Source organism: Moschus berezovskii, chromosome 9 (assembly GCF_049115385.1).
Source record: "Moschus berezovskii isolate FMDL1 chromosome 9, NW_MosBer_1.0, whole genome shotgun sequence".
In the NCBI taxonomy this organism is placed as follows: Eukaryota; Metazoa; Chordata; class Mammalia; order Artiodactyla; family Moschidae; genus Moschus; species Moschus berezovskii.
Window position 1 is genome coordinate 76,869,670 of NC_142468.1, and position 67,350 is coordinate 76,937,019.

General features: G+C 43.5%; 2 protein-coding genes and 2 pseudogenes across 3 annotated transcripts in view; 1 reads left to right on the plus strand and 3 right to left on the minus strand.

Annotated features, from left to right (window-relative positions):
• LOC148776506 (tropomodulin-2-like) overlaps positions 1–1,946 on the minus strand; it is a 9,868-nt gene extending 7,922 nt beyond the window's left edge. The window contains exons 1-2 of the mRNA XM_088840192.1: positions 899–1,946; positions 22–110 (exon numbers count right to left, since the gene is read on the minus strand). Of these exons, the coding sequence (XP_088696318.1) occupies positions 22–110; positions 899–1,946 (1,137 nt within the window). The remainder of the gene's footprint in view (positions 1–21; positions 111–898) is intronic.
• A 21,092-nt stretch (positions 1,947–23,038) lies between these two features.
• Positions 23,039–35,907, plus strand: LOC148776507 (cyclin-D1-binding protein 1-like; annotated as a pseudogene). The gene is made up of 6 exons (XR_016038237.1): positions 23,039–23,255; positions 26,941–27,008; positions 27,590–27,664; positions 28,015–28,295; positions 32,788–32,834; positions 33,080–35,907. The product of XR_016038237.1 is annotated as a cyclin-D1-binding protein 1-like (transcript).
• A 6,221-nt stretch (positions 35,908–42,128) lies between these two features.
• On the minus strand, positions 42,129–46,744 carry LOC148776508 (protein 4.2-like; annotated as a pseudogene).
• Positions 46,745–47,895: 1,151 nt separating this feature from the next.
• LOC148776509 (uncharacterized) lies at positions 47,896–51,446 on the minus strand. Its single transcript, XM_088840193.1, has 2 exons — positions 48,780–51,446; positions 47,896–48,342 (listed from the first exon to the last, which is right to left on the minus strand). The coding sequence occupies exons 1-2, from the start codon at positions 51,444–51,446 to the stop codon at positions 47,896–47,898; spliced, it is 3,114 nt and encodes a 1,037-aa protein (XP_088696319.1).
• Between the last annotated feature and the right edge of the window lie 15,904 nt (positions 51,447–67,350).

The following is a 67,350-nucleotide window of genomic DNA, read 5'->3' on the forward strand; positions in this document are numbered from 1 at the left end:
CACTGAAATAATTTGTCTTACTTGGCAGTGGATGAGCTCAGAATTATTCTGGTACACTAAGGTTATGTGGTTATAGTACTCTTGGAGTTTTACTGTCTGGGGCCAGATACCTACAAAATTAAGCATAATAGAAGACAATGAGCTCACCAGAGATGTCACTGAGCCTCTTTCCACGCCAGCAGTTTTTAGACGATAACACAGAGAAGGGTAGAAGCGAAAGGAAAGAGAAAAATGCAAGAACACTTGAAGAATAATAGAAAAATGTAGTTTCTAACCTTGGAGTTGAAAAAGTGTTGAAACTTCTGAGGAAAACAAAAACTTTCTCAGAAAGGCTGACTTTCCCATGACTTGGAGAGATGGGTGTGTGTGTGTGCGTGCGCAGGCGCGCATGTGTTAGTCGCTAAGTCATGTCCAACTCTTTGCAACCCCATGGACTGTAGCCCACTTAGCTCCTTTTTTTTTTTTTTTAACCATTAAAAAACATAGCTCTATTAGGTCATTTCATATGTAACTCACCAAAGTATCAGACATAACCATACTTAAACCCAAGTACAAAAGCACAGTTGGGAGTCAAACATAAGTGAACTGGAAATTTCCATGTCACTGTGTCCACTTTATGGTGTAGATTAACAACAGAGGGTGATTACGCATAAGAAGTAAGTAAAGCAGAAGTAAATACACAAAGGAAACTAAACAAAAATCAAAGGCTGCTTGGGAAAAAAAATTTCTCTTGAAAGAATGCCACGATAAAAACACTGTAAAGATGATGTGGATTCCTATGACCATGTAATAATATACTTCTGATGAAGGGCTCACACCAAAGGCCAATGGAATGGTTATCTGTGAGATGTTATATCTGAAGTGGAGAAATGAATGGTTATCCTGCTCTTGTAATTACTAACAGCACATATTATGCCTGCATTACCCAGGTCATTATTCTTTGTGATGGCAGCTGCCACTCTTGTTCGTGGTCCTTGCTTGGTAAACTGATATCCAAACTTGAGGATCCTGGAATTCTCCTCCAGCATCTGGGCAATTTCCATCTCCACAGCTGTTCCCAACTGCTGTCTCTGGTTGTCGATCTTGATCTCGATCAAGGTGTCATTTTCCTTTAGTGCCTCTACCAGGGCCAGGATCCCAGCACCAGTGATGAAATTGGATTCTATGTTTAGACTTTTCAAGGTCTTGTTTACTTTTAGCATATCTGCAAAGGCAATTGCCACAGGGTCATTGCTGCGGGTTGCGGCCAGACTGAACTTTTTCACGGGAGTGTTGGTCTCCAGAGCCTTTGCAAATTCATTCAGGGTTGGGATTGGAATGTCCTTAATATTGTTGAGGTTGACTTCTTGCAAGTTGGGATCATTGGCTTTCATCTGCTGTAGACTTACTTCCACATTTGTGGGATTGGGTGGTTCCTCAAATACTGGCTTGACCTTTTCACCTTTGACCACATTTCTCACAGGCCCTTTGCCGCCTTTTGTGTTGGTTGTTTCTTCATCAAACTTGGGATGGTTGAGCAAATTGTGTACTCCAAGAACAGCTGCAAGGTCATAGAGTTCAGTGTCGGAGGCGCTGGCCAAAGCTTCTTCCAGTTCTGGGTCCAGGGTCACCTTTTCTTCTTTATGAGTTTCCACTGGCTTTTCTTTGGGGATAAAGACTCTCCCTTTCTTTTCTCCAGTGAAGGGCACAAAGTCTTCCCTGTCTTTCTGTTCCAAAGCCTCCTTCTCCAGGTACATAAGGAGATGCTCGCGGTCAAACGGGCCTGTGGCTGCTTTCTGTGTTTGGTCTTTCTGTCGAAATCCAGCTGGCAGCAGTGCACTCTCGGGATCTAGGTCATCAAGAACATTTTCCAACTGTTTCAGTTTCTCTTCTGAGAGTTTGCCAAGAAGCTCATCTTCATCAATGTTCTTGTATTTCTCCAGCTCTTTTTGAAAAGGGAGTGCCATGGTTTCTTATATGCCTTTCTCCTGGGCCATGAACATTTAACTGGGCCAGCTTCCTGAGACTTCAGAATACCGTGCGTGCGCCCATCCCGGAGCGGGCAGTGTGGGCCGTCAGTGCGTCTGCCCGGAAGAGCGGGGCCGGCGAGCAGGGCGGCGCCGTGGCCCCGGTGAGCACCGCGATCAACAGGCAGCTCCCGGCAGGGCGCGGCGCCGGGACCTAGCTCCTTGAGTGTCCATGGGATTCTCCAGGCAAGAATACTGGAGTGGATTGCCATTCTCTTCTCCAGAGGATCATCCCAACCCAGGTATTGAACCCTGGTTTCCTGCATTGCAGACAGATTTTTTACCATTTGAGCTACAGGGAAGTCCTGGAGAGATATGGCTTCATGGAAGAACAGATTCTGCGCTACAGCTCATTTTATACTAAAAGAAAAAGAATCTCGGACTGATTTGGAAATATACAAGCTATTGTAATACCAAGACATTCATATTAAAGCAGCTAGATAGCCATTAAAATGGCAAAATTAACAGACTTTTTATGCAAACAGATCAATGAGTAGGACATGAAAAGGTTTTGAAACGCAGGATGAAATCCCAGATGCTCCAGGGGTACTCCAAAGTATAACCTTGGAATGTCCTTGAGTTAGCACTGAAAGCAGAGTAGAACTGATGGGTGGGTGGTAGAGGGAAACAAGTTACTCGAGGTAAAACTAATCTGGATAATATTTGCTCTAAATATCTCCCAGCATGTGTTTGAGAGGTATGGGCGGAGCGAGCATGCTCTTAAAAGCCTATGGCTTCAGTTGATTTGGATGAGAAATGATGAGGCTTATCCTGCCACCTTGTGACTCTGGGCCAATGTGCAGACAGCTTGGAGAAAAGAGGCCAGTGCTGAAGGGATCAGAGTGCCGAACGGAAGAACACATCCTTCTCTCTCCTCCCTACAGAAAGCACTTTGGCCAAGATTGTACATCAATATCAGCCTCGGATGACAACATAATTACTTCATTAGATAAAAATGAATCAGTCTGAAATTCTGCCCTTGAGTAGATTTTTGCCCCTAGGACTATGGTCTGATCAGGGTGGCTGGCTAGACGGTGAAATCCTTGAGGGCAAAGATTAATTAATCTTGTCTCTCAGGAGCTAACATTAAGTGTTTCTTTATTAAATTGAGCTGTTGATCAAGTATAGTGCTTTCAGTTCAGTTCAGCTCAGTCGCTCAGTCGTGTCCGACTCTTTGTGACCCCATGAATCACAGCACGCCAGGCCTCCCTGTCCATCACCAAATCCCGGAGTTCACTCAAACTCATGTCCATAGTGCTTTAGGTGACATTATTTAAGAAATCAGCTAAAAAAAAAAATGATGTTATAATGTTGACCAGAGCAAAGAGGGAAAACATTACAGTTAAACATTAGCTAGAAGCCATACTCAGATTAGGTATAATTTTCACTAGGGCTATCCTAATCTCTTGAAAGATAAAACACCTAGCTGAATTATGGCAAAATCTATTCTCTTCATGTCTGTAAGTTTCTGTTTTATCACTTGAAAAGAATAATGTCTCCCTCACATTTTGCATGTAAAATCTGCTGGCACAGTGCCTGGCCTGGGATAGACTTGTGAGGAGGGCCCGGGAACCTGAAGGTTATGTTAAACTCCAGGTGATTCTTATACACGTTGAAGTGTGAAGGCTATGGACCGTTCCAGTAGCATCAATTCCTCTGCTGAATGACCTGTAGATGGAAGAGAAGATGAAATTTTAATACCTCAGTACTGGGAGAGAAAAATGGACCAGCAGTTTACTCTAGTGGGTGATTAGGAAGGTATTTGGGATTTATTACAGTGAATTTTAACTGTCACTTGAAGAAGCACAAATGAGGCAAGGGGCACTTCACAAGCCTTGAAATAACTGGTGACATCCAATATGGAGCTGGTTTTTAAATCCAGAACTTGTCTGGAGATGTCAGTTCAGTTCAGTTCACTCGCTCAGTCATGTCCAACTATTTGCAACCCCATGACTGCAGTATGCCAGGCCTCCCTGTCCATCACCAACTCCCGGAGTTTAATCAGACTCATGCCCATTGAGTCTGTGATGCCATTCAGCCATCTTATCCTCTGTCACCCCCTTCTCCTCCTGCCCCCAATCCCTCCCAGCATCAGGGTCTTTTCAAATGAGTCAACTCTTCCCATCAGGTGGCCAAAGGATTGCAGTTTCAGCTTCAGCATCAGTCCTTCCAATGAATATTCAGGACTGATTTCCTTTAGGATGGACTGGTTGGACTTCCTTGCAGTCCAAGGGACTCTCAAGAGTCTTCTCCAACAACACAGTTCAAAAGCATCAATTCTTTGTCACTCAGCTTTCTTTATAGTCCAACTCACATCCATACATGAATACTGAAAAAACCATAGCCTTGACTAGACAGACCTTGGTTGGCAAAGTAATGTCTCTGCTTTTTAATATGCTATCTACGTTGGTCATAGCTTTTCTTCCAAGAAGCAAGCGTCTTTTAATTTCATGGCTGCAGTTACCATCTGCAGTGATTTTGGAGCCCCCAAAAATAAAGTCTGTCACTGTTTCCATTGTTTCCCCATTTATTTGCCTTGAAGTGATGGGACTAGATGTCATGATCTTAGTTTTCTGAATGTTGAGTTTTAAGCCAACTTTTTCACTCTCCTCTTTCACTTTCATCAAGTCTTTATTAGTTCTTCTTCATTTTCTGCCATAAGGGTGGTGTCATCTGGATATCTTAGGTTATTGATATTTCTCCTTGCAATCTTGATTCCAGCTGTGCTTCTTCCAGCCCAGTGTTTCTCATGATGTACTCTGCGTATAAGTTAAGTAAGCAGGGTGACAATATACAGCTTTGATATACTCCTTTCCTTATTTGGAAACTGTAACTAATTTATAATGTTACCAAGAAATAGGAGTGCAGATTTCACAGAACTCTTATCATTATTGGATACTGTACTTTTAAAAATATTTACTCATTATTCTGGAAAAAAAGGGTACCAAGCTGTTTTATTTCTTTTGATTACTAGGTAAGTGGAACGTATATCTCTCAGTTAAGTTTCTTGATAGGAGCTGGATATCAGATTTAGATTTAGAGTAGTTTCTAATTTCTCACCTTTTCAGGTTTGCTGAGTTATACAACTCCAGAAGCCACCGTTTAAAAAGAAATCAGATCATATGAATAGTGTCATATGAACAGTTGCAGAGTGTAATGGTCTATTTTACAGTTGCCCTTCAGTATCTCTGCGAGACTGATTCCAGGACCCCCTGCAAATACCAGAGTCTTCAGATGCTCAAGTCCCTTATGTAATATGGTGTAGTATTTGCCTATAACCTAGACTTCAAATCTTACCTAGATTACCTATGGACTTTTCTGGTGGCTCAGTGGTAAAGAATCTGCCTGCAATGCTGGAGATGCGTGTGCAATCCCTGGGTTGGGAAGATCCCCTGGAGAAGGAAATGGCAACCCACTCCAGTATTTTTGCCTGGGAAATCCCATGGACAAAGGATCTGCTGGGCTATATCCCATGGGGTTGCAAAAGAGTTGGATACAACTTAGTGACTGAACAATAACAGACTACTTAATAATACCTAATACAATGGAACTTCTGTGTAAATAGTTGCTGGTGCAAGGCAAATGCAAGCTTTGTGAAATTTTTCTTTTTTGAATATTTTCAATCCATGGTTGGTTGAATCCACAGGTTCCACATCTCAGGAACCTGAAGACCAACCAACAGAAGGTTTACTGTACTTACATCTTTTCAGGTTATAACAGGGTTATTCTTCTTTATAGAAACAATGGCAAATACCTAAAACCATGCATTTATGCTTTCATTTTAGAGTCTTGGCCTTTTCCTTATCCTCCATTACTTCAGTTGCAGTTAAGATTGATGGAGTTCATTTAGGGCAAGCTAGTCATTTGTCTGGTCCTATTTTCATACTAAAGTGGAACCCGAAAAACTACAGTAAAAAGACACATAACATAGAAGTAATCGTTCAGGTAAGTTAGTAATTTTGAACTTGATATGTAAATGCTTAGTAGCCACATTGAACTTTGATTTTTTTTTTCTTAGTCAGTTGATTAAGATGAAACTAAGTAAAAAATTTTGAATACACTGGATTTAATATCTTCTGAACATATCCACTCAGGAGCAATTCTGCTGTTAGACTGAAAACTGGGCAGAGAACATGAGTGTGCAACTACCAACTACAGTTCCCTCTCTTTTAATCCCAGGGAATCATTCTTGTGCTTTCTTCCAACTTTGACCAGAATTTCCCCAAGATATCTAAAGAGAATAAGTCAGAAAACATGTATTTATGTGTCCACACCTTTGACTGCTGTACTCACGGGTAGGATGTGGAAGGAGGGGATGCTCTCCTTAATGTCTTTCACATTAGAAGTTGGCTTATTTTAAAATGACTTGAAGATATAAGTACACAGAGTAAAAAAAATTATTTTTACTATTTTGAAAGCCTAGCATAGAGAATTTTCAAGGCATCAAAGAGATCTTTTTGGGGAGGAGTGGGCATTGATAGGGTGTGCAGTGACTGCCTGCCTATCCCTTTTGTGATTCAGCTTGTGGGGCATTTAATTCAGCAGAACTGCCAGAGTAGAAAGTGATCATCATTACCAAAATAGAGCAGTTTTATCAATACACTGAACCGCGTTAGGTGATAGACTGTGCTGAAAAATTAGTTTCTTGAAAAAAAACCTGTCAATCTCTACCACACTATGGTTTGATGACAGTTTGAAGCTGATCTTTTAATGTTAAGTCTTAGTTTGAAGATTGCCAAGTAATCCTTCAGAAAACACATGTAATTAGTCTCATCTTTTTTATATGTGTGTCTCAGAGAAGGATTTTGAGCAGGAAGGAGCTATTTACTGAGCTTCTTTTTCTAAGACACTTAGGATTTTTTTTTTTTTTTTTACTAAATCCATGTAGCAATGTTCCATGATGTAAGTTTTATCCCCAGTTCATAGATGAGGAAACAGGAGAAGGCACTTGGCAGTGCCACCCATCTGCTTAGAAGGAAGAAGAAACTCATGGGTAGGATGTGGAAGGAGGGCATGCTCTCCTTAATGTCTTTCATATTAGAAGTTGGCTTATTTTAAAACGACTTGAAGATATAAGTACACATAGAATAAATTGTTCCCTATCTTTACAGTCACGGGGAAGAAGTGAGAGCAACCACAGGAGACCTGCTCCTTGTAGGAAGGTAGAACTCCCAAATCTTTGGATTGCTTGTTTTATAAGGAAGAAACCATAGTTCACTTGCCTCAAAACATTCCTGCCTGCTTAGTTGAATCCTTAGTAAAAATGTGAAATAACATATATTTTTATATGTTTCATATTTCTTACATTTTTGAGATGTAATTTATATTTAAAACCCATCTATTTAAGAGTACAGTTTGGTGAGTTTTGACTTGCACATCCTTGAAACCATTCCTACAATCAATACCATCTGTCTCCCTCGAAAGTCTTCTTATGTCCTTTTGCAACTGCTTTCCTTCTACCCCCATTTAAGGCAACCACTGATCTGTTTTCTGTCTATGTGAATATAATTCTAAGAAATTAGTCTACTGAATACTAAAATAGGGAACCTAGTCCCCTTATTCATCAATGAGAAAATTCTGTCCTTTTACATACAGATTTACATATAGTTTACATATAGATAAGTTTATGTATAAGTTTATATAGTTTACATATAGATATTTGTATTTACACATATAGTTTACATATAGATAAAGATAAGTCTGAGAGAAAACTTCATGGGAGAAGACACTGATTTATTTTATCTATGCATGTATTTATTCTGTACATTTCCAGGCAACCTAGTACCAACTAGACCTTTCAATCAGTTCTCAGTGTGCTTCCTGAAGTAGTAGCATCAACATCACCTGGAAACTCATTAGAAGTCCCATCTCAAACCTATGAATCAGACACTCTGGAGATGGAAGCTAACCCTATGTTTTGACAATCCCTCCAGGTGATTCTGATGTGCATTAAAGTTTGAAAACCAGAATGTAAGATTATTGTGCCTGCTTTGCCAATTTAAAGAGTAAACTCTAGAAATCTCTCTCAAAGAGAATCCCTGCATTAAAATAAGAACTTAAAAAAAAACCAAGAATATGTAATTCAGAGTAAGAACATTTGAGAAATAAAAGTTTCATAAACACCAGTGCAAGTCCTTTTTGCTGGTTTAAAGCTTTTCACGATAGGGAATTTTTTAAATAAGTGCAAGAGATAATACTATAATGAATTCCCAACTTTAACGAATCGCCCAACTTTAAAGATTATCAACTCATGAACAGTCTTGTTTCATGTATACCCCATCTACTTCCTCGTGTACCACAATGTTATTTCATCTGTGTAAATATTAATATGCTAGTTTGTATCACTAAAAGATAACTATTTTAAAAAAGTAATGATAATACCATATCACACATGAAAAATTAACACTTATACCTTAATTTCAAACTATTTAGCTAATGTTCCAGTTTTCCCATTTTGTCATTTATATTGCACTTGGTTGGTTCAAATCAGAATTCAGACAAGGATCAAATATTGCATTTAGCTGATTTGTCTTTTCAGTTTCTTAATCTGTAGGTTACCTTTCCATCCTCCTTCCTTCTTTCCCCTTGCAATTTGTTTACTTTGGAAACTGGACCTTTTATCCTCTAGTGTTTCTGTATTCTGGACTTTTGCCGTTTGTATCCATGTGGTATTATGTAGTATGGTTCTCTGTCCCCTCTAGTTTCTATAACTGGTAGTTATATTTTAAGGTTTGATCATATTTGAGTCTGTTTTTTGTCAGGAATACTTCCTTTGGTGTTTTATGCTTTTATCAGAAGTCTATAATATCTTGTTGTCTCTCTTTTAACAATATCAAAATTGATCACTGTATGTACATATTGTTGACCCTACACAGTGGTGTGCTGGTAAATGTTTAACTACTAACTTGGGGCATGTTTGAAGGGAGGAACTTGATTTATCCCAATTTCCATAGTATAAATATTCCTCCTGTAGCTGGTTTTAAGCTACCAACACATTAGCTGGTCTGCAGTGTTCCTGAACATGTAGCAATTGGCCCTTGTCAGACAAGTCAGTGCCAGCACAGTGCTGGCTTCTCCTCCATTCATTATGAAGTACCCAACCAGCTTTTCACTGCGGGAATTCTAGCACCTACTGAGAGTCTGCGACTAACACATTATTTCACTGGAGTTATAAAATGGTGATATTCAAATGGCCACTCTTACTTATATGAGTATTAATTAGAAGATTCCCATAAAGAAAAAATCTGCCTCACCTATTTGATCCCCAGATACAGAGTTCATACGGGAAAGGCAGAATAGAGTCTTCATTCATCCCCTACCTTCCCTTTTCTAAACCTGCTTTCAGAATAGTGAGTTCTCCACCGTCTGCCAAAGGTCACCAGATGAGTCTTTTAGTATCATTATGAAGTCATACTTTAAAAAAACGTGGTTGGTATGTTTCACTCCATTGCATTTATTTATTTTTTTTTGATGCTCAGTTGTCCCATCTTTGGCTGGTAGGAGCCTCTTTAAGTTGGCCACTAAGTCCTCTGATACAATTCTAATAGTCCTTGTTACATTTTCTTGCTTTCTGGTACAAAGATGTTCTAAGCCCTCATGCATTTCTTACTCAAAAATTAAAATAAATATATAAATTTTTTAAAAATTGGAATCAGCTATTTCTCTAAAGACCATTGGTTTCATGTAGTGGAGAATTTTATTTTGAGACAGCTCATTACTGTTTTTATGTCTTTTCAATAAACAAAAGGAAATACAGATGTTTTATCTAAGACTACTTTGTGATATACACTGGTATTTCCAATTCAAATCTAGAATTACAAAGTTTAAAAGAAGTTTTATTTGAAGTGCTCATATGTTCACCTGCAACTACCACAACATTGTTAATCAGCTATACCCCAGTACAAAATAAAAAGTTTAAAGTGAAAAAAAAATAAAGTACGAAGATAACTCTGGGGAAAAAATCAAGTTCTTATAGGAAGACTCAAAAATAAATGAAAAAAGGTGTCACTTATTCTGAGATAATTGACGAAAATTATTGGAAACTTAATCCTGGACCGTTGCACATATTTGCACGTGAGGGCTGCTTTCCTATCGTGCTTATTACTAGGATTCTGCTGGAAGAAGTAAGAGTGTTCACCACATATTTTCAGCTCGAGAGGATATTCATCTCAGATTTGATCCCCTGGCATCATTTATTCTCTTCACTGACCATTGTACTGTGGTGAGTAAATTCAACTTAGTAGTATATATGTTTTTACTAGACTTGGTAGGTCTAATGTCATAAATAATATACTCATGTGATGAGAAAGCAGAACCTTATCAAATTAAAAGTTTAGTTGTTTGTCTAGAAGAATACAATGGCTTTAAATTGATTTGAATTAAAAGAAGAGGAGACACGGACATGTAGTACCTGTTCTGGAACCTGGTTCTAAGTAATGACATAAAACAAGGATCACTAAGGGAATTATAGGAACTGTGCTAAATTAGGATATTTCAAAAATATTTCTTCCCACATAAATAATACAAGCTTAATACAGAAAAACTGGAAAATTTAGAAATAAAGTATAATGAACCCCACATCATTCTTCTTTCACACTAACCATTAGAACCATTGTATTTCTCCTTAGAATACTATTTATTTTTCTCTTATTTACATTTGGATATAACTTTTTACTATAAAATGGTAATATACTTTTCATTCTCTTTTTCCATTTGATTTCTTCTACTGAGGAATTTGTTTTGATGATTTTCTTACATCAGATTTCTTTTATAAATGATGCTTATTGGCTGTATTATATTGTCATAGATATACCTTATTTGACCATTTCCCTATTGTTGAGCATTTGTTTCCAATTTTTCCCTCTACTGTATTGCTTGTTTCTACATTTAATAGTTTTTTTGGAAATTTCTAGAAATGAATTGTTGGATCAAAGATTGGACTCATTATTCTACATGCTTCATTTATTTATTATATAATTTATATAATTACACAGGTTTTAAAATTATTTATTATATTTGTTGTTTTTGGTCTCTTCTTCCTCACGAAAAGATAAGTCCCATGAGAACAAGAATGTCTTTTTGGTATGCCTTGATTGCAGCCGTGAAATTAAAAGACGCTTACTCCTTGGAAGGAAAGTTATGACCAGCCTAGATGGCATATTGAAAAGCAGAGACATTACTTTGCCAACCAAGGTCCGTCTAGTCAAGGCTATGGTTTTTCCCGTGGTCATGTATGGATGTGAGAGTTGGACTGTGAAGAAAGCTGATCGCCGAAGAATTGATGCTTTGGAACTGTGGTGCTGGAGAAGACTCTTGAGAGTCCCTTGGACTGCAAGGAGATCTAGCCAGTCCATTCTAAAGGAGATCAATCCTGGGTGTTCATTGGAAGGACTTATGCTAAAGCTGAAACTCCAATACTTTGGCCACCTCATGCGACGAGTTGACTCACTGGAAAAGACTCTGATGCTAGGAGGGATTGGGGGTAGGAGGAGACGGGGACGACAGAGAATGAGATGGCTGGATGGCATCACCGACTCGATGTACATGAGTTTGAGTGAACTCCGGGAGTTGGTGATGGACAGGGAGGCTTGGCGTGCTGTGGCTCATGGGGTCGCAAAGAGTCGGACACGACTAAGTGACTGAACTGAACTGAACACAAGTAGACCCTCAAATAAGTATTTCTTGAATGAATAAATTTTTTGTTGTTTTTTTAGTTTTTAATACACTGTCAAACTGTCTTTCAGAGAATGTTTGGCAATTTACAGTCTAGTTTCCTCAGATCTCCCTCTCCTGGGTATTAACATAAAGTGCACTACAATGTTGAGAAGAAAATTTAAGCCCCTTTCATTTCACCTTCCAAAGATAGCTTAATATCCTCTTATATCCTCACAGACTTAATGTGCATTACTTATTATTTTAATATACTTTTATTTCTTGTGTGATTGAACATTAAAAAATATGCCTAATGGGCATTTGCATCTCATTTTTACAAATCATTTATTACTTTTTCTTTTTTTTGATGATTTTTAACAGTCACCTAGATCAGGCTTTGAAAACTTTGGTGTACTTATGAATCACCTGGAAATGTGAATAAGAGGCTGATTCTGATTAGTAGAGCTGAAATGGGGCCTGAGACTCTGCATTCCTAAGAGGCTCAAGGTGATTCCAGAGGTGACCTGGGGCCCGTCCTTGGAGAACAAGAACCTGGATTACATGTCTCTTTACTATGAATTCATCTTCAAGTGAGTGATTTCCTGGTGGAGAAAGCATAAGGAAATGCAGTCTCTGTTCATTCAGCTTGTAGTGTACTGCATACTGGGTTTTTTCTTTTTCCACTTTTATACTTTTTAAAAAAACTTTTTATTTGATATTGGAGTGTAGTTGATTAACGGTGTTGTGATAGTTTCAAGTGTACAGCAAAGTGATTCAGTTATACATTTACATGTATCTATTCTTTTTCAAATTCTTTTTCCATATAGGTTGTTACATAATATTGAGCAGAGTTCCCTGTGCTATACAGTAGGTCTTTGTTGATTATCCACTTTAAATATAGCAGTATGTACCTGTCCATCCCAAACTACCTAACTATCCCTTCTCCCCTTCTGCCCTCCCCCTGTAGCTGTAAGTTTGTAACACTCTTTTAAGACTTTAAATAAAACAGCACAAAGTATACTTAACCTAGTACACTGAAAGTGGACTATTTTAATTTGATTTTATGTAACTGTATGAGATTATTTAATTTCAATGTTGGTCCAGGTATCCAAATCTTAAAAGACAAATGCTGTGGCAACTTACAATTATCTTCTTTGCTGCATCAGATTTTCAATTCTCTTTGACTGTATATTTTTCTTAGATAGTCATTTCTCCTAATGATGTCATTTCCATTTGTGTTAAAGGGGCTGTTTATAAAAACTGAAGATGTAGCCATATGTCTGTTCCATGTTAATCTCTCTTTGTCTGCAGGCCCGGGTCATATTTGTGATGATTGCGCTGATGCGGCTCATTGTTCGCATTATTTTTCAGTATCGAGCATATGCAGAGCATAACGGTTAGTCACCATGGGTTCCTTTTATTCTTAGAAGACCTTACTTTTATGCATCCCATAATCTCCTGACTAAACAAATACCAGTGCAGACTGTCTTTGCCTGAACTCTGTGAGGTGCATCCTTCAAACTATCGTGTTCACTTCAAACCCCCTTTTCCGTACCATTTTCTCCAACAATTCCAGGTCATAATGAACTTTTGTGTCTCTGAATGCCAAGAGTCCTTCCTAAGGATTAATTCTGTACTTAACCAGCCAATCACCTTGTTTACATCACCACTTCAAATGTATATATTTTCTCCTCAATCAGACTCAAGTTCCTCAATATAGGAGTCCTTGTTTAGTACTTCTTTTCTGTTTTCTACAGCACCCAGCTCTGAGTTTGTGTATTACAGACAATAAATATTGACACTTGTTGAAGTAAATGTTCCTTATTCCTTCCTGGCTTGGATGAAATCCCAGGAACTGATTGTGGGGAAGGGGAGGACTGTAGTAAAGATTCAACCATAAGATGGTTAACTGCATAGGTAGTATTCATATCCTACTGAATGTTTTCCTGCTTATATATATATTTTTAAATTCTGTGAAAAAGTTCAAAAAGCATTATTGCACAAAATGTAAATAAATAAATATTTGAGGGAGGCCTCAGCCTCATGTGGGACTACCAGTATTTTTGTACAGTTATTTAAAATTCACAATGTATTTTTACTTACATTATCTTAATCTTACAACAATCCTGTGAGGTAGGTATTATTGTTTCCCATTTAAAGACTAGAAAACTGAGGATTGCAGACTTAATGTAGGTTATCTAGTGTCTTACAACTAATAAGAGTCTGACTCCAGGTCAGTTCTTTTCTGTAAACAACACTCCTCAATCTGACTACACCTTAGAATGCCCTGGGGAACTTTTAAAATCGCAGTGTCTACACAGTACTTTCAGTGCTTACACAGAATGTCTGCGGGTAGGACCTAAGCATCAGTATTTTTTAAAGCTCCTCAGATGATCCCAGCGTGTGGTAGGGCTGAGAAGCACGGCTCTGTCCAGAGCCGTATTTCTCAGTCCTGCTGCCTAGAATCCCCTGGGTTGCTGCCTCAACTCCCCTCTTTCCCAGGCCAACTAAATCAGAATCTCTGGAGGGTGAGACTTGGGCATGAGTCTTTTCTAAAAGTTCCCCCAGGTTATTCTAATGAATGGTCCAAGTAGAGAATCATTCCTTAAAATGTAGAGCATAGCTGCCTCTCAGGCTAAAGAATGCTATATTTAAAATAAATAAACAGTGACGATGGATGGATACGTGGATCATCCCCTGAGGAGTACCAGGCTGGAACGAGAGAGGAATGAGCAGGAAGGATGCAACACACAGGGTGAGAAAGGCCGCGCGGCGTCAGGCTTCGTCTGTGACCGTCTGTCGGGTTGCACAGCGTTATGAGTGTAAAATGAACGTGCTGGTCTACTAGGGAAGACCTGCCGTTTAACTTCTCTCAGGCTGTCTTTCCCTGGGGCCAGTCCTTTAGAGAGTTTGCCCTCAGGTGTTGCTCAGTGTGTCCTGAGCTTCCCATCACAGTCTTCTGATACCTGGCGTATGACCAGCCGCAGACCAGTGAACTGGCTGGCTGGGGCTGAGGATCTGTGATGCTCTAGTCTGTGGCTGCAGAATAAAGCCCTGGCGCTTAGGCTTTCTGGCACTGTATTTTCAGAGGTGTTAATCTGGAGATCTTTTAGGGATCCCTTTCAGTTGAAGTAAGGACAACTGAGTTAAGAGCTGCATCACATATGGGAAGGGAATATTTGGACAGATACTCATGGTAACTTTAGATATTCATACTTAAGATTAAAGTTTGATATTTGCCTTTGAGATATATATATATATATATAGTTTTAAAAAATTCATTGGAGTACATTTGATTTATACTGTTGTGTTTCAGGTACACAGCACAGTGATTCAGGTAAACACATGCACGTGTCCATTCTCTCTCAGGCTCTCTCCTCATGGAGGTCATCACAGAACATTGAGCAGAGTTCCCTGTGCTGTACAGTTGTTGCTGTTCAGTCACTCACTGCTGTCCACTCTCTGTGACCCTGTGGATTGTCACACGCCAGGCTTCCCTCTCCATCACCAGCTCCTGGAGCTTGCTCAAACTCATGTCCACTGAGTTGGTGAAGCCATCCAACCGTCTCATCCTCTGTGGTCCCCTTCTCCTCCTGCCTTCAATCTTTCCCAGTATCAGGGTCTTTTCCAGTGAGTTGGCTCTTCACATCAGGTGGCCAGTATTGGGGCTTCATCTTCAGCATTAGTCCTTCCGATGAATATTCAGGACTGATTTCCTTCAGGATTGACTGGCTTGAACTCCTTGCTGTCCAAGGGCCTCTCAAGAGTCTTCTCCAGGACCACAGTTTGAAGGCATCAGTTCTTCAGCGTTCAGCGTTTGTTATTGTCCAGCTCTCACATCTGTACATGACTACTGGAAAAACTATAGCTTTGACTACAGACATTGGTTGGCAAAGTAATGTCTCTGTTTTTTAATGTGCTGTCTAGGTTGGTCATAGCTTTTCTTCCAAGGAAAAAGCGTCTTTTAATTTCATGGCTGCGGTCACCATTCACAGTGATTTTAGAGTCCAAGAAAATAAAGTCTTGTCACTGTTTCCGTTGTTTCCCCACCTATTTGCCATGAAGTGATGGGATCGGGGGCCATGATCTTAGTTGAGTTTTAAGCTAACTGTTTCACTCTCCTCTTTCACCTTCATCAAGAGGCTCTTTAGTTCTTTGCTTTCTGCCGTAGGTTTGGTGTCATCTGCATTTCTGAGATTATTGATATTTCTCCCTGCAATCTCGATTCTAACTTGTGCTTCTTCCAGCTCGGCATTTTGCATGATGTACTTTGCATAGAAGTTAGATAAGCAGGGTGACAATAGACAACCTTCATGTACTGTTCTCCCAATTTGGAACCAAAGCTGCTGTACAGTAGATCCTTGTTGATGATCTGTCTTATACATAGTGTGTTGGAATAGGAAATGGCAACCCAGTCTGGTATTCTTGCCTCGAAAATTCCATGGATGGAAGAACCTGGTGGGCTATAGTCTGTGGGGTCACAAAGAGTCAGACATGGATGAGCACACACGCATGCACACATTTAGGTTGTTTCCATGTCTTAGCTATTGTAAATAGTGTTGCAGTGCACCCAGAACACTGGGTGACCTTTGACTTACTTTGATATAACTTTTGGAAGTTTCTACATTCGGATACTAAGTCTCATGGAAACCAAAGACTTGATCATTTTTTGAGCACAGAATATTTATGTGTGTGTGTGTGTGTGTGTATGTGTGTGTGTGTCCTGCAACTACACCATTGCTTTGAACATCTCTGTAATTCTAAGTGAAATGGCTTACCAGAATTCCTGCCAACTTCTGATTTAAAGTCAAGTCATCCATATTACAAATGATTTGCGGTAGATGTAGTAGATAGCCATTGGAAGTCTTCTAGAAAGTATTTGAAAGAACCTGAACTTTGAATGTGTTTACTGGAGTTTTCAAATTTATTCTGTTTAGGACTGCTGGGATTTATAAATTTGACCTCATTTTCCCTTCATGTCTTGAGCAAACTAAATCTCTCCTACTATTCTGTGTTGTTGCTGACCCTGTATACAGGGCTGGGTAAGTCATTTAGGAAACCTGAAAATTGTGGAGAATTCTGCCCAAGAATGTACTGAGAATTTTCACATTAGCCATTTAGGCTCTGAGGAGCACGATTCCTGGCACGTGGCTTCTCCATTTCCTGGGGCGTGATCTGGGGGATACAGATGTCCTAACTTAAAGCACATTCAATCAACGCCACGCTAACTCAAGGGTGCCGAGAGGACCGTGAGAATTAGTATGTGGGTAGAAACTTAATAGAAGACAGGAGTTCTGTTTAAATGTCGTCTCCTCAGAGCAGCCTTTGATCATATGAAAGTTTTGTCCTCTAGTTCACCACACTTTATTTCTTTCATTACTTTGTCAGAATTTGTGATTATCTTCTGTGTATGCCTTCTCTCCCCTCATTAGAATATCGACTGATGTCTTATCTATCCTGTTCCTCTCTATGCGCAGCAGTAAGCACAATGCCTGTTATGTAGTTGAATGACTCTTTACTACCATGTGACTCCTAAACACTCAGCTCAAAAGAGAGAGAAGCCGAGATAAGCAGTGAGTTCAGGCATCTGAGCTCTTCTCATATTAATTATTACACTCAATACGGACAAAATCACTTTAGTCATTTATGGAAACGGAAAGTCCTGTGAGTCTCTTTTTAAAACTTTTTACAAATGTTCTTTACTAAGAGTCATTTAGGAATTAATATATCTTTAGTCTATATTTTATACGTTTAGTCCATCTTTGGACTTTTATTTCCTCTTTAGTTACTCTCACCAGAGAACAGAAAGTAGTTAAATAAAAATATGACCCTTTACAATTTTGTATAACAAGCTATGGCAGATTCCCCTTTGGAGGTCGGTTTCTTGGTTAGAAGATGGGTTGAGGCTGTTTCAGACACTTGTTTTCCACTAGGACCAAAGCAAGTGATTTGTTTCCTGACTGTAAAGGGAAACATTAGAAGAGGAGAAGTTGTTTCATTTTTAAAGATTAAAACTTAAACTAAGATGTATCTAATGGAGTATATATAATATATATCTGAGAAAATTACCTGTGACTTTTTAAAGTTGAACTCTACTCTTACCAGCAAATCATAGTATTGCATTTTGAGAAGGGAAATCAGACTGTCTCTTAATCACTCCTGACAATATAGTAGTTCCAGAAGCCTGCACATTGAGAAGGAGCAGTAAATAATCAGAGGGAGTAGAGAAAAGTCATTCTGGCATTGCAGCTGAAAAATTAAAGAAGTGAGTTAAGCTATGAACATGTTAACCCAGAATATGTAGTTGATGTACAAAGTAAGGATTGTGGGTCAGCAAGAAAAGGATAAAATATATTCATTAATATTAATAAGAAAGATAAGTACATTTTAGAATGATTAAAGTGGTTGAAGTCTTATTGTTTAAAGGAGTAAATTTCAGTTATCTGGAAAATTAAGTATGGTGTCGATGGAGTACCTCTTTGCTTCTTAAAGGAAAGTAAATGCATTACTGCAATAGAATCTTCTAAAGTTTGTGTATGTACTCCAGTCTGTTACTGGAATCTATTCCAGATATAGCACTTAGGCAATTTTATAATCTAGAGAAACAGGGAGCAAAAGAGCAAATAATTGGTTACCTGGGATATTGGGTACACCAGAGATTAACAGAGAAGAAAAGCTATGCAAATGAATGCTTCTAGATGACTCGTCCCATATTTCTTCATTAGTCCTAAAATGTATCTTGTGATATGTGTAATCAGAGTCATAGTTATATAAATTCCTTTCCTGTCCATTGCCTCTTTCAGGCCCATGGTTTGTTGGTGAAATCACTAAAGGCAAATTGGGCTGCTGCTTCTCCTTTGGGATCTTTGTTGATGGACATTTCCTACAAGGCAGTATGACGTTTATAGTTGGAATTCTCCAGGTAAGAATTCGGAAATACAATTTAAGGACATCTTGGTCTTGCTGGACTAATTGCATAACAATTATGAATTATATCCCAAATCCCAAATTAAATACCACAGATCATGTGTCCTAACTTACCGGCAGGGCAGTCTTTAGTATTTGGTGTTTTATTTGTTTTTATAGTGCTTTCCAAGCTCTTTCTTCCACCACTCTTGTAAGCATCTAAGATACATTTTTGGCAGGAGGGTTTATAAGAGGTGAGAGAGGTTTTTGTTGTTTGTTTCACTGTGCTTTTTCATCTACAAACAGTGAAAGAAGAGACTTATAGTAGAATAAATGACAGACCTCTGGGTAAACCAAAATTGGTTATGATAATGGAGAAGGAAACTATTTCAGACGGAGGAAAGGAAAAGTAGACATACAAGAAAAGTGGATCAGTTACCCAGTGTAAGCTATCTAGCTGTCTTAGCAGTTCACTTGTTTATGAAAACACTGATATATTAGGTTTACATTTGGATTGAGATTTCTTTAGAACAAACGCAAATAAAAAACCCAGACCTGTAGCAAACCTCTGTAAACAGGTTTGAAAACTGTTTACCTAACAATTTATTTATTTATTGTTCTCACCTAATGGGGCTAATGGATCAAAATCTGAGGTGATGATCTGAAGTTTTATAAGAGATCCAAAAACTCTGTTCAAAATAAGTTCACAGCCTCGTAAGAGGACAGTAAAGCATGATCTGCAGACAAGTAGGGAAGATCTCTGCCTAGTGAACACTGACCACAAGCCAGAATATTCTGGTTAGCAGCATTTCATATGTGACGAAATCCAGGTCTAGTTCAGTTTTCTATTACATAGATGGAGACTGTCTCTCAGGAGCATCCTTCAGTTCAGTTCAGTCCCTCAGTCATGTCTGACTCTTTGCACCCGACAGACTGCAACACGTCAGGCTTCCCTGTCCGTCGCCAACTCCCAGAGCTTGCTGAAACTCATGTCCATCGAGTCAGTGATGCCATCCAACCATCTCATCCTCTATCGTCCCTTTCTCCTCCTGCCTTCAACGTTTCCCAGCATCAGGGTCTTTTTCAGTGAGTCAGTTCTTCGCCATTAGGTGGCCAAAGTGTTGGAGCTTCAGCTTTCACATCAGTGCTTCCAATGAGTATTCAGGACCGATTTCTTTTAGGACTGACTGACTGGTTTGACCTCCTTGCAGTCCAAGGGACTCTCAAGAGTCTTCTCCAACACCACAGTTCAAAAGCATCAATTCTTTGGTGCTCAGCTTTCTTTATGGTCCACTTCTAACATCTATATACATAACTACTGGAAAAACCATAGCTTTGACAGGAGCATCCTTTCCAACTAAAATCTGAGCTTTACCAAAAGGTGGGTTTACAGTCATATTTTAATAAATAGAATGGATTTTATGTATCATCTAGGCCCATAGCTCATAAATCTATTCTATCTCTGACCTGGACTACTTCTCTGCTCCTCAGGTGCCTGTATATACAACTGGCATTTCGCATCTTCCTTAGGTATCTCACAGGAATCTCAACTTAATATACCTCTAACAGAACCTTTCATTTGAATCCCCAAACCTGTTTTTCCCCAGTTCTTCTCAGTTTCAATACATTATTTAGGATGCATCTTTGTTCCTCCTCTTCCCTCACACTTTTTATCTAGTTCATCAGCAAGTAGCACTGTGCATGTCTTTTCTCTGTCATTGTTACCACCATTCTTACCTAATCATATTTCTTTATTAAAAAAAATATTTGGCTGGGTCAGGTCTTCATGGCAGCGTGCAGGCTCTTCGTTGCGTCATGAGGGGCCTCTCCTTGTAGCACTTGGGCTCCAGGTGTGGTGCTTGGACTCTGGAGCACAGGCACTCAGTAGTTGCGGTGCATGGGCTTAGTTGCTCCATGGCGTATGGGATCTTAGTTCCCCAACCAGGGATCAAACCCACATCCCCTGCATTGCAAGGTGGATTCTTGCAGTGAACCAGGGAAGTCCCCAGTAATGATTTCTTGCCTGGGCTACTACAGTAACCCCCTAACCCCCTAATTGCTCTTGTCTCCCTGTTGTCAGCTTAAAACAGATCAGTGACATGATCTGGGTCCTGCTGACTGCCCCCAATTCCACCTGCCTTATCATGTTCTAGGCCAACAGGTGGGTAACGGGAGATGGGCCCATCTCTGGGCTTTTTATTTATTCTTCTGCCTGGAATGCTCTTCCACTGACTCATTTCTGTCCTTCAGACCTCAGAGGGCCCATCTCCCGTTGCCCTGTAACCAGTTATTTTCTTCATTGAATTTATCACCATCTGAAATTATCTTCCCCCTCCTCTTTTTTGGGGGGTTGGTTTCCTCTTCTCTGTCCTAGAATGTAAGCTGTCTGAAGCATCTTTTCTGACTTGTTCATCAGTGTGTCCCTTGCCTAGAGCCTTGCACAGTGCCTGCCACATAATGAGTGCTCGATAATTATTTGGTGAATGAAAACTCATATTGTAGTGATGGTTGGATTATAAATCTTAAATCTTCTAGTTTGTATTCCAGTATTCATTATGTTACTTCAATTACAAATGCAAAGTCAAGAAAAAATATTGATATCCAAGTTCCCCCCTCACTCTGCCAAAAAAAAAAAAAAGAGTACTGTATGTATGTATGTGTGTGTGTTTGTACATAGACATATATATTCATTTCTACCTTAAACATTTGAGGGCTTCAACAGAAATGAAATGACACTTGCCTTTAAGGTGAACAGAAGGATGCAGGCAAATAAACGACTTTGACACAAGTGTGATTAAAGCATAAAGGATCAGTTAAACCCCAACAGAGAAAGCAACATATTTTTAGGAGCCACCAATAATGTATTAGTGAGACCTGACCCCACCAGGGCTTAATAAGCTAATAGTTCTGTTCTGTTCTTTCTAGCTGGTGTTTTTTAACATCCCCTTGATGGTTTACCTGTGTTGGATTTTGCTGCAGCGGTGCTTTGGTCACAGCTTCAGGTCTCATCTCCGTCAAGGAAAATACTTGAAAATTATACCTGTTCACCTACTTATGTTACTGTTGTACATCTGGCAGTCCTACTACTAGTCCTACTACTTTCTTCATATGACATATGGCACTCTAGCTTTATTATTCTCCCCTTTACGGACCTGGTTGACACTGGCGACACCTGTTCTCATTCGTTGTGTTTGGACACTGAACTCTGCTGAGCTTGGAACCTTCATAGTGCGGTTCAAAAGTCACTAGAGCTCCTGAAGTCTGTATCTCCTCATCCACCTCTGGAGCCCAGGCCTCTGCCTCAGCAGCAGGCGAAAGGCCAGTATTGATGGGCAAACTTCAGGGAGCTGCTGTTCCTTGGACACCTGGGAGTTTGGGGGATTACCTACTACTGATTCTTGCAGAATGGACTGCAGAAAATTCTGTATATAATGCCGTGATTCCTTCTTTCCCCAAGAAGGTAAAGGGTTGATTTCCTTTTGTGAAAAGAAAGCCTTTATCTAGGAGATCCACAGGGCAGGGGCTGATGGATACAGGAGTATCTGAGGCCCACTCAGTGTGTTTTTTAGATACCTCATGTAAAGTACCTAGCACAGTGTCTGGAACTTGGCAGCCTGTAAGGAGGCCACTTTAGGGACAGTTCAGTTCAGTCGCTTAGTCGTGTCCGACTCTTTGCGACCCCATGAACCACAGCATACCAGGCCTCCCTGTCCATCACCAACTCCCGGAGTTCACTCAAACTCATGTCCATCAAGTCAGTGATGCCATCCAGCCATCTCATTCTCTGCCGTCCCCGTCTCCTCCTACCCCCAATCCCTCCTAGCATCAGACTCTTTTCCAGTGAGTCAACTCGTCACATGAGGTGGCCAAAGTATTGGAGCTTCAGCTTCAGCATAAGTCCTTCCAATGAACACCCAGGATTGATCTCTTTTATTATGGACTGGTTGGATTTCCTTGCAGTCCAAGGGACTCTCAAGAGTCTTCTCCAGAACCACAGTTCAAAAGTATCAATTCTTCGGCGCTCAGCTTTCTTCACAGTCCAACTCTCACATCCATACATGACCACGGGAAAAACCATAGCCTTGACTAGACGGACCTTTATTGGCAAAGTAATGTCTCTGCTTTTCAATATGCTATCTAGGCTGGTCATAACTTTCCTTCCAAGGAGCAAGCGTCTTTTAATTTCATGGCTGCAATCAGCATCCGAAGTGATTTTGGAGCCCAAAAAAATAAAGTCTGACAGGGAACGTGCACACTTGGACCTGACCCTGCCTACCCTTGATTAGTTCCTAGTCCTTTTTTCAACAGAATTATGGGCTCTCCGCTTCCTCAGTCGGGGGTGTTTTCAACTAATTAAATACCAATAAATGAAGGATGAATAGGAAACAGCTCGGTCTGGGTCTTGCCTGTGTCCTGGAGCGGGAGTGAGGCAGGGCTTCTGAGAGCGGAAGGGGCGTGGCGGGGCTCCGAGGCGGGGCAGGTTGTTGTGAAGCGAAACCGCGGCCTGGAGGAGGAGCTGCGGCCGCGGGGCGGCTCCGGAGGCCGCTGCGGGGCTTGGTCCGCTGCCTCCTAACGCGGTGCTGTGATGGAGAGCGCAGCTGGAGCTGCAGCCCAGACCCCACGTGGATCCGCCTGTGGAGCAGCTCCGGCGCCTGGCCGGGGAGCTGCGGCCGCCGCTTCCTGGAGTGCGGGGTGAGCTGCCGGAGCGGGGACGGGCGCCCGCAGGGCCGGGCTTGGGTGGGAAGGGGCCAGGCCTTGGCGGCCGCGGCGGCGGGCCGGGCGGAGGAGGTGGGGCCGGGAGGTCGTTCCGCTTACCTGTGCTCTGTCGTTTGTCGCCGCCCGGCCCACACCCCGCACCCACTAGTCGGCGAAGCGCAGGAAACCCCCAAGGAGTTAGATCGGGAGGCCTTTTGGAGAAGACTCAGCGAGTGCCTCTCCGGTTGGAGCCTGCTGTCTCTCATCTCTTCCCGCCTCCTTTCTTTCCTGCTCCCCCCGCCCCAGCCTCTCTGCGGGGATACTCCTGCTTACCCATCCTTGGTACCTCCGAGGTTGAAATAGAAAACACTGATTTTTGGAGTTTTTTTTGAGACGTCTCAGCGGGCATGGGTGGAGAGGGAACGCATCATCTTCACAGGCCTTGCAGCCGTTGCAGCCTTGTCCTTTTGGCACTAACATAGTGGCTCTTGCCACCTGCTGTGTCACCCCCGCCAGATGAGGCAGCTGTGACAGTGTCAAGGGAAGCCACGACTCTGACCGTAGCCTTCTCTCGACTTCCACTGCCATCTCCACAGGTGGGCTTCACTTTTCTAGAATTCATGTGCTGCTTCAGTATTCCTTAGGAAGCCTCTCATTTTCTTTCCACCTTTTTCACTCAAATCGGGGGATTTAATTGCCTCAATCTGTCGAGTAAGATGAAGTTTCTCAAACCACAGGATTGTTCTGAAGATCAGCTTGTCAAATGCAGTAGTTGTCATGGGGTAGATGGCTCTTCTGAATATTGATTCATTCTGAGGTTCATCCTGGTTATTTCCTTGCTGACATTTTTAAAAGTACTTTCTGTTTGCTAAGTGTTTTCACATACATGATCCCTTTCTGACAGATGAACAGGAAGGCTCAGAGGCTCAGTTTAAAGTAGATAAGTAGTGGAGCTAGGACTTAAATGAGGTTCTGTCTGATGTTTGAGCTCTACCCTTTCTATTATACTACATAATACTCGTTTGTACTGAATTATTTTTATACTTAATTTTAATAATGTAGACAGTATAAGGTTCAGAAGATATCAAAGTTAAATGTGCTAAACAGTTTTTATCTCCTGTCTCTGGTTCCTTTGGTATTATTCCATATATATGCTATGCATATTCACACTTAAATGCATATAGTTTCTTCTTTTTACACATGTGATTAAGAGTTTCTGTTGAGAAATCAGCTGGTAGCCTTATGGGCGTTCTCTTGTATGTTATTTGTCACTTTTCCCTTGTTGCTTTTCATATTTTATCTTTGTGTTTAATTTTTGTCAGTTTGATTACTCTGTATATGCTCAGGACAGTGGTTTTTTCATTCGTAGATGAAAAATTAGAATATGGCTTTATATGAATTATATATATTTGAATCACGATTGCTTTCTTAGGATCTCAGCACATTAATTCTGCCAAAGAATGGGTGTTTTTTTTTTTTTTTTTTTAATTGCAGTCCATACAACGTGGTGTTTTTACAAAATTATGTGTTTGGATGTTGAAACAATGTCAAATTGGCATAAAAGTTTCTAAGTATTCTCAATCTTTGTACCTATCCATCTCAGACTGGTAACAGATCATTCATGGACTGGCTCCAATCTCGTAGATCACATTTTGCGTAGCCTTGGCTTGGAATTTAGCAGAGCAGTGAGGACAAGGAAGATAAGGGAAAGCCAGTGACTGCCTCAAAGGAAAATAGTCAGCATTGAGCATTGTAAAGTCCATTCTAATTTCCTTTAGGTATACTGAGATTCTGTTAGAGACAGACAGACAGAGACAGACACAGAGGCAGAGAGACAGACAGCTGGTTAATGGTCTAAGATGGAGTGACAACTTTTCTGTAACGGGCCAAATAGTAAACATGCCAGGCTTTGCAGTCCAGCTACTCCACTCTGCCTCTGTAGTGCGAATACGATTATAGACAACATGTAAACGCATGATTGTGGCTGTGTCCCAGAAGCATTTTATTTGCAAAAACTGGCAGTGAGCTGGATTGGGCCCTTGGGCCCTAGTTTGCCAACTCCTGGTCTAAGATATGGTGAATACCTCAAAGCCAGTCACAGATATCTTGGGATATAGATTATCAGGGATGTTTTTCCTAGTTTCTTCATGTCTTACTGAGTTTCTGCTCAGTATCTGGTATCCAGCTAACTCCTCCCTGGTATGTGATGAGAACAGCACAGGGCCTGATGCATAAAAGGACTTCAGAAAATGTTTGATGATGCTGTACAGATGTCTGCTGTTTTCCCCTGTAGATGGCTTGACCACATTGATCTAATCCATTTCTTTTTTTCTTTCTGCAATTGGCTTATCTTCTCATAGGAAACCCAGAGGTTCTGTGAACAAGTGCATGCTGCCATCAAGGCAATTGTTGCAGTGTACTATTTGTTTCCCAAGGATCAGGGTAAGCCACTCCATACACATAAGTATTCAGTTTATGGGGTAGATCTTTGCTAATGTGACAGCTTATGTCCTGAGAATTTTACCTTTTCCTCAATTTGAGTATGTAATGTAACTTTCTCCCATTAAATGCAGTCAAAGGTAGTTATATAAGTGACCTCTGTAAGTAAGCCTTTGTGTTAAAGTTCAGATACTGTGTTCTCATGTCCCCTGCCTTATGTTTTTAATTCTCACTGGCTTCTCTGTCTCTAACTCATTATAATCACCACAGATACTGCTTGGTTATCAGTGCCATCCCCAGGCTCCTCCTCCTCATCACATGCTGTTTCTGAGCTCCCTTATAGGTTAAGTAGCCTCCAGCTCTGCTTGCATATTCGTGTCTTGATTACTGTCAGGTTACAATTATAAATGAAGACATGTCTCATGGATCTTCAGGGTTAACTCATGTGGTTTAAACTTGAAGTGTTTTATCCACAAATGTCAAGAAATCACTGTTTTTTTAAAAATTTATGATTTTCTGTATTTGGCTGTGCCAGGTCTTAGTTGTGGCAGGGGCGCTCTTCAGCCTTTGCCTTGGCACGCAGGGTCTTCAGTTGCAGCATGTGAACTCCTAAGCTGTGGCATGTAGGATCTAGTTACCTGACCAGAGATTGAACCCTGGCCCCTGCATTGGCAGCGTAGAGTCTTAGCCACTGGACCACCAGGAAAGAAACTACTCTTTAATGAGTGAATACGTGCTGTCATGGAACAATTTTGTTCCAGATCTCTTTTGGAGAATACCGCTAAGGAATGGTGGGAGGAGCAAGCAAATGACATGGGGATATACATGAGACCTGGGTTTTGTGTTGGCACTGCAGTTAAAGCATGTGGGTGCACATCACCTCAAATTCTGTTGGGCTTAGATTCTCGGGAAGACTTTCCAGACTTCTAGAAAGATGAATAGGCTGCTTAGTCTTTGGGTCTGGCTACAGGCATCACCCTGCGAAAGCTGGTGCGGAGCGCCACTCTGGACATCGTGGATGACATGGCTCAGCTTGTGGAAGCACTTTACATCAATCCAGCTTAGAGTAGTGATGCCATAGCTGGAGTTATTGGGTAATGGGGTTCTTTGGTTCTGGGAGGGGGGGGAAAGTCATTTTAACAGCAAAGTTACTGATAACTGAGATTAATGACCAGCAGGAAGGACCTTTTGTAGGAAACAGGAACCCAGTTATTGATATAACCTTATTGATTGCTTTCAGCAGCCCTGAGAACCTGATTTCCTATAACAGTGTCTGGGATGCGTGCCAACATGTCCCTCAGATCCCAAAAGGTGGGTGAGAGTGGAAAGTAGACATTGGTTCTGCTGGCCAAAGCTGACAGACCTCACATCTAACTGCCGGTTTTATAGTATGTATGTATCTTTACTTACGTAAAGAACTTAGTGAAACAGGTCTAGTTTATCGCCGACATGAAATGATAGGTATTAATTCTTGTTGCCAGTCTTTTGAGTTCACATAACTTTCAGACTCAAACACCTCTGGCTGTGGCTCTGTCTCTTGTTGAACAGATGTGGTTTCCTCTTCTGGTCCTGCCTCAGGGGCAGTATTCTGGGGACACTGAAGCAGTTATGGGGTAGAGCCTGCTAGGCCGAGAGCAGTGGTCATGCCAGGGTACCATGCTGAGAACCAGCATGTGACTGTTGTAGTTCTTCCTATGGTGAATGACAGAAAGCTTTTTACCCCCCTGTCTGGGCACCCAGAGGATGTATATGAGAAGAATTGTACATTCAACTGCTGCCCTTGTTTACTGTCCTTGGCACTCCCTTCAGATGAGCATACTGTTGCTTTTTGCAGACTCAAGAGAATTGTTGGGATTCTCCACTAACTGGTGCTTCTGATTCTTCACTCATAGATAACAAAGCTGCAGCCCTTTCAGTGCTGACAGAGAGTGGATCTTGTGAAGGATGCACATGAGGAGGTGGAGCAGGTGAGAGGACCTCTGTCTTTGATGGTCATTGGAAGGCCACTCTGTGTCTAGTAGATGAGAATTGGTTATAGAGAGAGAAGATGTGTCAAGCGTGGACCACATGGGTCCCCCCTCACTCCCATCCTCCATCTCCCGTCTCCCCCACCCCACGTGGGGGTGCGATTTGTACCATTCCTCTCTGTTCCATTGCTGCACTAGGAGAGTTAGAACAGCATGTGTGAGGTGATTCAGCTCTGTAGCCATTTAGGGAAATAGCTGGCTGAAGTTTGGGAACAACCCAGACATGATGCTGAAAGTATTAATACTTGTGTTTTTTTTCTGGCATTCACATATATCATATTGTATCTTAGGCTGTGGAAGAATGTGACCCTTCCTGTGGCCTCTTGAATGACATTGAGGAGGACAGCTCTGACAGCCGTGTTGATGAGGAGGATATATTGGGATGTCCAAACAGTCGGGACTCATATTGGTCAGAGGAAGACCAGGAGCTCATAATCCCATGCCTTGCACTGGCGAGAGCATCCAAAGCCTGCCTGAAGAAAACCCGGCTCTCAGTGGCGGAGAACGGGAAGAAGGGTCAGGTGGCCCAGCTGGATGACATTGTGGACATTTCTGATGAGATCAGCCTTAGGTAGGTGTGACCTCCACTCAAAACCTCCCAGCAGCAGCATTCTGATCTCAACTTGTGCCGTCACCTGAAGGTTTTTCCCCATCTTTTTGTTTTGAAAGGTTTCAAACCTGTTCAGTTCAGTTCAGTTCAGTCGCTTAGTCGTGTCCGACTCTCCGCGACCCCGTGAATCACAGCACGCCAGGCCTCCCTGTCCATCACCAACTCCTGGAGTTCACTCAAACTCATGTCCACAGAGTCGGTGATGCCATCCAGCCATCTCATTCTCGATCGTCCCCTTCTCCTCCCGCCCCCAACCTTTCCCAGCATCAGAGTCTTTTCCAGTGAGTCAACTCGATGCATGAGGTGGCCAAAGTATTGCAGTTTCAGCTTTAGCATCAGTCCTTCCAATGAACACCCAGGATTGATCTCCTTTAGAATGGACTGGTTGGATCTCCTTGCAGTCCAAGGGACTCTCAAGAGTCTTCTCCAACACCACAGTTCAAAAGCATCAATTCTTCGGCGATCAGCTTTCTTCACAGAAGGGTTAAAAAGTATTGTAGTGAGCACCTGTACTTCCGTCTAGGTTCACCTGTTGTTCACTTTTTTTCCTGTATTTGTTTATTTCTCTGTAATTAGATGTACCTTTTTAAAAACCGAAATCGATGTGCTGTTTTTATCCCTGAAGCATTCGTAAGTTGCAGACATAAGTGACGTTTTCCCCTGAATATTTCAGCATGTATTTCCTAAGAACAAACAGTTTTAGTATTACATTTCAGAAATTTACATTGAATATGTGTTTGTGTGTGTTAGTCGCTTAGTCGTGTTCTGCTCTTTGCAACCCCGTGGACTGTAGCCTGCCAGGTGCCTCTGTCCATGGAATTCTCCAGGCAAGAATACTGGAGTGGTTTGCCATTCCCTGATGATAAAGGTTATACTGAATATAATAATATTATCTAATATTCACATTTCCCAAATTGTCTCTAAAACGTCTTCTATAGCATTTTTGTTTGTTTGTTTAATTCAGGGTTCTGTCAAGGGGTCATACTGCATTTGGTTGTCTTCTCTTTGGCATCTTGAAACTAAAGCAGTCCCTGTCCTTTTTTAGCTTTTTTTGTTATTGACATTTAAAAATTTTGTAAATTTTCTTGACATTTTTAAAGAATCCAAGTCAGTTGCATTGTAAAATATCCAGCAATCTGGATTCGTGTGGTGTTTTCTCATAATTATATTCGGGTTAAACATTTTTGGCAAGAATATCACTTAGTTGAGTGTTTCATGCTTTTCATTGCATCATATTGGAAAGGCACATGGTATTAGTTTGTCCTCTTTTTGGTGGTACAGCACTAACTTGATTGCTTGATTAAAGTGGTGCCTCCTTTAATGGCATTCAGGGATGAACCCTGCCTATATCGGTTATTAAACTTATGGTTTCAGATCCTAAAATTTTTAACTGAATTAATAATATGCCATCCTACTGGCCAAGGGAGTTCCCCCCACCCTCAACTTCTTAGTAAAACAGGGTATGTATGTGTTCCATAAATACCAGTTGAATTGGTTATTTATTGGTTGCCCAGAATAAGGAACTGATGCATTTCTGGGAATTATTTCCTCACTTGTTGCATTCTTAGTTGTATCCTGGAGACCACCTAGTTGAGCTTTGTTCCTTCTTGGTTAATGGTTATTTTTTCTTTCTCCCTTTAGTGTGGATGATTTGGCTCTGAGCATTTACCCACCTGTGTGCCCTTTGACTGTGCGAAACAATGTTAAGTACTAGCTTTGAGGGAATAGCTGCAGACCTAATTGGTAGAATTTCAGGAATCATTGGTATTTTCTTAAACTGTGGGGAATATGTTTGTTTGTTACACTTGGATGCAAGTACAATAGTAATGTCACAATGTGTTTGTGCCTGATAAATAGTTGTTGAATTTGAATTCTGATAGCAGTGAGCTCTGATAGTACTCTCTCTTCCATAACCACTTGGGTAATCGTTTAGAAAAACCCAAAGACCTTAGAGGGGCTTCCTAGGTGGTGCTAGCGGTAAAGAACGCACCTGCCAATGTGGGAGACGTAAGAGACATGGTTTGATCCCTGGGTCAGCAGGATCCTTTGGAAGAGGGCATGGCAACCCACTCCAGGATTCTTGCCTGGAGAATCCCATGGATGGAGAAGCCTGGTGGGCCACAGTCTGTAGGTTCGCAAAGAGTCAGACACAGCTGAAGTGACTTAGTATGCACCCATCCAAAGACCTTAGATAACCATGCCTTGAGAGAAATTAGTACAGTGCTTTAGGATTCTTTCACCGTGAAGTTACAAGTTTCTCATTTCCAGTATTGGCCAAAATAGGTGAATAGTCTAATAGGAATACTCTAATTTAAAATATTAGAATATGTTTAATATCTAATTCTATATCTATTCTCTATTCTAATATCGACATATTATGTGATTTAACCGTGAGTGGTCATGAAGGGTTAAGCTCTTTATAAAAATCTGATTTTATTGTTTTCTTTGAACTCCTAGGTCCTGCTAGAGTTCTGTTCTCTTATTTTTTATAAACTTTAAGTTATTATGTCTCATTTTATAGGAAAGAAAAGTAAAATTGTGGACAGCTTATATTTTACCATCAGATGTATCAGTTCTAATAATATTTGGTAAATTTGTGGAAATTATTAATAGAGTCATCAAATGTATCTTCACAATGTGGAAACACCTTGGAGTAGAATTAGGATCCTTTTGGACATTAACTTTTTTTTCCACATTCACTTTTTAAAAATTGACTTCTGAAGAAATAAACATCCTTAGTAATACATCATGTCAGTTACCTAAAAGCAGTTTTAAGGAATGCGTGGTATGTTGGTAGGATACATACATCCTCATGTTACCTTGTTACTGGTATTCTTAAAATTTTAAGTTTTTTAAAAAAACCCAGTTGTTTCTGCTGTATATATCCTGAACTATCAGCAGTTAGGACAAATTTAGGTTATATTTTTTCTTTTTTTGTTTTCTTTAAAAAAATTTAAACTGCCATATGATCCAGCAATCGCACCCCTGGGCATACACACCGAGGAAACCGGAATTGAAAGAGACACATGTACTCCAATGTTCATTGCAGCACTGTTTATAATAGCCAGGACATGGAAGCAACCTAGATGTCTATCTGCAAATGAATGGATAAGAAAGCTTTGGTACATATACACAATGGAGTATTTTTCAGTCATCAAAAAGAATGCATCTGAATCAGTTTTAATGAGGTGGATGAAATTGGAGCCAATTATACAGAGTGAAGTAAGCCAGAAAGAAAAACATCAATACAGTATACTAATGCATATATATGGAATTTAGAAAGATGGTAACCTGAACCCTGTATACGAGACTGCAAAAGAGACATAGGCATATAGAACAGTCTTTGGGACTCTGTGGGAGAGGGCGAAGGTGGGATGATTAGGGAGAACGGCATTGTAGCATGTATATTATCATTAGTGACCAGTCCAGGTTTGACGCATGATACAGGATGCTTGGGGCTGGTGCACAGGGATGACATGGAGGGAGGATATGGGGAAGAGGGAGGTGGGAGGGGGGTTCGGGAGGGAGAGCACATGTACACCCAGGGTGGATTCATGTCAATGTATGGCAAAACCAACCAATATATTAATGTAAGGTAATTTGCCTCCAATAAAATAAATTAAAAAAAAATTAAAAAAAATTTTAAATATAAAAAAGCTTATAAAGATACTATGGCAGCAGTATTAATAAGATTTTGCTAAATAGAAAAGAGTCCATGATCCGGCCACCTAATCAACGTTTTTATTTTTGACTGTTTCCTCCAAGGGTTTTTTTTTTTTTTTAATGACTTCTTATTGAGTATTAAAATATTGTAATATTTTAACTCTCCTCCTTCCTTTTTTCTCACTTTCACTTTTAAAAAACTTCTTGTCTCACCTCTGCTGATAGTTTAGGATATGTATAGCAGAAACAACTGTTTTTGTTTTTTTTAACTTACGGAATTTTAAGAATACCAGTGACAAAATAACGTGAGGATGTATGAATGCTACCAATGTGCATTCCTTAAAATTGTTTCTAGGGTAATTGACATGGCGAAATGCTAAAGATGTTTATTTCTTAAGTCCGTTTTTAAAAAGTGAATGTGAAAAAAAAGGGGAAGAGAGCTAAAGTATTAAATATTTTAATATTCAAGTAAAATATTTTTAGCTCTACTCCCCCCCCACCCCCCACTTTTTCCTCCTTTCCTTTTTTTTTCCCCTAAGTATCTGTTTTATTTGTTTGGCTGTGCTGAGTTTTAGCTATTCCCCGAAGTATCTTTGGTCTTTGTTGTGGCATGCAGGATCTTTTAGTTGTGGCCTGTGGGGTCTCCTTCCCTGACCAGGGGTTGAACCCAGGCCCCCTGCACTGGGAGCTCAGAGACCCAGCCACTGGACCTCCAGGGAAGTCCCCTATCCTTTCCTTTTTGTGATAGGGCTCAGAGTGAGTAACTTCTCTTGTTTCTTTTTTTTTCTAGTCTGCAAAACTTGTATCCGTTTTAAAGAAGGCACTGGAAATAACAAAGTGAGTATGAAGACTTATCCCGAAATAGCTTTTTGAGAATAAGCCGGTACAGCCATTCTCAACTCCCAAACCCCCATCTCGAAGCATCGAGAGTGAGTGTGGTCTTTTTTCTCAGCTTTGCTTTTGGAGCAGCTGAGACCCTTGCCCTCTTTTACTGTAGTTTTCCCTGTGCCCGCTTTTGAGGATAGGTCTTTCCCTTGACAGTGTAATAAATTTAACTTCTCTTTTCCCCATTGCATTTGCAGAGCAAGTCATGTGACCCCACAGCCAGAAGATAATTGGATTCCTTTACTCATTAATGCTGTTGATCATTGCATGAACAGAATCAAAGAACTCACTCAGAATGAAGTTGAATCATGAATTTTAATCATGGTTCATTTGAACTCTCTTCTCTTTCTTACTGTTACAGCCAAGCTCTGATGTCTGCTTTGAGAATGGAGCTAGGATGCTTTCTGGATTAGAAGGGAGTATCTGTACTTACTAAGAGACACAATTACCAAAGTTTGGTGATTAGGCCAAACTGGCAATTTTTTATAAACCATATGAGTATATTTTTCTGTGCTAGATACAAAAGACAATTACATGAGTTTTTGTGATTGAGTTGCCTCTCAGAGATCCCTGGGGAAGCTGCCGTATTCCCTATTCAATAAAATGTGTCATTGTCAAAGATACATTTTAGCATGTTGCTGAATATTATTCTTACCAGCACGTTCTTTTGAATGTTATTCCAGTTTGTTCCATTACTATGTTGTTATTGAAGGGCTTCCCCAGTGGCTCAGCAGTAAAGAATCTGCCTGCGATGCAGGAGACACAGGAGACAAGGTGCACTCCCTGGGTTGGGAAGATCTACTGGAGAAGGAAATGGCAGCCCACTCCAGTATTCCTGCCTGAAAAATTCCATGGACAGAAGAGCCTCACAGCTGAGCACACAAGAGAGAGTTCTGTTGGTGTTGAGCTTGTGAAAACTATTAAGTGTGTTAGTCGCTCAGTCATGTCTGACTCTTTGCGACCCTGTAGACTGTAGCCTGCCAGGCTCCTCTGTCTTAGCGATTTTCTAGGCAAGAATACTGGAGTGATTTGCCATTTCCTTTTCCAGGGGATCTTCCCAACCCAGAGATCAAACCCGAGTCTCCTACGTCTCCTGCATTGGCAGGCAGTTTCTTTACTGCTAGTGACACCTGGGAGGCTGGAAAATCAATAAAGTGAAACCTTATTTGAAATGGAGTCGAGAGGCCAGAAGGAGGAGCTCTCACGCAGTATTACTCTAGGTATATAACAGGAAGGATTGTCAGTTATAGACAGGACTGGTGTACATTTTATCTCCTCCAGGAAACTGACCCTAGCTACTAAGCTAATGAGAACCCCTCATCACCCTGAACTCTCGCTTTCCTCCATGAAATTTTGTTTCAAACAACTGCTCCCAACTTCCTCCCTTTCCTTCCTTCCTTTGTGGAACTTGGCTGTGGTTTTTACTGTCGCTGGCTTGACCCTAATTGCAGTTGTTTGTTGTTCCCGAATAAACCCATTTTGCTGGTAAAATAACTGGCTGTTTCATATTTTAGGTCAACAAGCTCAGTTGTTAGGTGTGTTCACTGTATTGAACAGACTTATTTTCCTTATACATATTTATATTGTTCTCTGTTTTGTATTGCCTGTCCCCAAATGTAAGTACAAAATTTTTATAAATCAAAAAATTTTGAATGTATAAGATTATAGAGTTTATGTAGTATTAAGGGCCTCTTCAGTTAATCCTTTTGCAAAACCATCACCGGTTAATTATATTTTTGCATCAGTCTGGAAGATCACATATTGGAAAGCAAGGTAAACCTGGAAAGTAACATCTTAGAAAGCAGGGTATACAGTGCTATACCTGACTAGGCCTCATGCCTGCCCTACAGGTCTCCGCACTTCTTCTGGGCGTCCTTTGTCTTGTGTAGATGTTCTTCATCACATCAGCCCATCTGACATCCCCATGGTCTCTCTAGGTGCACTCAGCAACAGTCGCTGTCCTGTTTTTTATTCCCACCACCCCCTCTTTTTTGTTATGTTCACTAATTTGTTATATTTTTTAGATTCCACATGTAAGTGATATCATACAGTGTTTATCTTTCTCTGTCTGACTTATTTCACTTAGCATAGTAGCCTGCAAGTCCAGCATCCATTCTTTTGAGAGAATACTGTGTACTTGAGGCTGAAATTCTTTGAGTCGGGAGTTTTACTTTACTTTAATAAAGTGCCGTTCTGTACTTGTTCACAATTATTACAAAGAAAAGGAACTAAAACCGAGAGTATCAAAGCAACAAAATGGAAACAATGAAACAAATGTTAACTTTGTACAAAAGGAGTCCAGTTTTTTTTATAGGTCCTGTTTTCTTTATACTTAATAACTGCATATTTCTCTACTGGACCAAATTCATGTTTTTAACATGATACTTAATTGTGGAATATTTACTCTTTCATAATATTCAACTCTAATAAGGACTTATTCATAGCTAAATATTGAAGATCATTCTCCACTCAGGTCTTATGCTGTGTATTTTATAACTTTCTTTAGTCATCTTTGGATCTTTAAGGATAATGGTCAGGGATGGCATTGACCAGTATAATCAGGATTGTCTAAAAATCATATTTTTATTTAATATTGTTCCATTTCATCAGAAATACAAGAGTGCTTTAAATGTAGGTTATTTTCCTTACCTATAAATTAATGTATGTATTGATGAATAGTAAATGGTTATGGAAAACCCTGAACTCAAAAAAAATCTTAATTATCTGAATACCTTTATAAAGACTTTTTAAAAAAATTCCTCGAGCCCAATAGTTTCTATTTTAAGACAACTAGTCTTCATAGATGCCTTGAGCTGGGGTGACAGAAATGAGTGTTTTTTCTGTTGATTTCTGAGACTATAAGTTTTTTTGAGGTGGGGAATCTGGTTTTGTTCTTGGTCCTCTCCTGCTTAACCTGAGCAGAGAATCATTTGTCTGATAAGCAAAGTTTCTCTTCCCAGCATGCTTGGTTTTAGATTGTAGATTGAGGAGGTGGTTGGGGAACGTGATGCGGGAGCTGGAAGTTTAAGCTGGAGGCTCAGGGGTTACCACCGTGACAGTTCTGAAGTTGGTTAGGTTCTGGAACATGTTGCAGTCCATTTCCATAGTGAGCCTCTGGTGCCCCACCTTCATTGGCATGAACTCGAGTTGGGTGCGCAAAGTGTTTCTGGGCTGCACCGAATTCACTCTGAAATAGAAGAAAAGAAACGTCCTAGTTCTGTCTCAGGGCCATTCCTTTGCTGGTCCCAGTGAATCTGATGCTTACCTGCTTACAGACCCTGAAGAAATAAACATGTAAGTACCCAGCTGTTAAAACAGAGGAGGTTGGAAGGGGGTGGAAGGCAGGAGCCTCCATGGTGAGCAGCTGTATGGTTGAGAAGAGAAACATCCTATTCCAAGGGCTTCCAGGTTGCATCTGTTGTTTCATCACCTGTGACTTCAGTCTGGTCCCATTCTTGGTAATAGTAGGCTTGTGAAAACTATGGTTTTAGAATCCTCGTTGCTAACTGCAGCGGGTGTAGTGGGCATACTGAGATGTCAGGATGCCGGCAGCTGCTGTTTGGAGGCCTATCAGCAGCTTTCTTGTCTACCTGTGGACCTTCATATGGTGACTGAGCACATAGTGCAGATTTCTTTTGAGAAGCTTTATCTTACAATCTATCTGGGAGACCACAGAAGTCTGGTTAAATGCTGGCAGTCCTTCTGTCAACTTATAGCCAAGAGTGACTGACTGAGTTTCTTGAGGCTGAGGTGGTGGCTCAACAACCACACAACCTGTCAGGGACCTCGGGGTTGTAGGAATAGGCATCGTGAACTCTCAACTGTATGTGTGTGTTTAGTGGAGGATGCTGTGGACCTGATGAGAGAAGGAACAATGATTAACAGAGATACTTGCAACATCTAAAGCCAACAAGGTGCTAATAACCTAGATTATGCAGGGTTTGTGTGTATGAATATATGTGTGTATATATATACCCACAGATCAACAAGGAAAAAAAGGAACAGCAAAAAAAGTGGGCAAAGTTAAGGAACTATACAGAGGAGGAAATGGAAAAGGCTAAAAAACATGAAGAGTTGCAAATTAAAGCAATGATGAGATGTTATTTTATTCCTGTTAGACTGGATTAAAAGAGAAAACTGTATTGTCAAGAATGGAGGAATGGTAAGAATACAGAAGCTGTCAAGTACTGCTGGAGGGAACTGCTGCTATTCTACAAACCAATCTGGTAGCATGTGGTCAAACCAGGTCTTATCCCATGTCTCAGCAACTCCATTCCTGTGTATTTACCCCCAGACACACAAAGTTTCAAGCAGGTGTATAAGGGAATGTGTGTACTTGCGGTGTCTGAGAGTTGGAGGCACTGTGGAGTGGTGTGGTGGGAAGCAGGGGTATACGTGACGGAGTAATTTGTAACAGAAGCAATGGACGACCTGTGGGTGAGTGAAAAACTGTTCTGAGTGAAATGAATTAGACCTGACATTTATATAGTTTAAAAATACAGGCTCGAGAAGCAACAGTACACATTGTACACATACTAAGACAAGGATCTGAGAGAATGGGAGTAGGGAATAGGAGTAAAGGGATGTGGAAATGAAATCCTGTGCTGTGTTCTCACTGGTAGAGTGCAGCTCCTGCCTGTGATGTTCCCTAACCCCCTCACCTGCGTTCATCAGTAATCCCCAGGCCCTCTCTGCATGACCAGGGCCTCAGCCAGCATCAGGTGCCCAAGGGGCACAGAGCCCCCCTCTCTCCTGTACCCAGTAAACATTGGTGGCCCCAGGGTGAGAGAGGCCCTGATCTTTTAGGTCAACTCTGGCAGGTATTTGCTCTGTCCTCATGGACATAGCAAACTGTCATCAGTCCTGGGTTCCTGCCGTTCTTTACTATCTGAGCCACCAGGGAAGCCCAGGTTCTTCCTCTCTGACAGGGTGAGACACTTCTGTGGGAGGAGAAGCTTGTGGTCTCTTACCTGTAGCTCTTCTCTCTGAATGAGCCCCCTTCTGAAGATGGAGACCACACAGTCTTCCAAGGGAACATCGAGAGGCTTATGGATGCTGACCAAGGCCATCAGGGGCTGATGTTGCTCTGCTGTCTCTGGCATCTATGGGGGATCCCAAGAGCACAGAGCTGTAGTCACGCCTTCCCCTCCTGGCTAGTGTCCTGAACCCTTTCTTGGTTATTCTCCTATCTCTACCATCCTCACCTAAACTCGACTGCTGACTTCCCTCCCCTCTACGTGGTCTTCTGAATGTCCTCTCAGCCTTAATCCATCACTGACAACACTGATGGTGCCTTTCCTTCACTTGGAAACCTTGGAAGGTTTCGCATTGTCTTCAGAATTCAGCTTTGGTTGGCCTTCAGAGCCCGTCACAATCTAACCCCAATCTATCCCGGGCTCATCTGTCCTACCCGACTCCACCCTAGCCTCTGTGGACAGTTTCCCAGCCCCAGCACAGCCCTCAGGCTCCCTTCCTTTGGGCCTCTTTACTCAGTCTTCCATCTGCAATGGCCTTCTCCCTCCTCTGCACTGAAAGCTCACCTACTGTTCAAAGCCTGACACAAATGCCACCTTCTCCATGAGGTTTTCCCAAACCCCCAGCCGGAAATAGGCCTCTTTACTTCACTTGTGCCAGAGTGACTTTGCTCCTCTGAAAGCTGTTACATAGAAGACCACATGTGGTGGCACCCTTGCCCAACTGTAACCCCCTCCAGGGCAGAGACCAAGTCACATTCATTTTGGTCCGAGTACACATGTGGAAAGAGGACTGGACTAAGAGCCCTAAGCCTCTAAGACAGGCCATTTTTAAGATTTGTAGGCATGATGCTTTCCTCATCTGAATAATGGGAAGAGTTCACCTCCCAGGGCTGTTGTATTCAAAGAAGTAAAACGTGAAAATACACTGGTATTGTATAAAGTGCTAAATGACCGTAGGCTATTATCTTTGTAAGTTTGGAGGCAGCCACTGAGAAGACTCCAATTTTAGAAACCTTTACTTAAAGTGGAAAGATTTAAATCTTAGTATCATCTATAAGAAATCGTCTCTTTCAAGAGAAGGAGCTCTCAACCCAGCAGTTCCTGATAGTTTCTTCAGCACGGTCACCTGCTCTGAAGCTTGAGGGGCTCTGTTCTTTCTGAATAGCAGCAAACACAGCGATTTGGGGAAGGACCGGTGCCTACCTCGATGGCAAGGTGTGGTCTGCAAATGGCGATGTCTTGCTGGGCGAAGCAGGTAAGGCTGGAGTGCGTTGCCATGGCAGTGAGTCTGAGGAAGCTATTCTCTGGCAGGCTTTGTTCAAAATTGGAGTTGAACAGGGAGGTAGAGATTTTCTTAGCTGAAACACGTAACAGGGGGAGTCAGGGACCAGGAGTGCCCCAGAGACAAGCAGTGGTTTCACACATGACTCCCAGGAATCAGGGCCTCACTGACGCCAGAAAGATGCCTCATTCCTCACAGCAATTTCAGAATGAACTCGCTCAAGAACCCACCCAAAAGGACTTGGCTGGTGGTCCAGTGGTTAGGACTCCGTGGTCCCAAGGCAGGGGGTCCAGGTTCAACCCCCAGTCAGGAAACAACAATTCCCACATTCCACCACCAAGAGCCCGCATGCTGCAACTAAGACCAGGGGCAGCCAAAATAAAACAACGAGCAACCCACCCAAGACCAGTATCAGCACCATGGGCACAACACTCTTGGTAGACCGCCTCCACAGGGCTCTGGAAAGGGCCCTGTGGACGACAAGTGGAGCCTCAGTCCCCTTGTCTAGTAGTAACACCTACCTGGCGGGATGGCTTCTGGTTCATGAGACAGTTGTTAAGTGCTGGCCTCAGACCTGCCACCCAGTCATGGCTGGATATATGCTTGCTTGGTCCCCTCCCCTTCTCTGCTTCTGTTCTTTCCCGTTTGCAGAGAAAATGAAGCCACGCTTCCCTCCTTGCCACTGCCTCCAGGGCGAGGCCCCCCTCTGTGCGCAGATCCTGTCCTCTGCTTTTTAGATCAGTGCTCCATCCCAACCCCACCGCTGCTTAGCTGTGTAACTGTGGGCAGTTTATTTAACTTTCTGTGTCTTGGTCTCCTCATCTGTAAAGTGGGATGATAATGGTTCCTGCCTCATAAGGTCATTATGAGGATAAATGAGATAATGCATACAGAACACTTAACATCATGTTTGCCGAAAATAAGTGCTCAATAAATGTGAGCTGTAATTATTCTAGTTGTGTCTCATTTCCTCAGAGGTCGCACCATCGATTATAACCCATCTGTCCTGAGGCTTTGTCTTTTTCTCTCTGTTAATTCTTCTTCAGCATATAAGCAGGTTCTGCTCTCTGTCATCTTAAAACAAAGAACACCTTCCCTCTCCCGAGTGTCCCCGTCTGCCACCCAACCTCTCTTCTTTTTCCATCCATTCTTCCACGAAGGACTGCGTACCTTGTCTCACCTCCTCAGCTCTCGGTCAGTTTAAGCCCCAGGATCCTACTGCTTCTCCACCGACCTCCCTGTCAGTAGAGGCGTCCCCGCCTTGACCTCTCCCAGCCCCTCCGCTGGCCGTGCTGGGCTCCCCCTCCTCCTCTCTGACTTAGTCTCCCACTCTAGGTCTCCCTGTCTGGTGCCTGCACACACGCTGGTGCTGCCTGGGTTTCCTCCTCACCCTCTCATTTTCTCAGCCCTTCCCCACTCGCCCCTGCCCCCATCCAGGACTTTATCCAAAATACCAGGTGTAGGTTTCCAGCTGCCTACTGTCCATCACAGCTCAGATGTCTTCTGGGATTTCAAACCCAACACGCAACAAACAGAACGCGTCATCTTTCTCCCCAAACCTGTTCTTTCCCATTGGCCCTACTTTAGAGGCTCATCCAAACTGGAAGCACCTTCTAGCCGCATACCCAAGTTCAATCTAGCCCACTTCTATAATATGACTTCATTTGAAAAGTTTTGCTAGTTTACTTTGTCCTTCGATTTTTTCAAAACCTTCCAACTTTAATCTGTGGTTGTTGGATACACATTAGATACACATTAGAATCATATGGGAAGCTTTAAAAATTCCCAATGCCAAGCCACACCCCAAGTCAATTAAAACAGACTCCGACCGAGAAACCTAAGAATCAGTATATTTAAAATTCTCCAGGTGATTCAACATACAGACAAGGCTGAGATACATGACTCTAATATGACCCCTTCCATTCCATTCTACCAAAAGTTCTTTTTCAAAAATGAATTTCTAATCCCATTGACTCCTCTGGTTAAAACCTTTTACCAGCTCCGCATTGCCCAGAGAATAAAACCCAACTCTTGAGCAGCATCTACAAGCCACTTCAAGATCTGGCCCAGTCTGGCTCTCACGCAACTCCCCCACTCCACTCCTCCCACTCTTGGAAAGGGAACAGGGTGGAAAGACTGGAGGCAGGGGGACCAGTCAGGAGGGAGCTGCAATCATGTAAACAAGCTCTATTCCACTGATTCTCTTGCCTGCACATTGGAGTCACCCAGGGACTTAACAATATTTTTGATGTTTGGGTCAAATTGTGGAGTTTCTGACTTAATTGGTCTGGGGTGCAAGGTGAGCATCAAACTTCCCCCAGTTGGTTCTTACATGCAGCAAAGTTGGAGAACTTTTCCATGAGAACTAGAGCAGAACTAGCTGCTCTAGTCCAGAGAATTTCAACCCTAGAATAACACAGGGAGCTCTGAAAAAAGTCCAGTGCCTGGATCCGGCTCCAGATCAATTACATAAGATTCTCAAGGAGGAGGAAGAACCTGGGCATATGTCCCTTCTGCCTGGAAAGCCCATGACTCACTTCTCTGTCTGACACTGCCTTACTCATCCTTCAAGACCCAGGGCAGCCTGATTTACCTGGGGGCAGCCTGCTCCTGCCTGGGAGAGATGCTAATCCACCATTGTACTGTGCTTACTTCGTCAAACACTTCTTACCCTGCTCCATAGTCTGTTGACTCAAACGACTACAATCAGAATTGTGGGTTTTGTTTTTCCTGTGTGAAGCTCAGTAAATATGTACTGAATGAGACAGAGAGCGAGCGAGCCCATCAGGAACTAGAAACCATGTCTTCAAATCTGCAGGGGTTGCTGTATGGCTGCTGCCATACAGGTGGGAGCTGGGTGTGTAGAGTGTTGGGAAAGGGCCCCAGAGCATTACCTGAGTTGGCACTGAGTGTAAGGACAGACTTCTTCCTCCAGAGCTTGGCAGCAAGGACGCCATTGTAGTACACTGCCTGCAGCCCAACTGCCAGCTACACGTCCTTCTCCTGGTCCCTGGGCTTTAACAAGTTCACAGAGAACTCTACATTCTTTCCCAGGGCTAGGGAACTCGGTGCTTTCAAAAAGAGATGTAGAGGATCATCAGTCTCACAACAAGGAGGATAGATGGTACCATCTTTCTTGTGTTTCATTACGTATTTCTGGACTTCCTCCAGCACCACTTTTTCTTGAGAAGATCCTGAAGAATGGAATAAACAAAGCAGGCCTCTTACCCAGCAGGTATAGACTCTTCTAATAAAAGCTCAGGATTAAGGTTCATTGACCCACTACTGCTCAAATTGCCCAAGGCCACAAGAGCCTTGCAAACCTCTTGCGCCACGTGTAGTTAAAAGAAAGGTTTGTGTTAGACAAACTCACCACAGATACAGTGTGTCTCTTCCAAGTCACTCAGGGGTCAAGTTCTTCAAGTACTGTGAATTTGCCCCTTGAACGGTGGGAAAGCTAGTTTTTGCCCAAGTTGCAGGAACTTGTATTTTCCTAAGTGAGGGAGTTTGGACTTATTCCAAGGGAAATGGAGGCCATGGAATATTCTGGAGCAGGAATATTCTGTCACATAAACATATCTGTGTCCTGGGAAGCTCACTCTGGAAACTGTAAGTTAGAGATGGAATAATGATGGGGAAACTGGAGGCAGGGGTCCAGTTAGGAGGCTACTATAATCCTCTAGAAAAGAGATGATGAGGCCCTGAGTGACCTGCAGGCAACGGGGAAGGAGATGAGGAGATGGGGGTGAGGGTGCCATTGGGAGGCTCAAGAACAGTGCAGGCCTCCTTGTTTGGACAAATGGGAGGACAGGGCCGCGGGGCACTCTAATAACTAATATGGAGGGGAATCCACAGGGAGGGTGGGGAGTGTTGGAATACCGCAGGAGACAGAGAATATTTCCTGGCAGCTGGGCTTGGTTTTTCTTTTGTCTTTGGCCATGCCACATGTGACATATGGGATCTTAGCTTCCCAACCAGGGATTAACCCCCTGCAGTAGAAGTGCAGAGTCTTAACCACTGGACCACCAGGGAAGTCACCTGGGCTTGGTATTAAGTATTCTGTTCTATAGCAGTAGTTCTCAGCTGGGGACAATTTTGCCCCCAGGGGACATTTGGAAATGTCAGGAGACATTTCTGGTTGTCACAACTGGTGGTGCTGGTTGAGGAGGGGCTGGCATCTAGAGGAGAGAGACCAGGAAGGCTTCTGAATGTCCCAGGTCGCACAGCCTCCCAGAGAGCAAAGATATCTGGTCCAAAATGTGAGTAAAGTCAAACAAGGTTGAGCAGTCCTGTTTTATGTGATGGGGAGCGGACAGCACGTCTCCCTGACCTGCATGTGTCTGGCCCATTCCTTTCCCTCTGTTGCTGTTTGGGGCCCTCTTCCACCTGGTGCGTGCATACTAAATTGCTTCAGTCGTCTCCAACCCTTTGCAATCCCACAGACTGCATCCGTTCAGTCTGTCCAAGGGATTTTTCTGGGCAAGAAAACGAGTGGGTTGCCATTTCCTACTCCAGGGGATCTTCCCGACCCAGGGATCGAACTGGCATCTCCTGCATTGGTGGGCAGATTCTTTACCTCTGAGCCACCTGAGAGGACCCCCACTGCCTGGTACCTTCAGGATACTTGTAGTTCTGTGTGATGTCCTCACGGCGGTCACCGTCCACATTCTCGGTGCTATTATTGCCAAAATCCTTAGGGTTGCAGTCAGTCAACTCCAGGGTCCCGTCCTCACGGCACCTCCAGACCACACATGAGGCATTTATGGAGGCAAAAATGTCTGCTGCTGCAGGCTCAGCTGCACTATCCCCTCCTTGACCGCTCTGACTGGGACCAGATCACAGGCCTCCAGGACTGAGGGAGAGAAACGTCAGTGAGTGAGAGGAACCACAGCCAGACCTTGGCTTCGGTCAGAGCAGCCAAACCTCTGTCCCCATCCTAACGCCCTGTTGCCCCTCTGCTGGAATCAAGGTCAGAGGTGGGCACTAGGCAGGGTTTCTGAGGGCACAGAGGAGGTGAGGCTCACTTGTAGTGACAAAGCTTTTTGGTCATGGTCTATGGCAGGCGCCCTCTCAGAAGCTGGACGAGACCTCAGAGTTACAGAGGACATGGGAGCTCCTAAGCCAGCTTGAGCGCAGACATGACAGGAGCAGGCTGCCTTTGTTGAGCACTTCCTGCGTGCCTGGCTCTGTGACTGTTCTGTTCCTGGGGGGCCTTGGGCCGGCATCCCACTGCTCACCATCAGTCCTGCCACCCCTTCTGTTTTAGGGGCTGCAGACCCACTATGGACCACCTGCTGCCCCTGCTTCCTCTCCAAGGGACTCCCTGTACTCTTGCAGCGCTGTGTAACCCAGGGGTCCTAGGCCCACCCCAGGCTTTACCTTCACCTCCTTTAAGAGCACTTGGGTATAGAATCTGCCATCCGTCATAACCCTCAGGCAGAGCAGGCCGGGCCATCCAGCACTCCGTGGAAGTCTGGAAGATCCTGAAGCAAAGGGAACAATACAAGTTGGGGGGGGGGGGGAAGTCCGGAAGCAGCCCTGGAGATGACAGAGCTGATACTGAGTGGCTGGGAGGACACTGCGGACGAGTGGTTCCAACACTCCCAGGAAGGGGCGTGCATCTCACATTCACCCTGACCTTCGGAATCCTGCCTTCCAGAATCCGGAAGGCCTATTCAAAGCAGGGCTGCTTGGGGCGGGGAGTTCCCGTGGATGAGAGCCTGCGGGTTTGGAGCCCTTTCAGGTCTGGGACGTCAGGCATCCCCTTTGGGCTTCTCACCAGGCTCTGCCTCTGTTGCCTTCTCCATTCCGCCGCCTCTCCTCGTTGTAGTACTCGTCTACCAGCAGGCCCCCGCCGGTGCCCTGGGCGGAGGTGAAGGCGGTCACGACACGGGCAGGGATTCCCAGGCCTCGCAGCACTGCGGGCAAGCGGGCAGAGGGTCAGGGCACCAGAGAGGCCTGGGACGCGGGGGATGGGGTCTATGGCTAGCGTTCTCAGTGTCTCCTCTGGACACCGGGCACTTTCATGGTCCTAAATGCCAGGTGACATTGTGGAAAGAAGGGGCACGGGAGCTGACACCCGCCCGACCTAGGCTACGTGCAGGCCAAGTAATGAGAAACAGACAAGATACACAGCAGGTGGAGTGGACAGCGGGGGGCTTCAACAGAGCGCTGGGACTGGCTTTTCCGGGGCAGAGGCAGGCAGGAGCTTTGGGGAGTTTGGGAGCAGAGCTCGCCAGATGGGCCCAGCTTTGCTGAATCTGGGAAAAGGAGCAGAAGTTGGTTGGGAGGAGTGGCTGGGGAAAAACTGTCTTGGCCAGATGGCGCATGGGAAGCAGGCACAGGTGTGGTGGAGGTGGGGGATGCTGCGGAGTGGAGGCAGTGGCTGCTTTTGGAGATGTCACGGGGCAGGGGGGACCGGGCAATGCAAGAAGCAAGGCAGACACTCTGTGCGGTAGCCAAGGTGACTTGCCTGGGTGTGGCAGGCAAGTCTGCTCTGTACCTGTGCAAGCAGCAGCTGCCAACACCCAGGCCTGACCCTCGTACATGGGCCTCCCATGACCAGTGACCCTCTGTTGCAGGATGGGCGCACTGTCCCGGCGCTTGTTCAGCAAGGCCCTTTCCTCCATAGTCTGGATCTTCGCAGTGAGCAGGACGAACTTCTCCTTAAGAACGTGCAGCTGTTTGGGGAAATGTGTGGATGTTTATGGGGGTGAGTAGGGAGGGCTCCGGCTTCTCAGGTGGCGCTAATGGTAAAGATCCCGCCTGCCAATGCAGGAGTTGAAAGAAACATGTGTTCAATCCCCGGGTGGGGAAGATCCCCTTGAGGAGGGCATGGAAACCCACTCCAGTATTGCCTGGAGAATCCCACGGACAGAGGAGCTTGGTGGGCTATAGGGTCGCAAAGAACCGGACACAACTGAAGTGACTTAGTACGCCCGTAGCAAGGGCTCATCAAAGTTCTCCAGGCATGGTGAACAGATCACCTGTATGGAAATCACCTGGAACTTGTTAAACCTGCATGTTCCTGGGCTCCACCCTCACCCACTGGGATGGTGTCTGGGAAACATTTGTAACAAGTCCTTCAGAAGCAGGGGTTCGTGAGCCATGAAAATGAAAGTGTTAGTCGCTCAGTCGTGTCCGATTCTTGTGACCCCATGGACTGTAGCCCCTCAGGCTCCTTTGTCCATGGGATTCTGCAGGCAAGAATACTGGAGTGGGTTGTCATTCCCTTCTCCAGGGGATCTTCCTGACCCAGGGGTTGAAACCTGGATCGAACCCAGGTCTCCCGCATTGCAGGCAGATTCTTTACTCTGTGAGCCCCCAGGGAAGCCCATAGTGGCAAATGAAACTCAGGACACGAGAGCAGCAGGAGGGCTGCCCCTCGCTGGAGGCTTTCACTGTTCCTTGGTCTGCCTGGCCCTGATTCTTCGAGTGTTTGCACCTGGGGCCTTGAGGCCCACGTTTCCTCCTCCTCGCAGGCTAGCGCTGTCCCTCACCACCTCCTCAGAGGAGAGGGTTGAGCCACATGAGGAAAGAGAGAACACATTACTCCTGTGAGAGAACTTTTGAAGGACAATAGGAAAGGACCAGGCCACCTTCATGGGAATAATTTAGAAATGAAAACAAGTTCCTTTGACTGCCTTATCCCCAAACCACAGGTAAGATGGAACTGACCCCCTTCTTCCCAGGGACCTAAGCTACCTGCCAGGGCTGTGGGTGAGGAGGCAGGGAGAGGGAGGTCTCAAGGAAACCCAGGTCAGTTTTAGTCCTCGCTGGCTTGTGACCTGAGGGAGGACCCCTTCCTGTCATTTCTCTCCCCGCTGGATGCTACTGTCTGCCCCTCCTCACTCAGACCCTCCTCCAGGGACTGTCCCCTGCACTCTGGGAGGAGGGGACCATTCGTGAGTAAAAAACTTCTGGGGCCCTAGACGGGGGCAGCTCTGGCAGAGGACTGGAGACGGTAGCTTGCTGTCTGCAGTACCACATCAGGCCCACTGTTGATGGGACCTGCAGCCTCTATGGCTGGTGGGAGTTTTGGGGTTGGTGTGAATGCCCTAGGCCTCACTTATTCAGAAGCATCTGGCCCACCTAACTTTTGGACAGAACTGTGTGGGGCACCCAGCACCATTAGTGTTCCTACTGTGGGCCAGATCACCTGGGGGCATCTCAGTGCAGCATGGCTGCTGCAGTAGGAAGGGCAAGCCGCCCTCCCAGCATCTGGGCACATATCTGGTTCTAACTTGAATCCAAATGCCTGGGGTCTACCTGAGCCGAATCCAGGTGGTAGAGTGATGGCAGGGGACACTGCCATCCTTATGGTTAGAGGTTAGAGGTCGGGGTGTTACCACTTCCCATCGCTGCACTCAGGAGCCACCTGAGTGTAGAAAAGCTACAGTTACAAATCCCATCACCATAGAGGAGAAATTTGTGTGAAGGGACAAGTACCAGTGTCCAGTACCGGGCACTGTGGTATCCTCTCCAAAACCAGTAGTAGCAGATACATACCTGGGGAAAATATCTGAGTTGTACACAAAGGCCGGCTGCATGTTGATGGTGGTGGTCTCAGACAGGGGATCTGGCAAACCTGAATCCATTATGCTTCTTCTGGGTGGCTGGACTGCAGAAGAGGTTAGCTTTTTATCTTGTGCTAGGGCTAATGGGTTTCCCAGTGGAATAGACTTGTTAGGCTTCTTCCTATTGTTGGCCCCAGATGTGGGCTAAAGGGTGAGTTCTGAGTCCAAGTTTCTGGGTTTCAAGCTTCACTTGAAATGTGGGTACCTCTGATGACCAACTCCACAGGTAGATAAGTCGAGGCTTGGGTCCAGGCATTGCTGCCACTGGGTGCTGTGTTCTCACAACCAAGAACAGCCACGTGATATGGGTAGTGGTTCTCCTTGGAGTCAGAGGTAGACTGGAAAATAACAGTCTGAGGAGCAGGTGTGGTTTCTATAGCATCTGTGTCAAAGACTGGTTTGGCATCTGTCGCGATGCCATCTGCTGGAGCATAGATAACTGCCAAAGCCATAGGTGGGGGCTGGGGAAAACAGGAGCTGAAGCCATAGATGTGGGGTTGGGGAAAACAGGAGCTGAAGCTATAGTTGGGGGGCTGGGGGAAACAGGGGCTGAAGCTATAGTTGGGGGGCTGGGGGAGGCAGGACCCAAAGTCATAATTTGAGAACTGAGGGAAACAGCCAAAGCCCTAGATGGGGGGGGGGATATGAGGGAAGACAGGACACAAAGCCATAGATGGGGGGGGGGGTGAGGGAAGACAGGACACAAAGCCATAGATGGGGGGGTGAGGGAAGACAGGACACAAAGCCATAGATGGGGGGGTGGGACAGGGGAGACAGCGGCCGGACCCAAGAGGGAGGGATGGGGAAGACATAGGCTGGAGTTCTAGATAGTGGGCCTGGGGAAACCAGGACCCAAGGCCGCAGGTGGGGGCCCGGGAAAGACGGCAGCCAGAGCCCCAGACGAGGGCCCGGGGAAGACGGCAGCCGGAGCCCCAGACGAGGGCCCGGGGAAGACGGCAGCCGGAGCCCCAGACGAGGGCCCGGGGAAGACGGCAGCCGGAGCCCCAGACGAGGGCCCGGGGAAGACGGCAGCCGGAGCCCCAGACGAGGGCCCGGGGAAGACGGCAGCCGGAGCCCCAGATGGAGCCCCAGATGGGGGGCTGGGGAAGACAGAGCCTCTCTGCTGCTTATCAGTGCTCGCAAATATGGGCTGCGGGTTGGTTCGGGAGCCAAAGGGATGGTTACAAATTGCAGCCCTGCTGGAGACCATGGGCACAAATGAGAGTGTCGTGCGTGGTCTCTGTGCAGTGTGTGTCTGCTGCACCCCAATCCCTGGGGGAGACCGAAAAATCATAGCTTTAGAAGGGGGTGTAGTGTCCATGGCTGTGATGCCCGGATCTGAAGAAGACGGGGAGGTCACACTTCCAGATGCCGGGACTGTGGTGGGAAAAGGGACGGCAGTAGCAGGGATGGGCTGCACAGTTAGAACAGAGAAGGCAGCCGGAGTCCCTGATGAGGGCCCGGGGAAGACGGCAGCCAGAACCCCAGATGATGGCCCGGGGAAGACGACAGCCGGAGCCCCAGATGAGGGCCCGGGGAAGACGGCAGCCGGTGCCGCAGGTGGGGGCCCGGGGAAGACAGCAGCCGGAGCCCCAGATGATGGCCCGGGGAACACGGCAGCCGGAGTCCCTGATGAGGGCCCGGGGAAGACGGCAGCCGGAGCCCCAGATGATGGCCCGGGGAACACGGCAGCCGGAGCCCCAGATGGGGGCCCGGGGAACACGGCAGCCGGAGCCCCAGATGATGGCCCGGGGAAGACGACAGCCGGAGCCCCAGATGAGGGCCCGGGGAAGACGGCAGCCGGAGCCCCAGATGATGGCCCGGGGAACACGGCAGCCGGAGCCCCAGATGGGGGCCCGGGGAACACGGCAGCCGGAGCCCCAGATGATGGCCCGGGGAAGACGACAGCCGGAGCCCCAGATGAAGGCCCGGGGAAGACGGCAGCCGGTGCCCCAGGTGGGGGCCCGGGGAAGACGGCAGCCGGAGCCCCAGATGATGGCCCGGGGAAGACGGCAGCCGGAGCCCCAGGTGGGGGCCCGGGGAAGACGGCAGCCGGAGCCCCAGATGAGGGCCCGGGGAAGACGACAGCCGGAGCCCCAGATGAGGGCCCGGGGAAGACGGCAGCCGGAGCCCCAGCGCGGCTGGAGACCATGGGCACAAATGAGAGTGTCCTGCCTGGTCCCTGTGCAGTGTGTGTCTGCTGCACCCCAATCCCTGGGGGAGACCGAAAAATCATAGCTTTAGAAGGGGGTGTAGTGTCCATGGCTGTGATGCCCGGATCTGAAGAAGACGGGGAGGTCACACTTCCAGATGCCGGGACTGTGGTGGGAAAAGGGACGGCAGTAGCAGGGATGGGCTGCACAGTCAGAACAGCGGGGGCGATGGGAGGGTTTGGAAGAGGGGTGAGTAAGGATAAGGGAGGGGGAGGATCTACACACATGGGTGTTGGGGATTCAGTTCTGTAGGAGGGTGGTGGTAAGGAGAGGGTTGGGGTGCTCAGTGGTTTGGAGAGGTCAGAAGTAAAAGGGGGTGCTGCTCTGACTGAACACCGAGTGCCTTCATCCTTCTCAAGGTTCATTCCCACAATGGGATTGCAAACTGGAGGAAGACGAGCACGTGCAGCAATAGCAGCGTGAGAGTACACGGGGGCTGTGTATCTTGCCCCCTGATCCAGACAAGTTGTCAGGCAAGGTGGACGGCCAGCCAGATTGAGGAATCTGGAGTTCCGGTCGGCCAAATTGCTGGTAGCAGGAGGGACCGCCAAAGTGTGACTGACCGGAATCAGGGAGCCTGTCGTCCCTGGGGCAGGCGGAGGGACACTGTGGCGTCGCATGGCCTTCCTTGCATCCTTCAGGATTTTGTTCCGCTGACGCTGCATGCTTTGTTTCAGGGTGCCCCAGGTTTTGGCAAGAGTCATGCCTGGAAGCTTCGGAGGAGGGGGAAGGTTGCTGCGACCCCACGGCAGAGGCAGCGGTGGTGGCAGTGGTGGCAGCAGTGGCGGCAGTGGCAGAAAAAGCGGCACGGGTGTCTTCCGCTTGACGGGGTGCCTACTGCTGGCAGATCCCAGGGGCGAAGAGCTTCTCCGTGGGGTGTCTGAAGGTTGTTTATGCTGCAGCACCTTCCCGGAAATCAGTGACTCTGGGGAGCTGGGTCGGTGGTCTTCTCCCAGCACCTCTATTGGCCTCTCGGGCAGCAGGTTGCAGCACGGACCTGGGGCAGAGAGCACCGTGGCCAGGGGCCCAGGTTGCAAGGGAGGCTGGCCGTCTCCACCAGTGCCGGCTGGGCTTCCGGAGGAATTCAGCCGAGACCCCTGGGCTTTCTCACGGAAGCTGCCTTCTGGGTGCACCGGAAGGAGGTTTGGAGGCTCAGGACTGCACTGCAGGGATGTGAGGACCCCGCTGGTCTCCTGGGGCCTGGGTGTCGCTGTCACATCCCCACTGTGGTACAGACCATCGTCCTGTCCTTCGGCCTCTGCGTGGCCTTCCTCCTTTGTCATGCCTTCCCTGGGCTCTTCTTGGCCCATCACCTCTCTCTCCTTTGCGCAAGGAAGTGGGAGGTGACTGGTTGGTACCAGCTTCCCAGGCTTGACCACCTGAGCAGGTAGCTCAGGTAGTGAATACAGGAGCGTAGTTGCCCATACAGTATTGATTGCACACCAAAACGCCAGAGAATAGAGTGTGAAACTGGGAGAGTGCCTCCCTAGCTTCTGACTCCTCTCGTGGTCAAGCATGCACTGGAGGGGGGAGTCCTCAGCCTGGCCTTTGTGATGAGTCCATGGTATACGTGTCACAGAGAAACTGTGCTGCGCGCGCGTGGGTGTGGCAAATTACAGGGCAAAGGGCAGGGCCCCAGCGCATGACCCCTCCCAGGCTCTCTAGCAGCTGAGACTTCCCACTGTGGGCGGCAGGTGTTTGGCACCAGAGGGGCCACCATGCAAAGACTGGTAAGGACTGTGGGGGCCTCCTCCTCCAGAGCTCATCCTGTCTATCACCTCCTCATGCAGCCCCCTTGGTGCCTGCATTTGTATCGGTCAGCCCTTCCCTGCCTGTGTCTCAGAGGCCTGTGCAAAGCTGAGTGCAAGAGCCACCCATCCTGTCGGGGGGTGGTCCAGCACCTATGGGGACCTCCCCAGCTTCTCTGCGAGACCTGGAACCAGGAGCACCTTCTCCACTGCTGCTCCTCTGCCATCATCACCAGCCGGCAGGGAATGCAGAGCCCTCACCTGGCCGGATGCTGCCCCCCACAACCTCCCTTCCTGGCAGGTAAGGCTCTTCACGTCTTTTTAGAAATTTGGTACAACAGTTCGACTTTAGACTGGTCTTCAGGGTGTGCAGAGAGTGATGGCTTAGCCAGGATTTGAACCAAGCCTTCTCTGGGCTGTGTGCCTCCTGGTCATACATGCTTCATGTATGACTGTTCTTTTCTTGTACTCCTGATGACAATCAGCCCCAAGTGTCATACCGATAATGAGCCTATATCCTACCCTGTAGAGGTTTTCTTTTGCTCAGTTCATGAGTTGATCACCTACCGCACTGGGTTCTGATCTCAGAAGATGCAGGTGAGGGACCACCAGTTGTCAGCAGAGCACCAGCGGAGGTTTTCCCTTTGGTCTAGTTTGAAGAATCCAGATGTGTAAAGATTATAGTCTAGATAAAGCGTGGGCTTTCCTGAAAGAAATTTACCAGTGAATTATTCTGTATGGATTAGAAGCCAATTTCTATGGATGGCCTTCCTGGAGTATGTTCAGTGAGGCAACTCATTCACGTCTAGAAAGCAAACACATCATTTATTGCAGCTTCATAGCGGAGCACTGTGTCAGTTTAGAATAGTACAATTTGGTCACTGTGAGCATGTCAGCTTGGTCCACTCTTTACTACTATATATAATTCTAGAGATTCTTATGCCCAGGAGAGAAGACGCACTCTTGTGTGTCTAGAACAAGGGAAACATGTTATTATTCACAAGGTAGAAGCTTCAAAAGAATGGGAAAGAACTGAAAAATCCTAGTCTAACATGGCTTTATTGAGTTTAAATCTTGTTTCTTTGGCTTACTTCATTGGAGTGTTTTCTTTCTCCTGGGCTGACATGTGGTTACACATTAGGCATGTGACATGTAGAGGTTTCAGAACCCAGAATTGTATTGATCAGTGAAACTTGATTTATATATTTTCATTTAAAATATATTTAAAATAACACTGGACATAATTCATATATTATAAATTAGTTTTGCCCTCTGCTCTTGAGATTCTTTTTCTAGTATGTCAGAGTAAATTTGGACTTCCATCCCCAATAAGACTTGAGATTGGAGGACACAAAAGGTTTTTCTCAGACCTAAATTATGTCTGAAAAAAGCGAGAAATGTCATAAGCCCTATGTGACCTCTCTAGGAGCAGAAATGATTTACAGCCGTGGCATTTAACCATAATTCCTTGATCTCGTTTGAGAAGAGTTCAGTAAGGAGCAACCTCTTGATTTTTGTTTCTTCCCTGTTTCCTTGTCTTGCTTACCAACAATCCATTGTAATCCATGAATTAATATGACATCAGGCTGAGTGGTCTCTGGAGCTCATTCGAGTAACTTTTTTCCCTAAAATAACTTTAATTTCCTTGTTTTTCAGTTCCTCTTGTCTCCTTGCCCTTTACTAAAACCAGAATTCACCAAAAGCTGACTGGCTTTGTGCAGACCCTTCTTAGGACAATCTTTCCTTAATTATTTTACTCATCACTCTGTTTCATTTTTTGCCTTCTAGAAATATGTTGAAAGCTTTCTGTAGTTGATGACTTCCACAACCTCTTGGCTTTTATTGGCTTGTTAATTTTGGTATTTTTACACTGTTATTTAAATATGGTTTCAGAAAGAAGAGAAAGTAAATATGTGTTCTAGTCTGCATCTTGAGCTGAAAATCCCTGTCAGTTCTAGCATCCAGCATTTCCATGCGGGGGGGGGGGAGGGGGAGGTGGGGGGGAAACCTTGGCATTAATAGGTGTAACACTCAAGATTTCAGCTTTTCTTGGGCAATCACTAAGGACTTAGTATGTGGTAATTTCTAATGCTTCTGCTGCTGCTAAGTTGCGTCAGTTGTGTACTGACTCTGTGCGACCCCACAGTTGGCAGCCCACCAGGCTCCTCCGTCCCTAGGATTCTCCAGGCAAGAATACTGGAGTGGGTTGCCATTTCCTTCTCCAGTGCATGAAAGTGAAAAGTGAAAGTGAAGTTGCTCAGTCGCGTCCGACTCCTCGTGACCCCATGGACTGTAGCCTACCAGGCTCCTCTGTCCATGGGATTTCCCAGGCAAGAGTACTGGAGTGGGTTGCCATTGGGTTGCCATTGCCTTCTCCAAACTTCTAATGGGAAAGTAATAATAACTATTTCATGGATTATTTGAGAATTACATTAGATAATGAAGATGCAAATGCTTTCTAAAGTTTAAAAGTCCATACAAATGTTTTTGGTTATTGATTTGTTGCTACTTCAGTTTTACTTGACAGTGATTTATGACCTTGCTTATGTGAGAAGATGCCTTCTGATTTGTTGTTTTGAAAGTTAGATTATATTTTTCAACAGCTCAATGAAAATAGCACCATTTCTGAAGGTTAAGGGTGAAACCGTGAATGTCTCTTGACACCTGTCACTTTACAATATTTTCAGCAGCTAATTCACTCATGGATTCCTCCTCCCAGTTTTGTTGTGGACCTACTACCAGCCCGATGATTTCCATCAGGTGTTGGAAAACATTTTCTGGAGTTTTACATATGTATCTTAGACTCGGTGGGCCGCATACAGTTTCTGTAGCTTCTCCTCCTCCTCTTTCTTCAGCAGCCTTTCAAAATGTGAGGTTCAGTATTAGCTCAGCAGTCATAAAAGAACAGGCTGAGCTCACAGTGATTTGTGAGCAATTATTTGCCAGTCCCTGCTCTACATTGTCACTGAATAAGAGGTGCGTTTTTGAGTAAATCATGTCTTTGAGTCAACTCTTGGTCTTCCGGAGCTTGTCCTTACTCTCTTGCAGTTTCTAATCAACAGGGCATTCAGAGAGATCCTGTTAAAACGTAAATCGGGTCGTATTGCTCAGATCTCTTCAGTGACTTAAAAAGCAAAGTCCTCAGAGTGCCTCCACAGGCCTAGAAATCTGGGCCTCTGTTTCTTCCTGACTTGTTCCTTCTCCTCTCTGCTTTGCTCACTCTATTTCCCACGCGCTGACACCCTTTCTGTCCTTGAATACTCTAGGCACATTCTTGCCTCCTCCTCTTGCCATCTGACTGTTCCTTCTGCTGGGAATATTCATTCCCCAGATATGCACCTTGCTCCCTTCCACAACCACCTTAAATTCCTTGATACATTTTATCTTCCCCATAAAGCCTTCATTTATTACTTAATTTCAAGTGGCAGGTGCCTTCTATCAGCCATCTCCATCTCCCTACCATGCTTTCTATTTTTTCCCTAGCACTTACCTGATATACTAGTTATTCTATGCATCTATGTAATTTTTATTTACATATTTATACTTATATTTTTTTATATTTGCTTGTTTATTTTTGTCTGCCCCCTCAATTGGAGAGAGGGTATATTCATCTGTGTTGATCACTGCTGTGTCATCACCCTACAAAACATACTGAAGAATGGTGCCTGAAATTTGATAAGGGATTAAGAAATTGGCCACATCACTAAATAGGTACACAAATTAATGAACAAATCTCCAGGGCTTCTGGATTGAGGGCTAATGAAAAGAGGAAGGAAAATGGTTGGGACAGGGTACTACAAGAAGTAGAATTTGGAATACTCTGATAGCTATCCTAATAGATAAGGGCTTGTTAATTTAGATAGTTTTTTTTTTTTGACAATATTATATTGGTTGGTTTTGCCATACATTGACATGAATCTGCCCCGGGTGTAGAGAGCTGGCAACTAGGGACACACAGCATCAAGATTTTTATAATATATTGTGTAGAGTTCTTTTTAAGTGTGCACAGATATCACTGAAAATCTATGCATGTGTGCATGCCTCTATTACTTTATTTAGTGCTTTACAAGAGCCCCTCAAGGGCAGGGTTATAGTATCAGTATCTTTCCTTTATGATGAGGCTGAATTTGTTCAAAATTGTATCATAATTTATTTGTGTCTGTGAAACTAGACTTAGTTTTTGAGTAGACCCTCCCTAGAAATCTGTGACATTAATAAAACCAACAAACATGTGTTCAGCTTCCAGTGATACACATACTACCGACTCAATTATGGGCCATCCATTTTAATGAAGGCAAGAAGTGATTTAACAAATACAGAGCAAAGAGAGTATTAAGTTTTGTCCTCTGTTAATATTAGTAATGGATAAAGAGGGCTCTAACACCTTCAAGATAGCTTGAGACCATCATCTCTTGTGTCATGGCAGAGGGATGTTCAGCCAGGATATTGTTCTCTGTCACTCAGAAAAATACCCATAATGGATAATTATACCTACTGAGTCGGATATGGGATATTTGGGTGATTAGGAGTCCTTGAGCATGATTCTTTCAGATGCCTTAGCTACAAGATGAAGCTAGCAGCTTTGGACACTTTCAGCAGTGAAGAGTTTGGATGTTCATTTTTGTGCTGAATGAAATGAGCTTATTTCTTCTTGAAAAGCCTCCCACATACCATTTCTAACCTCTGTTTTCTGTTTGGAAAGACTTTTAGAAATTAAAGATCAAGATCAAGCTCTTTCTTGGGTGAAAGAACTCAAGACCCCAGCATGGATGGTATGGTCCCAATCACATTTGTAAAAAGCAAAAGGAACCATCATCTCTGAATCTACAAGTAATTTAGAACAGGCTTCTTCTAAGGATGGGGGATATTTTTGTTTATGGGGAGAGGGTCAGGTCAGAGGGAGAATGACAGTGACTAAAACACCATTCAGTTCAGTTCAGTCGCTCAGTCGTGTCCGACTCTTTGTGACCCCATGAATCATACCATTACACACCCTTATATTTTTAATCTTTATAAGAGAAAATAAAACAAATCTTACTCAAAAAAAATCAAGATAAAAATAAATCGCAACTGATACATGGAATATTTTTCTGACTTAAAAGACCATGCAGAATTAAATATGACCAAGTTCAAATCTGAGCTACTAGGGCTTCTCTGGTAGTTCAGATGGTAAAGAATCTGCTTTTTATGCAGGAGACCTGGTTTCAATCCCTGGGTTGGGAAGATCCCCTGGAGAAGGAAATGGCAACCCATTCCAATATTCTTGCCAGGAAAATCCCATGGACAGAGGAACTTGGCAGGCTACAGTCCATAGGGTCACCAAGTCAGACAGGACTGAACCAACTTAGCACTAGCACAGTTCAAATGTTAATTTCATTTTAATGTGTATAATGAAGTGAAATCTTCAAGGTGCCAGAAAACAAGAATTCACCTACTTGAAACTGCAGCACAGCACACACACTTCAGTTACCAGTTCTGTTCATTCCACAGAATTTTCATAAAACATAGTGTTCTATATACCTGGTCTGTATCTCACTTATTTTTAAGAATTTCCAGATAACTCTTCATACATAGTGTTACAATTTCAATCTTGCCAAGTCCTGCACCAGTTACATAGAACACAGCACATTTATTCCTCTGGGTTGTTCAGATCCCAGTGAAAGAAGCATGGAGTGCGTCAAAGAGATCAGGATTCTTGTCCCAGATTTACCATAAAATAATTGTGTTCTCAGGAAAATTGTAGTTATTCTAGACCCCTTTCCTTCTCTTTATTTCCACAGAGTCGCACTAGGTGACACCAAATAACATCCCACTCTTTGCAGTGATAGCTTCGATGTTATTGGTATTCTAAACAAATGAAGACAATGACACGTGAAGCTGTGCACCATCTCTGTAACCATGTTTTTAGAGTTGCCCCTATTTTAAAAATGAAAAGATGGCTGAGCACAGAAGTAGATGTTTTGACCAGAGGCTCCAAAGTAAATGCAACTAAACCACAAGTTTTCTTCTTTCCGAAGCTCACTTAACGGAAACATAGGCTGATGGATATTAAGCTGTAAAGCATATTATCAGTGTATTTTAAAAGAAAGTATTCTTCTAGAATTTTTAATTAGTAGCGGCAACCCACTCCAGTGTTCTTGCCTGGAGAATCCCAGGGACGGGGGACCCTGGTGGGCTTCCGTCTATGGGGTCACACAGAGTCAGACACGACTGAAGTGACGCAGCAGCAGCAGGAAGTTTTGAAATTCTTAAAAGATCATCTGATCTTGTGAGATTTACAGATTCATTTTCCAGTCAAGCAAGTTGAATTAGGGCATCTGAACTTCTGGATGCATCCCAGAACTAAAATTCTGAACCTCTTGAGTTTTTCTTCATGCTGTCAGAAAGTCATGCAAGATAATCCTTTTAATAGAGAGTATGGATGGACTTGTATATTTTCATATAAGAAAGCATTGTGGTGAGTCAGGATGGAAGTGAAGCCCTCAGTCTCAGAGGGGTATTGAGCTCCTGGTGAAATAGAGTCATCATTTCTTCAACATAGAAAAGCAGTTATCTGAAGTTATTAACACCAAATAACTACTGATACATTTATTTGTGATCCATGTATTTACTGTACCAACTAGGTGTGTTCTCTTTGGGAAGTACACAGCTGTTTGAGACACAGATTGTTTATTTTTGTTTGTTTTCCCACAAAGACCGTGACCTTCTGATCAGGAACATCTATATTTTACTAACTTCTGGAACCACCAGCTAACACAGTATCTAAAATATAGCCAATGAATAGGAAATCAATGAACACATTTTTAAAGTATGGGCCAGGGCATGGGCAAATATAAATTTTTTGTTTTCAGTCATAACATAATTGAAACATGTAAATGATACAGACAACAAGTGCTACAATATTTCAAAGAAGGCATAAAACAGATAACCTGTAAGGATCTATTGTATAGCACAGGGAGCTATGCTCAATATTTTATAATAACTTATTAATGGAAAAGAATCTGATAAAGGATGTATATTTAATCACTGAACTGTATACCTGAAACAAACATGGCATTGTAAATCAACTAGACTTCAATTTAAAAAGCAGACGACAATAAAAGACACCAAGAAGTCATAGACATTCTTATGATATTTCCATAAAGAAGCCGAATGAAGAAGAGAGAGATAGCTTTTGAATTAACCAGAGGAGGAGTCACAGAGAACCTAGCCTTGGACCGGAACTTGAGTTTACATTAAGATTGCAGTGCAGGTACAGATGTAGGTGATCACATACACTCACTATAAGGAGACTCGCTGAAGTTATGAGTCTCGTTCAAGATCCCAAAGCAAGTACATTGTGGAGTCAAAATTTTAAGTGACACCTAATACACTAAACTCCAACCAGTCCATCCTAAAGGAAATCAGTCTTGGTGTTCATTGGAAGGACTGATGTTGAAGCTGAAACTCCAATATTTTGGCCACTTGATGCAAAGAGCTGACTCATTTGAAAAGCCCCTGATGTTGGGAAAGATTGAAGGCAGGAGGAGAAGGGGACGACAGAGGATGAGATGGTTAGATGGCATCACCAACTCAATGGATATGAGTTTGGGTAAACTCCGGGAGTTGATGATGGACGGGGAGGCCTGATGTGTTACGGTTCATGGGGTCACAAAGAGTCGGATGCGACTGAGTGACTGAACTGAACTGAATACACACACACACACACGACTGAGTGACTGAACTGAACTGAATACACACACACACACACGACTGAGTGACTGAACTGAACTAAACTGAATACACACACACACACACACGACTGAGTGACTGAACTGAACTAAACTGCACACACACACACACACACACACACACACCACCCCCACCCCGCCAAGCCCTTTCTGTGATACTGTGTTGTCATTGAAACAGTGTTGTTTCTTTTTGGTAGATTATAGCAGAAATTGGTTCTAGTATTTCCTGCAGTAATTACTACTTCTGTTTATCCCCTCTAGAGTTGATCTTCAAAATTTCCATTAGAATTGTTTTGCCAAAATGAAACACACACATATTCATGATGCCCATATCCAAGTATTTCTTCTGCTGTTCCCTGCTTCTCTTCTAGGATTATACGAACAATTCACTCTCTTGAATTATGCTTTTCCCTTCTTGAAGAATTCTCTCCTCCCTATTGGGCACCTGGAAAACCTGCTTCATTTCTGAGTCAAAACTCAGTTTACATATTATCTCTTTTGTGCTGTCTTCTCTTTAGTGTTGTGATCACTTTCCTTTTTGCTTCCATTACACTTTTGCATACCTGATTGTTGCACTTTTTTACACAAAGTTGGATTTTATACATATCTCGGGCTTCTTCTGAGCAACATTCCTTGGGGCCAGGGACTACCTTTTCTTCATCTGTTGATGCAGCCTTAGCATGTTACTTGGTATCCAGTAGTTAATATAAAAATGAGATTTGAACAAATTTGAAAAGGTAGGTACATATGATTTATTATGACTTTACAGACATAACAGGAAAAAACATTACTGTTGGTGCTGAATGTTCACTTCTACTGTAGTGAATGGTGGTGGTACTTGACTCCACTTATAATGTTTTACCCACTATTTTATGTATTTGTACCTGATATCTCTTCTTTATTTCCATCTATATATTTTTTGCTTATCCAAGTAAAGCAGGAATGAGGGTAGGGCTAGGCTATACTTGGCTGGAATAGTAAAGACATTGTGTGATTTTTGGTGAGAAAATCTTGACACATAAGAGGTCTACATCTTTCCTTTGAGGCATACGGAGACTCTGCCTCTAAAGAGTTTTATTAGCAACTAATCAAGATGTTTTTGCACAAGACTCCTGATTAGCTATTAGTAATACTATGAGTGAATCAGAACTAAAGAAGTTTCTGATTTGTTTTACATTGTAAGTGTAGGTTATTATTTTTTAATGCTGGGGGTGGTGGTGGTGGGGAGTAAGGGAATGGTCTTTTCCCCATCTTGAAGTTTCAATCCTGTCAAGAGAGATCTTAGGGTAATTTCAGCCCTGCTTCTTTACTTACTCCACCCCAGGGTGATCAAGTGAGTTATATAGGAAGCTTGAAAAGAATTAAGTGGGCATGTTTGTCTTAACTAATTCTGTTCTCTCCCTTGAGAGTGAGAGCTGGTATCTTCTGTTTCTGTCATCCTGTGTATTACTAGTTCAGTTATGGACTAGTAATTTCTGGGGTTCAGTTATGGGATCATTTCATTCAAACTGGATTCTAAACCAGGGTTAGATCAGTATCAGGAATACTTGGACCTCCATCTTCACTCTTTTATCTTGTTTCTTAATTAACTCCATTCAGTTCAGTTCAGTCACTCAGTCGTGTCCGACTCTTTGCGACCCCATGAATCACAGCACGCCAGGCCTCCCTGTCCATCACCAACTCCTAGAGTTTACCCAAACTCATATCTATTCAGTTGGTGATGCCATCTAACCATCTCATCCTCTGTCGTCCCCTTCTCCTCCTGCCTTCAATCTTCCCCAACATCAGGGGCTTTTCAAATGAGTCAGCTCTTTGCATCAAGTGGCCAAAATATCCTTCCTAGCCTCAGACTCTTTTCCAGTGAGTCAACTCGTCGCATGAGGTGGCCAAAGTATTGGAGTTTCAGCTTTAGCATCAGTCCTTCCAATGAACACCCAGGATTGATCTCCACCTAGATGTCATTAAGGTGCTGTACCTGTTGTACTTGCACAAATGCATCATTTGGTGTGTTACCTGGAAACACTGAGAAATAAAAAGAAAGGAGCAGACTTTTTGGAGAGGAAAATGTCCACGTGGGAATGTTTCGGTGCTTCCATGCAAGGTAGTCTTGTGCCTTGGTCTTTAATGTGTGGTGGGATGTTGGGACCTTTGGCTATTTGAAAAATACTTCGGCTTATGCAGTTAACTGCAGAAGTCGAGAAAAGGTTTAATGTATGCTGTGTTAGTTTCCGGTACCTGCTGTAACAAATCAGCATAAACTTGGAGGCTTAACATGATAAAAATGTACCATCCCACAGTTCTAGAGTTCAAAAGTCTGATTTCAAGGGTGTCAGTAGGGCTGCACTCCCTAACGGCGTCTCCTGGTCTCTTGAGACGAGGTGCACTCCTTGTCTCTCTGAGCTTCCGTGGTTAGCAGCTTCCTTGGCTTGAGGCCCCATCACTCAGTCTCTGTTTTCACTCCCTGTGTATGTCTGTATTTCTCTTTCATCTGGTCCAAACTGCCCTCTGCCCTTCTTGTTTAATAAGAACAATTGTCATCATATTAAGAACCCACCTGATTAATACAGGATGGGAATCCCATCTCAAGATCCTTAATGAAACTTGCAAAGACCTTTTTTCCAAGTGAGGTAACAGTAGAATTAGAACATGAATATATCCTTTCAGGGGTCATCATCAACCCACTACACCAACAATAAGACTCTGCAGTTGGCTGCAGTTTATTGCACGAGAGAGTGGCTGTTTCTGTCAAGCCACTTAAGTAAAGGTCTGGCATAAAGAAAAGGGGCCCTAGGGAATTGTAGGTGGCTGAGCGAATGCCTGGAGCAGAATGAATAGGGCACCTGGAGGGTCTTTAGTATACAGAGAACTTTACCCAGCTCTTAACTTTGGGGTGGGCAGAAGTTTACAGGGCAGGAAATACTCAGGCAGCTGCTCACCTTGGCTTACTCTTCAGGTAGTTTTTTCCCAAGCAGGCTTGACTGAGACAAAGACGTAGTTGTAAGGAAAGTATATGTTACAGAACTTGTCAGCATTGACACATATGGTTACCATAGGCTCAAGTTAATCCCTTTACATGTGGATCCAAGCTGACATGGAATTTGTCAGTTACCGTGGAAAAAGAACTGTTCTCTAAAAGGCAGGCTTCTTTGGTCTATGCAGTTCCATAGCCAGAGGCAGTGAAAATGGCTATCGTGCCATAGGACCATAGAATCTATACATCATAACTGGAGGTATAATGTTACTGGATAGAACCCATAATCAGGTCAGTACTCCAGGGTGAACAAGATCATCAGAGAGGAAGGATAGCTCAAGAGTCTATGCGTGATAGGTGCTCAGGGCTGTGCACTGCACACGGCAAATTCATAGCGACCAATCAACCTTAGGCCAGAAAAGTCCTCCTGGTTCTAAGTTTGCAGGTCAGGAATTTCAGATAAATGGCACAGACTGATGGACATCCTAGTGAGGCTAAAATCAAAGAGACTTTATCTTTCTTTCCAATGCCATTGAGTTTCTGCTATGTTCTTTGATAATTTCTGTACTGGATTCTGGGAATGAAAATGTGCCCAGTTTCATTATTCTCGGAGTGGGGACTGGCTTGCTTTTGAGATTTTTTAAATTGTGGGCATAATGCTGTAATCTCAGATGGAATCTTAGTAACTCTTTAACATCTTTAAAAGCATAGTTCATGAAAGACTTGATAAACTGATAGAACAGCCAAGATCCTGAGAGACCAGGCCAATGTCAGTGACAAAAATCCAAGCTGTAGATATGGAAGGATCCCTCAGGCCACTGAGACACTGAAAGCCCGACCACTGAGAATGAATTAAAACATACATTTGGGAGGATTATTTCTGGACATTTAAGGACTTCAGATTTTTTACCTAGCATAACAAGGAAACTTGATTTAAGAAAAAAAGTGAGGTCTTCAACTTTGTTTTTCTTTCACAAGATTGCTTTGGTTATTGAAGGTTCTGTGTGGTTACATATACATTTTAGACTAATTTCTTCTATTTCTGAAAGAATAGGGGATTTTGATAGGTATTGCATTAAAATGTAGATAGCTTTGAGTAATATGGACATGTTAACATATTAAGTCTTCTAATTCGTAAACATGGGATATCGTTCCATTTATGTCTTCCTTAATTTCTTTCAATAACATTTTGTAGTTTTCAGTGTGCAAGTCTTTCATGTCTTTAGTTAAGTTTTTTCATATTTTATTATTTTTGATACTCTTGTAAATGAAATTGTTCTCCTGATTTCTTTTTTAGATTGTTAATTGTTAGTGTACAGAAGTACAAGTAATATGTGTATGCTGGTTTTGTATTCTGCAAATGAACTGCTAAGTTTATTAGTTTTACTAGATATTTTTGTGAAATCTTTAGCATTTTCTGCATCTTTTTTCAGTATGTTCACTTTCAGCCTAAGTGTATCCTTAATTCTAGCTGACATTTTCACTTCCATCTTAGGTTTTCATCTTTTAAAAAAATTATTTTCCCATTAATTTTTTAATTTGTATGATCATATTTTTATTTTGGCTGTTCTGCGTCTTCATTGCTGGGCACGCTTTTCTCTCGTTGTGGCAGCAGAAGTTACTCTGTCCGCAGTGCGTGGGCTTCTCCCTGCAGTGGTTTTCCTTGGTGTGGAGCACGAGCTCTAGGGCGTGTGGGCTTCAGTCGTTGTGCTGTGTGGGCTCAGTCGTTGTGGCTCAGCGGCTTAGCTGCTTCGTGGCGTGTGGGGTCTTCCCAGACAGGAATCAAACCCAGGTCCCCTGCACTGGCAGGCAGAGTCTTTCCCACCGAGCCACCAGAGAAGCCCCTTAGCCTCTCACCTTCATTCTCAGTGTATTCAGGCTGAGTTGGGGATCTCTCTTGCTCCTCTTCCCTGCACCTGACCATGCCTAGAATAGGAGGTGCCTCTACGAACCTGTGTTGATTTAGTTTAAATGACATAAGTGCATGTCTATGTTCATTTCCCTCTGGAAAAGGGGGTTCCATTCCATAAGATTCGAACATCAAGTCTTTAAACTTCACTGAACCCATAGATTAATAAATAGTTGCATAATTATCCTCCTCTCAGAGAGTTGGACACGACTGAGCGACTGAACTGAACTGATACCACTCTAAGATAATCACATCGAAGTATGGTTATTAATTAATTGCAAAGAAATAATAGGCAAAGACAGAGAAATTGCTTCTCAAAAGAAATTCTTCCACCAAAGTAAAGAGTAAAGGTCCAAAAGTCAAATTAATGTGGTATTTGTGACTATTCTAAGTGATACAGAACTCTGACAAGAAATACTGCAGTGCTGGTTGCTAGTATCATCTTTTCACTCTCCATTACAGTTGTTTATATTATTCTCATGAGGTTTGACTTCAGTTACGAAGATTTTTATAATCGTCAAATTAAAAAAACAAAAACCAAAATATCTTGAAATGCCAATACAAAGAAAAATGAGTCAGAACATGAAAAATGTTTTAGACAAGTTGACAACGTATATTCTTTGCTCATTTCTTTTTGAGACAAGTTCCATCTTATTCACACCCACATGTACAATACACTGAATAAAATACCAGTCACCCTATGGTGATGAAAAACAAAAGACAGGATGGTTCCAGAAATTTCTTCCGTTTATTCCTAGTATCTCATTGTATCTGGCAAAATAAGCATGTTGAAATGTTCTCCGAATTTTTGTGTTTTATAATAATTTGCTTATTTATCTTAATGTAAATATTAAAAATCTTGAAATATTTTAACAGTTGGTATAAGATATCCCCCACCTATTTTCTCTAATGTTCCCTTTGCCTCCTATAATGATCTTTTAGGATAGCCTGCATATACCACTCACATACTCCCCAGACTCTACACCCCCATACATGTGCAAAAATAGCTTCTAGGGATGGATTAGAATACATTGGATTGAATTAGGAAGGCTACAGAATACATAGTTTTTCATCTCAATATTTCAAAAATACCTTTGGAAATTTTGCACTCAAGTTTGAGTGCAAATTTCATCGACTTCCAAGTGCATTTCAGGTATACTTAGGTATGTCCAATAAAATGGTGGGCTCTATTACTGGGGGACTATTTAAATGAGCAAGCGAACCGATATCAGCAAAAGGATATATTATAACCAAAAGGCAGATATCATGGGTCAATCAAGCAATCCCAGAAACATATCCACACATATAGGACAGTTAACTTACAAAGCCAGTTTAGAAGAGAAAGGATAATCTTCTTGACAAATGGTGCTGAAAACATAGTACATGGGTAATATCCATAGATATCCATATGCAAGACTATGAGTTTTGATCCCTACCTCACACCATATAAAGAATTAACTAAAAATAGATCAAAACATAAATCTGTTAAACTTGGACAAAATCTGTTTGACCCTGGTTAAGCAAAGTTTCCTAGAGATGACACCAAAAACAAGATCCATAAAAGAAAAAAAAGTGATAAATTAAGTTTCATCTTTGAAAGACATTATTAATCAAAGAAAAGCTGCAGATTGGAAGAAAACATTTTCAAATTATAAATTTGAAAAAAACTTGTATCTGTAACACAAATAGAACTCAAAACTCAGTGACTAGAAAATTTAAAACAAAATGAGCAAAAATATTTAAAAAGAGATCTTGCAAGAAGATGTATGGGTGTCAAACAAGTACATGAAGTTGCTCAATGTAATCAGTTACTAGCTAAAAGGAAAAGCCACAGGACATAGCACTGCACACCTGGTATACGTGCAGTGGCGTGCACACCTGGTATGGCTAAAATTAGAGTCAAGCACACTGAGTACTGGGGAGGCAGTGTAAACATTGGGAGTGTTACACCCTGCTTGTTGCTGCCGTTGTTGTTCAGTCACTAAGTCATGTCCAACTCTTTGTAAACCCATGGACTGTAGCACGACAGGCTACTGTGTCCTCCGCTGTCTCCTGAAATTTGCTCAAATTCATGTCCGTTGAGCCAGTGATGCTGTCTAACCATCTCACTCTCTGCCTCCTTCTCCTTTTGCCCTTAGTCTTTCCCAGCATCACTGGGGGTGGTCTTGATCCCTGTCTCCTGTACAATGCTGCAAACCTCTGTCCACAGTTCTTCAGGCACTCTGTCTATCAGAGCTAATCCCTTGAATCTGTTTGTCACTTCTACTGTATAATCATAAGGGATTTGATTTAGGTCATACCTGAATGGTCTAGTGCTTTTCCCTATTTTCTTCAATTTGAGTCTGATTTTGGCAATAAGGAGTTCACGGTCTGAGCGACAGTCAGCTCCCGGTCTTGTTTGTGCTGACGGTATAGAACTTTTCCATCTTTGGCTGCAAAGAATATAATCAATCTGATTTCAGTATTGACCAGCTGGTAATGTCCATGTATAGAGTCTGGAGATGTCAGGTGAGCAGCAAACTAGAAGGGCCATTACTAGGTGACAGTCTCACCAATGGATTCAGGAAGGCTTTTTCAGCTTTGAGCTCAACACAGAAAGTAAAACACATTTGGGGATTGAATTATTTACCGTGCTTGTCCCTGCTGCTCCTGAGAGGCAACCTCCACGGACAATATTGGGCCAGAAAGCATGCAAAATAAAAGGAAGAGAGAGTTTCTGGACTCTACTCCATTTTTTAAAAATTATATTTATTTATTTAGCTTTGGCTGTGCTGGGTCTTCACTGCTGCATAGACTTTTGTCTAGTTGCCGCAAGCAGGGACTACGCTCTAGTGCGGGCTTCTCATTGTAGTGGCCTCTCTTGTTGTGGCTCCCAGCTTCAAGAGCACAGGCTGAATAGTTGTGGCACAGGGACTGAGTTGCTCCAAAGCAGATGAGATCTTCCTGAATCAGGGATCAAACCCATGTCACTGGCAGGTGGATTCCTTACCACTGAGCCACCAGGGAAACCCTCTATCCATTTTTGTATAACAGCTAAAGAGGATCTTCTGTGAAGACCAACCT

Coding starts and splice junctions, on each gene's coding strand:
- LOC148776509 (XM_088840193.1), bottom strand. CDS start 51,446: ATGCTTGACCACGAGAGGAGTCAGAAGCTAGGGAGGCACTCTCCCAGT. Junction 48,343..48,779: donor CATCTGGGGCTCCGGCTGCC/GTCTTCCCCGGG, acceptor CCCCCCATCTAG/GGCTTTGGCTGTTTCCCTCA.